General features: G+C 39.9%; 1 protein-coding gene across 3 annotated transcripts; it reads right to left on the minus strand.

Annotated features, from left to right (window-relative positions):
* Positions 1-276: 276 nt before the first annotated feature.
* On the minus strand, positions 277-46,756 carry LOC148019803 (uncharacterized). Of its 3 annotated transcripts, none has more exons than XM_087699982.1 (11): positions 46,393-46,756; positions 45,648-46,254; positions 13,186-13,253; positions 12,970-13,047; positions 3,148-3,249; positions 2,925-3,064; positions 2,777-2,839; positions 2,521-2,698; positions 1,914-1,952; positions 1,750-1,827; positions 277-667 (listed from the first exon to the last, which is right to left on the minus strand). In XM_087699982.1, the coding sequence occupies exons 2-11, from the start codon at positions 45,928-45,930 to the stop codon at positions 539-541; spliced, it is 1,158 nt and encodes a 385-aa protein (XP_087556108.1). In that variant the 5' UTR covers positions 45,931-46,254; positions 46,393-46,756; the 3' UTR covers positions 277-538. The 3 variants fall into 3 exon arrangements, with proteins under 3 accessions (XP_087556108.1, XP_087556105.1, XP_087556106.1); XM_087699979.1 differs by having other exon boundaries at positions 45,648-46,303; XM_087699980.1 differs by having other exon boundaries at positions 45,648-46,317.
* Between the last annotated feature and the right edge of the window lie 25,333 nt (positions 46,757-72,089).

The following is a 72,089-nucleotide window of genomic DNA, read 5'->3' on the forward strand; positions in this document are numbered from 1 at the left end:
TAGGCACAGGTCAATGTGTCATTTAGTTCACCTTTGTAAGTGTCACACAGATATAATGATCATTTAGAGATTGACACAATGTTGTCACACAAAAATGGCTTGAAGCTCTACTACATTCTACTATGCAATAACAATTCAAATTAGGCCCCACAAAATGAAAAAAAAAACTGAGTTCAAAAAATTTATCTCCTAATCCCTGAATTTCTTGAACTACAGCAGAGAAAGCTTCAATTAAAAGCATGACAAAGGAAGCCTAAGAAAGGCCATTTTCCAGACTCTAAGAAAAGCTTTTGAGATTATCTGACTTCAAGTCAACCCAAAATTTGCAGAGCAGTCTTTTCAGCGCTTTTGTGGTTGAACCACTTTGCTCATATCTACACTCACCATCAAAGTGTGCAAAACACTTTGATATGCACACAGCTTCAAGGGAGAACTCGAAATTTACAAAGCACTTGTGCATCTCTTATCTGCAATGACAGTGACCATCTAGACAAAAAGCCAAAAATGGAGTGTGCCTCAGATATTCTGTAACTCTCCATCATCGATTAGCTGCCAACCTTTGGAGTTCCTTCTGCAATGCATACACTTCCTTTATGCCGTCAACTGGACTGTTATGATCTAATTTTGGGCCACTGTTTCCTTTTGTCACTTTACCCATGCTCTGGCTCTGCACATAGGAACTAGGTGTTAACCATTCAAAAGACATCATTGAGAAGACATGCTAAACTATAGATTAAGAAACTGGGTTCAAGCTTCATTTAGCTAAACTCTGATGAATCGCAGAGAGACTGTGTATAGACACATCAAAGTACAGGCACAGTAAGTCACATATGCTCCAGCAACTCTTAAATTGTACAATAGGGTAAATTTGAAGTTAGTTGAGGGTTTGGTCTTTTGCAAACCCACTCATGACCTGCTTGTCTTTATTAAATGTTCTAGCGGGATAGATAATAGATACAGTTGACTTTAGCCAGACACTGATGAATCCCAGGCACACACTGCACAGATACATCAAAGTACAAATACAGAACTTCTAAGCCCCAAATGCAACTGTCACAAGTCCTCCAGCCACTCTTAAGTGGAACAATAGGGTACATTTCAAACTAGTTGAAGAGTTTGTCATTTCAAACCCACTTGTCTTGTGACCTGCTTGTCTCTGAGGTAAAAGGCGAGTTTATCAAGTTTTTAGCAGATTGCTAATAGGTAGAGTTGGCATTACTTGAGCATTATAAGATAGTTGGCCAGATTAAAAATTACATGCTCAAAGAAAGGACACCAATCAAGTGTAAAATGACCTCTTGTTTTTAGCAGATTGCTAATAGGTAGAGTTGACATTACTTGAGCATTATAAGATAGTTGGCCAGATTAAAAATTACATGCTCAAAGAAGGACACCAATTAAGTGTAAAATGACCTCTTTTTTGGTTCCAGTTATAATGTTTCAACTCTGATGACCACATTCCCAAGTCATACAGATAGATGGGAGGACAGATGTAGCCACTAGTATGCAAAGCAAACATCGGAAGGGCACATAGTGCATAAGCACATGCACAGAGAGACAACAGCTCATTTGGTAGAGTCATTCTGTGCTGACCACAAAATATTGGGTTTGATTCCCCTGAGCCAAAAATGGAATATTCCATCGTACACAAGTTAGTGTATTACAGCTAGACCAACAGGCAGGCAGGCACGCGCACGGATAGAGAGAGAGAGAGAGAGAGAGAGAGAGAGAGAGAGAGAGAGAGAGAACCATTTGGCCTGGTTTCCTCCATAATTCTGGTGGTGCATTCTCAAGAATCCTTCCAAGGACAGCCTCGAATTGCTCTACCTACAAGTCCAAAGATGATAAGATTCACAATACATTTAGGCTTTGCTCAATAGATGGGATAGCTACTCACTAGAATTAATCCTTACCTGTAGAAGCTGCCTTTGATTACCCTTGATTGGGACAGTCTGCAAAAATAAATGCATACACCAGTTCAGCGGGTCTGCAATAACTCCTACCTTTTACAGCATAGTTCACATCTACAAGATAATTATGATTATGACTTGTGAGACTAGTTAATACTTCGAGGACTGCCTCAATCTACAAAGAAAATTTGAGTAGCCTGAAGATAGCATTTATAGGCAATTAGATGAAGCTAAATATGAGGAAAACCATGATAAAGTACAGAAACAGCCATTACATAGTCAACTGCACCTGAACTGTGTAATTCTTTCTTGCCCTATTTGTGATAGATTCTCAAAATTTGTTTTGAAAATCGTATATCAGTATCAGACACTACAAATGGCATGGCAACCCTACTCGACTGGTCACCTGAAATAAAAAGGTTGACCAAAACCATTCATGCTGCACCCACATGGCACAGACACTTGGACCTGAGACTTTTCTCACTGAATTCTTACACAGCAATAACCAACATGATGTTTCCAAGTAAACCCCCCCCCCCCCCAAAAGAAAAAAAGAGCAAACCTCAGAAATACCAAACTGCAGAGATAAAATCCTGACATGAAAGCCAACCTTTTTCAAAGACCGCAGCCAAGAGCGAATTGAAGGAATCAACTTTATAAGTTGGTCTGGCTCTAAACTTTTTGCTTTTGATCTCTGCAAGGCCATCTGTATCTCATGCAATCGAGCTCTCGCTTCTTTCTCTTTCAATTGACACTCTACCATCTCTTCCTCCTTTTTTACCAATTTCCTGAAAGATCTTGCATACATGATGTACTGGCACATGTTAAACTTTGAATGAAGTACCGATACATTTGGGTACAGCTACCTTTGTAGGTTGTTCACTCGACGCAGTAAATCCTCCATGTTTCTTTTTTGCAACTCAAATTTTCTGCAATCCAAGAACTGAAAATTCAACTCCAGCTCTAGTATCTATTCCTCACATATTTCCTTTTGTCAGCGTCCATGTTTCTTACCTTTGTTTTTTCCTAAACTCTGTAAGTTCTTTTGCAAGAGAATCTCTCTGTCCTTGGAGCCTTGACATTTTTCTCCTGCATGTGTCCAGCCTCTGGGAAAGCATTTTTTCAAGTCTCCCTGGAAAAGCTGGTGCTTCCATCTGGTTGCACCAGAATATAGACACTTCAAAATCAAGTATCATGTGTCATAAATCACCATCAACACCGTTATGCAAAAAAGCACCTGCTCCATGGTGAATTGTGGGAGAGTAAGCTCAGCTTCTGCTATGTGAGTTGGATCATTCTGAGATCGCATTTGCACCATTTTCATCTTCAATTCAAGAATCTGCAGCCAATCAAGAGCCAGTAAGAAAGATAATAGTCTGTAAAATCAAAAACAAATCTCAACAATGGTATAAGCTATCTCAGTATAAGAAGACCTGGCGGATTAATAACATAAGCATGTTGATAGCATTCACCAGAAAACCCGATTTTGTACAGGCAGAAAAAGTTCAGGCATCACACAGAAAAAGAGAAGGCGATCGCATTTGGATGCATGTGAATGAATGTGCAAAGCAGTTGCTCATTTCCCTTTAGCATCGATTGTCATTCCAGCCCAACCTGAATATGATATTCCAAGTCCAGCTTGAATAGAACATCCGCAAGTCCAACTTGAACATACATAATTTAGTCATTCATTTGTACTTTCCCTCTCTAGGTGTTTCATCCACACCTCATTCAATCACTTTGGTTTACCAAACATACTTAATCATCCATCCGGAAAGCTTTAGTGTAATTGTCTCCAGGTAGTAATCCACCCATAGCTGATCCAATGAGTTACTGGATAGTTTTCCACAATCCAAGTTCAAGAAAATAAACCATGAAAAGGAACTCCAATGAACACATATGAGGTCCCAAAATAACCACTAGCTCCCTCCCTCTACTGAAAGGTGACCACCAATGAGAAAGATAGGAAGCAAGATGGACCATGGACACTTATGGTAGCTTCCATTCCACTTGATAAACCATAGTAAGTCGCACGATCAGGTAGGCCAGCCAAGACTATAGAAACAAGAGGAGCATCAAGAATAATCTCATCAAAATTTGCAAGCTACTCCATTATATCCTTTACATGTCTATGGTAGGCATCTACCGAATCACCCTCAATTGTGTTCCATCTCAAGCTATTTTTGCAAGTAGACTACACGAGCTTCACGCACTTGATACAATGAAGCAAGCTTATCCCAAGCATCCTTGGCCGTTGTGTATGACCGAATGTGTGGAATAACCTATCTCTTGCACCAGAGTGCAATCAAAGCATGTGGCTAAGCATCTCACCCATCCCATCTCGATTGGTCTGAAATACATAACCACAAATTTGTTTGGCAACCAAAACAAGCTTCATCCGTTGGGTGTAAAGGCCCTTTACGCTCTCCCATGTATATATTACTTCACACACGTGAACTCACCCTAGTGGGTGTAAGTGTACCGTACCCTAAGTATAAATACATTCTTTCATTCTTTGTGTGTACCACATAGGTACACACCTATCCGTCGACTCACTCTCACACTATCTCACAGTTCAGCATTGTTTTGTTCAGTTCAGTACTATTGAGCACCTTGTAGTCGTCATCAGTGGGAGTAGGTAACAGACGCAGTCGACAAGTGCAGTCTATAGTCGCAGGCAACCGGACTGTGACAATTGTCAGGTTCAGGCGACGCGCAAGCAAGTAGCGCAGGCGTCAAACGAGGCCAGCAACAAGGACAGCAGGTCGAAGGGGGGTCAGTCGGGACCTGCTCGTGACTAGGACCAGGGCAATGGGCGCTATGGGGCTCCAGGTCAACACGATAATCACAACTGACTGCTCGCTACAAGTGACAGGTGCCGGCAAGGTCTCAGGTCATGCGGCTCCACGGACTAACGGCCCTATTTTCTTTTAAAAATCAAAAATTTGGGATTCATTTTATTTCCCCTCTTCTGAGTATTCGCGCGAGCAAGCACAAAACATGAACCTGTGCAAATCTGCTCCTCAAAATTTGGGGCTTTTCCTTGATTTGGTGCCGGACACATGTTTCAGTGATTCCTCATCCATAAATTGCAAACATTGAGTGCACGGGTTTCGGAAATTTTGGGCATTTTCATATGCAAGTGAAATTTTTGCTTGGTTGAGCCAATTTCTTTGGAATTTGTGCACTCTTGGACCCTGAAAATTGGGGCTTTTGCAAAATTCGTGAAATTTCTGCAACATTAGCTTGTACTTGATGCTCGGAAAGATGTATTGATGCAATTGGAGAAGATTCACTGCAAAAATTTTGGGACTTTTCACATTCGTGATGTATTTTTAGTCAATTTGAGACTGGACAGTGAAATTTGCAGCAAATTCATTGCTGAGTGGGAGTTTTTTTGAGCTTTGAATGCTTCAAATGTTGAAAAAGGGTAGCTTCTCTTGGTATATGTATTGTTGAATACTCACTATGCAGTGAAACAGTGGTAAATACAGCATTTGGGTCATTGCATTTGGGTATTATGGTGATGTATTACTGAAGTGGAAGATGTCTTACATGCAAATGTATCAGTTTTGATTCATGTATATGCTGTAATCAGTACTTGAGACTGAAATTGCAGCTAAACATCTGCTTCTTGGACACCTTGGAAGTACAAGAGTGTGTACTTGCTGTTACAATTCAGCAACCTTGCTATTGGCTGAAAGCATTCATCCCCTTATTACACTCGTGTATTGCTGAAGATGGCTGGCAGTGCATCTACATCTGACACAAAGAATCTCTTTTGGATTTGTAAATTCGATGGCAATGGATTTGATCTTTGGAAAGATCGTATACAGGGTATACTCTTTCTAAAGGATTGTGATGATACTTTAGCAGAACATAATCCTATTACTTTGTCCAATGAGGATTGGGCTAAAATGAATAAAAAGGCCATTACTCACATTAAAATGGCCATCACAAATGATATCTTGGTTGATATAAAGGGGCTTGATACTGCCTATGTAGTTTGGGAGAAACTCAAGGCTACTTATGAGAATACAACTCTTGTCAATCAGGTACATCTCATGCGGAAGTTGGTCAACTTGAAGCTTGATGAGTCTAAGCCTACCTTAGAGCATTTGAATGCTTTCACTGGTATTTTGAGTCAATTACAGGATGCAAGTTTGCCAGCTTTTGATCCTAAATTGAGGGCTATCTTCTTACTCATGACCTTGCCCGATTCATGGGAAGCATTGGTTGTGTCATTGAGCAATAACCCCAACTTGACATTTGATGGTGTGCGTGGTTCTATTCTAAATGAAGAGATTGGACACAAGGCAAGTGGAAAAAACAGTGGATCAACCTACAATATAAAAGAAAGAACTGAAAAAAGATCTAGTGCTACAAATAAAAACAAAAATCGCAACAAAAGCAAGGAAAAATAGCAAGATGTAACTTATTATCAATATGGTCGCAAAGGGCATAAAAAGCCTGATTGCAAGTACTTTAAAAGGGAACAAGAACGCAAGAAGCAAGCTAATGCAAAAGGCAAAAAGAATGACAAGGATGGCAGCTCTACCCCTAAGAGACAGAAAAAGTAAATGTGGTATCTAGTGTTGTTATTGAGGAAATAGAAGAGAATAAAGATGATGATTTGTTGGTTGCATTTTCAGATCCCCTTGCTATGACAGTGGAGAACATGCATATCACTAAAACAAATGTGATAGATGCTTTGTTGTTAGCTCATGATGGTTTGTCACAATCATGGATTGTTGACAGCGGTGCTTCATTTCATGTAACTCCATCTCTGGAGTGTTTTTCCACTTATGCAGAAGGTAATCTTGGAAAAGTCTACCTTGGCAACAATCATGCATGTGATATTGAAGGAATGGGCACCATACACCTGGCTCTAGAAAATGGTCAGGAATTGATTCTTCATGATGTTAGGTATGTACCTGGCATCAAAAAGAGCTTGCTTTTTGTTGGACAGCTAGACAGCAAAGGTTACTTCACTACTTTTGGTAGTGGAATGTGGAAAATATATAAAGGGTCTATGCTAGTCACTAGAGGTGGTAAAAAGAAGACTTTGTATTATCTCTACTGCAAGGCACTTCCTAGAAAGTTTGTTGCAGTTAATCACACATGGAGTTATGGCACAAGCATCTTGGGCACATGAGCCAAATGGGTTTGCAGACACTTTCTTCACTTTGAAGAGTTGATGTGAAAAACTCAAAGCTTGAATTTTGTGATGATTGTGTTCCTGGTAAACACGTAAAGAGTCCATACTCTCATGGAGCCTCTAGAAAGGCATGTATCTTGGATTTAGTCCATTCTGATATATGCACCATGTCAATAAAAACTCATAGTGGTTTCCGTTATTTTGTGTCTTTTATTGATGACCATTCTAGAAAGCTATGAATTTACTTGCTTAAGCAGAAAAATGAAGCATTGGATGCTTTTAAAAGATTTTACGCTTGAGTATATATCTAAAGAATTCAATAAGTTTTGTGATGTCAATGGGATTAAACGAAAGCTTACAGCTCCTTACAATCCATCATCTAATGGTATGGCTGAGTAAATGAATCGCACGTTATGTGAGAAGATTCGATGCATGTTGTCCACAACTAATCTCTCGCAATCATTTTGGGGAGAGTCACTTAAAACCATGGTGCATATTTGCAACCGATCTCCACATTGTGCACTTGAAAGTGGCATCCCTGAAGAGGTTTGGTCTGGCAAACCTGCTTCATATGACCACTTAAGGGTCTTTGGCTACGAATGCTATGTACATGTACCTGTTGATAGTAAAACCAAACTTGACATGAAATCTCATAGAGGCATCTTCATGGGTTATGGCGATAAAGGTGAAATGGGCTATAGAGTTTGGATTCCAAACATGAAAAGGGTGCTACCCAACCGAGATGTAATATTTAATGAGTCAAAGCTGCTGAAAAATGTTACATCTAATGACTCAAACAAAAAGAAAGTTAAATTTCAGTATGATTAGTTACTTGAGCAGCCATCAGCCACTGAAAATTCAGCTCCTTTTAATGCTGATTATGACAATCAGCGTATTGTTATTGAGCCAGATGAAAATGGGCAACAAAAGGATGCTGAACATCAGCTTGAGCACCAAAATCAGCATGCTGAAAATAAATTACAGTAGCCTGAAATTGTATTACAGCAACCTGAACATGCAGTTCAGAAGCCAAACAATGAGGTCATTGACATTCCCTTGGATGCGGATCCATTACCTAATAACACAGATCATTAGGTAAGAAGATCTACACGTTTCGACGACCTATACAAAGATTTGATCCTTCATTGGATAGCATTTTGCTCATAGATGAAGGTGAGCCTCTTATGTATAAAGATGCCTTATCATGTGAATTGAAGAAAAAGTGGGAGCTAGCTATGCAGGAAGAAATTAAGTCATTGTATCAAAATGATACTTGGGATTTGGTTACATTGCCTAAGGATAGAAAAGCCATTCCTAACAAATGGTCTATAAAATCAAATGTGTGGATGGCAAACCCAAATACAAAGCCAGACTTGTAGCTAAGGGCTATACACAAAAGGAGAGCATTGATTTTCAGGAAGTGTTCTCTCCTATTGTCAAAATGACCACTCTTCGAGTGTTATTTGCCATTGTAACATCTATGGATCTTGAACTTGATCAAATGGATGTTAGGACTGCATTTCTGCATGGTGATCTGAAAGAAGAGTTGTACATGAAACAGCCCGAAGGCTTTGTTATACAAGGAAAGGAGCATTTGGTATGTAAGCTTAAGAGAAGCTTGTATGGTTTGAAACAGGCTCCTAGACAATGGTATAAAAAATTTGGTGCCTTCATGCTCTCACGTGGATTTAAAAGAAGTAGTGCAAATCACTGCTTATATATTAAGAAGGCTGATGATGGAAGCCTTATTATACTTGTGCTTTATGTGGATGATATGCTTATTGTCGGTAAGCATAAAAGCCAGATTAATGCATTGAAAAGATAGCTGAATTCAGCCTTTTCCAGAAGGATTTGGGTGCAACTAAACATATTTTGGGCATGCGTGTAACACGAGTAGAGAGCAGCAGCTCTTATTTCTCCCACAAGAAAAGTACATCAGCAAAGTACTTGATTGTTTTTCTATGGCTGATCCTAAGCCTCTTGGTGTACCTTTGCCACCTTATCTTAAGCTTAGCAAAGCAGATTGCCCAAAAGATGATAAGGTAGCCAGTTCTATGAAGGGTGTTCCTTATGCTTCAGCTTGTGGATCACTCATGTATGCTATGGTTGCCACTAGACCTAACATTGCTAATGTAGTGGGAGTTGTAAGCAAGTTCATGTTAAATCCTGGAAAAAGCACATTGGGAAGCAGTGAAATGTATCTTACGGTATCTTAAGGGCACACAAAGAAAATGTATTTGCTATGGCAAGGGTACGTTAGATCTACAAGGGTACTATGATGCAGACATGGCAGGTGACTTGGATACTCGCAAGTCTACAAGCGGTTACATCTTTACCTTGACTGGTGGGGCGGTTTCTTGGTGCTCTAGATTGTAAAAAATAGTAGCACTCTCTACCACTGAGGTTGAATATATTTCAACCACTGAAGCTTCAAAAGAAGCAGTTTGGCTTGGTCGTTGGGTCAAGGATTGTGGGCTGCCCACCAAAACACCTATACTTGGATGTGATAGCCAGAGCGCAATATGTCTAGCTAAGAATGCCATGTTTCATGCACATACCAAACATATTGATGTTCGGTATCATTTTATCAAAGAGGTTCTGGATGATGGTCTAGTCACCTTGACTAAGATCAAATCACAGGATAACCCTACAAATGTTCTCACTAAAAGTCTTGCAAAGGCTCAACATGAGCATTGCATTAGACTTGTGGGAGTTGGTTAAAGGTTCGCTTCGAACCTTTAAGTGGGAGGTTGTTGGGTGTAAAGGCCCTTTATACTCTCCTGTATATATGTTACTTCACACACGTGAACTCACCCTAGCAGGTGTAAGTGTACCGTACCCTAAGTATAAATACATTCTATCATTCTTTGTGTGTACCACACTGGTACACACCTATCCGTCGACTCACTCTCACACTATCTCACAGTTCAGCACTATTCAGTTCAGTTCAATACTCTTGAGCACCTCGACTAATGTGCTTGCCCTCTCTCTCTGCTTCCGCTTCAACCCTACATCATCATGTATGACCACATTGGATAATTTGTGCCATCCAAATTATCGGAATACCCCAAACATATTTAACAAGTCATTTTGGCCTGCCATGTCTTGTTTTGTAGAACTAAATTTTCACCATGACGGCTGCCATCTAGGTGTAGCGGGACCTACTAGACATAGTTGCAAAACTAGAGAATGAAGTTGAAGAGTGGAGAAATGAGAAGGCTGTAGGCAGCCGTGCTATCAAAGATTTAACAATTAAAGGATGACATTGCAGCATTGAAAAGCACCGGCCAGGAGGAAGGAGAGATCCCAAAGGACATAATCACTACCCCATAAAAAGAAAAAAATCTCCAAGGCTATGGACGTCAAACTCAAGGTCACGCAACAAAGGTGGATAGAGGTAGTGAAAAAGAATATCAAGAAGGAGAACACCACGCTTAAAGAAGAGAGGAGAGACAAGTGAGGTGGTTGAATGTGAGATAAGTGGTATATCTAACAAGATGGGCTTATCGCCTGAGGAGGGTACAAATTTGTGCATACGCCTCGAATACAAAGAAGAAGGCCCACTTCGTTGCACCCAAGCTTGGAGAATTTGGAAAAAACCACAAAAGTGTGCTCATGTTGAGATTCCAAGATAGGATGGAGAGAACAACCTTCATGAGGAAAAAGGCAATAGTACTATGCAGACTCCCAAGGATCCCATCTACACAGAAGATGATCTTACCAAGATGCAGGTGGACTCGTGGAGCATCGATGTACAAGTATGCTTAAGACAATCAAGGCCAGTAAGGAGGGAAAAAGGGCAGTATATAGAGATAGCCTTGTTATCATATTGATGGTAAGGCATGAGACACACCCCAAAGATACGGATAACAGTGTGGAACTATAATGGCTCACTTTGGACAAACCCAAGGATGATGGAGGAGCTGATGGAGAGCAATGATCTGATTATGATCACAGAGACACATCAAGAGTTCTAAGATGGAACTACCTAGAGTACAAGGATATGTCTCAAAGTCTGCATACAAGAGTCATATGAGACATCAGGGCACCATCCAAGGGTCGAGAGGAGTAGCAGTATTGATTAGGTAGGAACTACAGGATAGAGTCTGCATTATGACACCCGACAAAGAGAAACTTTTTTAGATGAGAGATACACTTCTTTGTATGTGTTGGTGTAGTCCATAGGCCACATTGGCCTTTCAGAGACATTAATATATATATTCTCTCTCTCTCAACCAGGGGCAAGCTGGTTGCATGTTGACTGACAGCAAAGACTTTCAGTAGATATGTCAAAACACCCCAGCCTGTCCACACAATCCCATTCCCAATAGAGAGGAATGGCAAGAACACTCCATGTTCCAATCCATTCCAACATGCCATTCTCCCATTGCTAGCCCCCATTTTCTCCAATGTCACTATAAAGCACCTAGTATTCACTGAAGATCAAAAGACAAGTATTCGTTGTCTTCTAACATTCTACATTCACTATAAATATGTGCAAAGCTGTGTTCATCTTATCTTTACAGCTATTTTCCCTCATCCAGTGCATTCATGTCCACAACTTCCACATGTTACTCATCAGTGAAAGCCCTACAGTTAGTTCTCTTGGAGAACCTTTGGTATACCGTACCACTCTTACATTTTAATTCAATGCTTGTAAAGAAATTGAACATAAAAAGAGATTAATTTTTTCCACACAAAGAGATAATAGAAAGGTTGTAAGTTTCCTTTTGGATCCGATGCAATGCATCAAGGATCAAAAATTTTATATGAAAACTAAGCTTTTAACTCTTAAACTTGGTGCATTGCATCAAGTCTCACGAAAATTCTCCATAAATTTTATGTTGTAGTCTTTCATGTTGATGCATTTCATGATCTATTTCAATGGTTTTTGCCTCCTTGACTTGTATATTGCAGTCACAAATACAATTGTGTTTTCATCTTAATGCATTTCATCCATTGTGAAAAATAAAATATATTTAGGTCATGCTTATACTTTTTGGGCATTTATGGTAAGCTAAAATAAGTTCACTTTTAATTTCCACAATAGTATCACACAAATTGTTCAAGTACAACAAGTTTGAGTTTTGTGTTTTACCTTTTGTGTTTTTTGAGTTTTCTCAATGTCCTTTCTTCAATGTATATACAACCAAACAACTATGACAAGCGTGATGTATCTTCAATCCACAATAGTGTGATATAAATTGTTCGCGTAAGACAAGTTTGAGTTTTGAGATTCTAGAATGCAGGATAATCACTTTGGGATAGTGTCATATGGACGTTTACCACTGAGACTCATTTCCTATTTGACAACATCTACCCAGACTGAGAGACTAGATATTTCATTGGGATGATGAGAGCTACACATCAGCTAGATCTTCCACAAATAGTAGCAGTTGACTTTGTGAAGGATATACCCTTCACCTTGATGTACAAGAGTGTCAACCAGCTTTGGAAAGCAACCAAGAATGATTGGCAGTAGAAACAGGCTTTCAGGCTGAATTTGAAATTTTGAATACCTTTAAAAACAGGTGGACTTTAAGCATGTTTGGCAGAAGCCCTCTTCTGTAGGTCAAATGCTAGCAGGGTATTAAACTTCTTCAGGTAACTTATTGCAGGGTTTAGGCTAAAGAAGAAATTAAAGCTTGAAGTTGAAGGTGCAAGCACAACTTGCCACAATTGGTCTATGGGGGTAAAGGGAGGGATTTGATTGTGATGTATCAATCATTACCCTTCTATCATGCAGCATATGGTAGCAACTTTGACAAACAAGTACAGCAAATCTGCTCGGTCGAACGTGATGGTTTAAACTGTAAACTGTTAAAACATCTTGGTCCAAAAATACTCCTCTTTTAAGTATGTTCTAAGTTTCTTTCTTCATTACATTATTTCAGACCTTACCTTAACTTCATATTCCAATGCACATTCCAGCAGATCCAGCTGCAACTCCTCTACTCTTGAAGCATAACGTTCCCCAGGCTGAAACATCGTTCCACTTGTAGTTTAAGTTAGCAGATCTAATCTGTAGTATTCCATTTCACAGATTCATTTTGAGTTTTTATTTAGATGATATCATCAGTATCAGTACAGCCAGTTTGGTGCCATAAAATACCACACCTTACACTGGTTTGAGACTAACATTTGACTTTCCTCTGCATTAAGTATATCTTTTGTATGTTCATTATCTGCAAGTTCCACAGGAATTCATTAACTACAAGATTATCGCTTGCTCCTTGGCCATATTTATCCAGATACATAGGGGAATGCATGAATGCATGCAGCAGAAAATTTCAAGGTTTCCATTTAAACTGAGGATCCATGAAAGTAATTGTGATGTTTGAACCAACATCATAAGTGTTCTACCTTATCTAATGACTTCATGCGGTCTCTAGAGTAACTTCCCTAGATCATGTGAAGCTATCTCTTTTGGCTAACATGTTGCAAGGCCAGTCCTTTGCATTACCTATGCAAAAAGTACACCCTCCTACGTTCAAAAATAAAATAAAAGAAAAGAGACATCATGTAAGCTGGCTCTATATCCACCATTGGCTACAGAGAACACCTGCACTTCAATTTGAATTGCAAACAGGTTTCTTCCAAATTTTACAAGCAAGCATGACTATCATTGAGTTAGCTCAAGCTTGGGACAACTCCCTTTACAAGTAAAAATAAGGTTTAACAACCAAATGGACACCATGAAGAAGATTTAGCATTAGGACAAACTTACTTCTTCTCACCCTATTTAATTATATGAATTTAAGCATCTTCCTCCTCTTTCTTTATAATGGGCAGGCAGTATGCTAATTTTCGATGTACCCAGCTTTCTCTGCTTTTCCCGAATTCTCTACATATTCTCATAGTAATGCTCATGCACATACTAGCAACTATCCATTTTTTGAGCAACCATAGACTATGGTTAACTTCAAGTCACTACGCATGTTGTGGAGGCATGGGCCCCCATACAAACATCACAGATTCAGAACTAGTATTGAATCCAAACCCATGCCAACTACCACAAGCATGTTCTAGGTGCAACCATCCTTAAGACCTAGAATCCATGCAAAAATCTACAGCCCTACAAGTGTCAAAACAACAGTCTGTCTGAACTAGAAAACTCTTTATAAAGACTAGTGACCTCTACCATACGAATGCTACTCAATCCAACCCCCTTCAAGTACCACAAGCATGTTCTCAGCACTGTCTCCATAAGACCTCGCATTTATGTCACAATCTGCAGCCCTATAAGTGTCAACGCATCTGTCTTTATAAGAAAACTCTTTTATCTTAGACTAGTCCACAATGTTGAGAACTGAGCCATAGGCACACCCTTATAGACACCAATGATTGTCTCTAAACCAAATAAGATGGAATCTGAATAGAAACATGTTATGGCTGTTACAAACTTATGGATGAGCATCACCATATTTCTCTACTACATATAATTGTTTGCCTTAGAATAAGCTAAGAAAGTAATGATATAACTCCAATACTTCCTAGCATGCATGGTTCGAAAAATCTTTTGGAATCTTGATAGCAAAGGATGGGCCTACTTAGCCCAAGGCTCATGTCATAGCGACGTGAAATGAATACTTTGCTTAGCATTTGATTATTTTATAATTGAATGTGCAAATGTGAGATGCACATGTGATGTGCAAGCAAGTTATTTCACGGTGGTCGGCCAAGGACCCCAAAACATAAGCCAATGACAAAGGCAAAGTTTGTAACAAGTTATGTTTGTTAATTTCTAGGTGGTTTCTAGTGTCAAATATTGGCCTAGAACACTTTAATTAGGGATAAGTGTCCATGGTAACATAGTACAATAGAGACTTGGTATCAATTAACTAATTAATCCCAGTCTATGCTCCAAGCTACTTGGAGAAAAATTTGGCCTAGCCAATTTTAATTGTTGATTGGTTAGGTTATTGTTTTGAAAATTAATTTATTGGCCTGGGTAATACTAGACACTCAATTTAGAAGGCTGGCACTTGGCAAAACTTGCCCATGCAAGTTTGGGAAAGCTGAATTGGGACTCAAGAGAAAAGGAAATCTCGTTTTTGCATTTTGGAGATATTGGGAAGAGGTATTGGACTACGGCTACTTGCTTTTGGGGCCATTTGCCAACCATTGGACTACATGTTCTTGACCAAGGGAAATTGATTATTGCAACTAATGCACTCTCTCCTAAACATTACAACGTCCGATACTCCCTTTGCTATTGATGAATCCATTTGGGGCTAGAAAACCAAATCAGCACCTCAATTTCTTACAACAAATCTCTAAATTTTCTCTCTGTAGCATTCTCTCTCTTTCTCCAGTCACTTCCCAACTTTGCTCAAAGCTTTACAACAATCCAACCACTGGAGATGGAGATTTTGCTAAATCTCTATTGTAGACCCTAATTTACAACAAAAATTAGAGTTTGACAGCCATCTTGGGAAGCATGCCTAAGTTTGAGCCTTTGAACTTGAATTTTCAAAGCTAAAATCGGTGTATTTTAGGAGGATTCAAGAGGCCAACCAACCAACATTGAATTTGGAGCTAGTTTATTTCCCAAGAAGCACAAGTAAAAGCCAATCCCCTAGCAAATCAAGGGCTTGCTGGTCATTTATGACAGCAAAAGGCACTTGGATTAGTGGAGAAGGTTGAAGAATCTCAATTGTACTCCACAAGTTTTAAAAATACCGCAAAGGGGACCAAGTTTTAGGGCCACAAGGCTGTCCAAGATTAAGTGATAAAGTGTATATTTCATTTTATGTGAATTTGCTTCTTGCTATGATTAAGTGTTAATCACGTCATTACCATCCTTTCGAAGGAAGGCTGGTTTCAGCTCATTAGTTTTCCTTATTGTTCCCATAATTTTATTTTTTTGAAGAAAAGGGTGGCACATGTAGACTGACGGATGGAGCCTCAACTATTTGCACCACTGCCACAAAAAATAGAGTCACATTTGCAAAATAATTGGAAGTTGGGATTGATAGAAGGCCCAAATATCTACAGCACCGTCGATCTAAAGAGCAGTTGTTACCATATCTTGGTGATACCACAAGATGTCCACAAAACAGCATTCCACAATTCACATGTCACTTAGTCTTTATAAGTTTTTGGTGACCCCTTTTGGATTGACTAAATATGACCTTCACTAGGAGCCAATAGTGTTCACATCCAATTTAATGCTAGATATAGGGCAGGATTTAAGAGGCCAACAAACCACACCCATATCTAATGAGCTAGGAAAGCTTGACATATACTGTGCACAATTACATCGTTAGTGCAAATTAAATCAAAAGTGGCATGGCTCCCTTTGATCCCAAAGAGACATATTGTCTCCCTACCACTTCCAAAGTAGATGGATGGAAGGTAGATGAAACTAGCCTTCACGAAACCAAAGGGCTGCACACTTTAACTTGTAAGCACTTAATCTTAAAGACTGGAATTTAGCAACAGAAAAGCAAATAGAACAATGAAGCTAGAATGCTCCTACACCATGACACAAAGAAAGATTGGCCCCAAAGTATGGTGCCCTTGCAATATTTCTTTATCATTATTGACTTAGCCGGTACCATTAGCAATCATGTGTGTCTCATACGGTCATCTCTTGCATGTGAGCCTCGATCTAAGTTAGATGAGGACATTAGGAGCTCTTGCATAGTCTCTATCTATGAGTTTATTGGTCTAAGACACTTTAGGTGGAGGTCCTTCTTATGTGCCACCAGGGAAAACTGATTTCCCCTGTTCTCGGCAGGTAGCATTGCTGCATAGCAGGGCAAACATTATCCTTTTGGTCAGACAGCATTTACATTAGCATTTTGCTTCAGCCGGCTGATTTTACTAGTCCAACCTGATTATATACAGGCCAGCCAGTTTGCTGGTTGGCCACTTTTGTGGCTCAGCCTATTTATATCTGGCCCCAGTCCTCAGTGTTTTCAGTTCATTCAGATCAAATTACAACAGCCCTCCTCACCATTTTGCCATCATCCTCTTGCCTCTATCCTGCACCTTCACCGATCCTCCCTGATGCATGTAGGGGCTGACTAAGTCCATCCTTGTAGTTGTTTCATTCAGTTCCTATTAGTTAAAAGTTTTGTTCCTTCGTTTCCATTGCGTTCCTCAGACATCTCGTCTCAAACTTCTATTCTCACTCCATGTTCTTGTTCTTTTACGTTGCACACTCTCACATGGTTTATTCACCAAGGTGGGAGCTGGAAGCGGCTGAAGTGGAGCATACAAACATGGCAAAGCTTCCTTGCTGGGTGATCATTTGAGTGCTGGACAACATCATCAAGAACATCTCTTGCTGCATTTACCTCACGACCAAACTTTTTAGGCTCTCTCTCCACATCGAGCAGCCCCTATAGGTTGCATGTTCATTAAACAGCAGCAGCCCCCCTTGTATTTAGCAGCCTAACACCTTCTACCATTTGCATTTTGACAATCTACCCCTCTTTCTCCTTGATCTTTGAAACTGGCCTTTGGAGGCCCAAAGAGTAGTAAACCACATTTTAGTAAAAACTTATTTCAGCTTAACAGTAAATTCAGCCAAAAAACTCCATACATAATTGGAGCTAGAGTACTTCTACACCATACATTGACAGTTGTTGGCCCCAAAGCTTGGTACTCCTTTTGGTACTTCTTTAGATTACTAAAATATGCTCGAAATTGGTTACAAATGGCTATATTTTAGCGATTTCTTGCAACATAACTAATGAATGAATACTTCAGCCTACCAAACCCTAAAAATGACAGCAAGAATTTGAACCCAATTTCACGGAGCATTAGCTGAGATAACTCTCCTGCATAGTCCCATGCAGTCCCACGCTGTTTCTCTCACAAATAGGGGGGTTTTCTCACAATGAAACTATGAGACCGTCACTTTCTACGCAACAAAATTACCCAAAAAGTGCACAAGGCTTGAGATCTCGAATAAGAGGAAATTATCTTAGCCCATAGTGCTATCATAATCTATTTTTCTAATATGTAGCTCAAAAACAGCAGCATACCTTGCTGTGTATGGAGTTTGAGACTGCCCAATGGAATCTCCATGCCAAAAGGAGAATAATTGGCTATTGTACACATTCCATCTGCATTGTAAGTTCATTCCATGACTGAAATCTATAATTTTCTACAATAAGAAAGAGAAGAGTGGTTGTCCCCCAACTTGGGTTCCTCCAAATGACAGAGAAGAAGTCTCAAATAGCCAAGATAAGCTTTCCAAATGAGTAATCAACTACTCCTTAATCATATCACGTTTTTTATTAAGGACTAATTAATAACTTAGACATTAATCATAAGTAAGCTACTCATTGGGCGAAACTTTTAGCTCGGGGCCTGCTTAACAACTTAAGTCCCTAAGTGAGCTGCTTATGAGGTAAAACTTTCAACGTGACACAATTCTAAGTGCAAGCTTTCAATTTAATGAAAGTTTCACATTGCACCTTGTTCCTTTACCCCTGACCATGTACCAAATGGCTCGCACTAGAATTAAAGTTCATTTTAATTAAAAATCTTCATAAAGTTTGATTCAATTATTGAGTTCATTTCTCATTTTAGTAATATACCCCCTCCTAAAACATCACAAGCGATCCCAATTGTACGTAGTTAAGATCCAACATGGCATACTAAATTACCAATACATGTTTTCCAATAACCAAGCATATTGCCATTATTGCATGCATTATCAATGTACATTGTTTATACATGTCTCCAAGTAATCCAACACATTGTTGTTACTCCATGTACTGCCAATGTAAAATTATCTATACATGTTTCATTGTAACCAAGCACACTGCTATTACATCATGTTCTGGCAGTGTACATTTTTTTTAAAAGATGAAAGTTACTACACTAGTATACAACCAATCACAACTGTACAAATCCGCAACTATAAAAATGGTACTCATTGTACTAGTAAATAACCAAATATAACTATAGAAACGCAAGTCTAGTAGGCTGATCATAGAAATACTTGTATGGAATCTGAAAGATCTCCAAACAGCCTCTAGATACGTGAGCATATCTGTACTAAGGACGTAGAAGCACCACCCCCCTCTTGCACATCATGCAGCAATGCTCCAAATCTACCCTCTACTGAGCTTGACTAAGCTCGGAAGTTAGCCCTAACCGAAAAGCATCAAGGTAAAGTTGTAACAAATGAGGTGATTCTATAAAATCATCCTCCTCCATCCATTTTGCATCAAGAGATGCATAGTTTTAAAACTTCACCAAATAGCGATGGAAGACTTTACCCTTCACCTTCCTTTCCTTATCTACCAATATCTGCTCAGGAACCAATATTTCATCAAGTTTCTTAACCTCTCGTTGCATCTCATCCACCGATATCGTCAAGTGCATCACCATGAAAAAAGACCTGAGATGACTCACATGAAAAGCATTGTGAATCTTCCAATGATCAAATAGCTTTAACCTGTAATCCACCTCATCGATCCTTTGCAACACTTGGAAAGGCCCATAATAACTCATGCTGAGTTTAGGAAAAAGACACTATTTATCCTTCATTTTCTTTAACCCTGTTTTTTTAAAGCATAACAAGACCCAATCACCCTCTGCAAATGCCAAAGCTCTGTGATAACGATCAACTACTTTCTTTTGTTTTGCTTGAGTCTTTTGGAGAGCTATCCTTACTTTAGCATAAGCTTCATCCAAACTCTCGACATACTTGTCGGCCTCAAAGATCTTATCTTTTGTATGCAAAATGGGTGTGACTTTCTTCCCTCCTTCCACAATCTCAAACGGTGCCTTCCCAATGAAACTATGCACTGTGTTGTTATGAGCATATTCCACAAGAGATAAAAACTGTTCCCATTTTATTTTATGCTCAGACACATAGCGTTTCAAAATATCTACAACAATAGCATTTGCTTATTCAAACTACCTATCTATTTGTGGATGAAAAGAAGATGAGAACTTTAGAATGATACCCATATTCTCAAAAATGCCTCTCCAAAAGAGACTCATCATGCGAAGATCCCTATCACTCACAATAGACTGTGGTATGCCATGATATTAAAGATGTTCTGAATGAACAATCTTACCATGTCATCCGCAATTATCTTTTTCCTCACCGGAATGAAATGAGCCTATTTGCTAAACCTGCTAATAATAGTCCATATGTCATCATTCCCTTTAGGTGTCCTAGGAAGATCAAATATAAAATCCATGGCTATGTTGTCCCACAGTCTATCAAGAATAGGCAAAGGCTATAACAAACCCAATGCCTTCTATCGGTCAAACTTGACCTTTTGACATACAATGCATGTGTGCACAAACTGATCTACATCACGTCTCAAAGCTAGCCATTAAAAGAAAGTCTCAACTACTTTACGAAGGTGTATGACTTTCAACCATACCCTTGGCCATTAACTACTTTGTAACACATAATTGAGCACGTATCATAAGAAAGTCCTCTCTAAGAGTATAGTGCTCATGGTGCTAACCATCTGATAACAGATCATAGACTCTAGCAAAGTCATCATCCTTTGGATACCATATCTTCATCTCATCTAACTCATAATGATATGCTATAGACACTTCTGAAACCTATGGTTTCCTAGACAATGCATCGGCCACAACATTTTTTTTACCCTCCACATGCACTATTTGAAAGTGAAACATGGATAAAAAGTTGGCCCATCGCATATGCTTCTCAAATAGCTTAGTCTAAGTGAGAAAATATCGCAAAGTTTGATGATCCATTTGTACAACAAAATCAGCCCCTAGTAGATACTCTTTCCAAGTGGAAAGAATTACAGCAACTCTTTCTTATAAACCTACAAATTTTTATCAACACCCTGTAACATTCTACTCTCATATGCCACAAAATGGCCGTCTTACATTAGCTGCACCAATGTTGTTCCCACATGCATCATACTGAACAAAGAAAGCTTTTCAAATATCTCACAAGATCAACATTGGATCCAAAGTAAGCTTTTCTTTCAGCTTAATGAATGCTGCAATTTCCTTATCAGCCCATGTAAATGGAACTCCCTTCTTCTGCAATGCATCAACAAAAGTGGCATATGAAGCTTCTATAATATGAACACAGCCCCAAAAAAGCTAGCATACATCATACAAGGTTCTCAAATGAGGCCAGCTATGTATTACTTCCACTTTTGCAAGATCCATTCTAACACCATCTTTTGAGACAATATGCCCTAAGAAGTGAATCTCCAACATGAAGAATTCACTCTTTTTTGCATTAACAACCAACTTGTGTTTCCAAGTTCCTTCAACAAAATAGTTAAATGCATCCAATGTTCTACCTCATTCTTTGAAAAAACTATGATGCCACCAAAGAATGTACCAATGCAAGACCTGTAGGGTCAAAAAATTCAATCCATCATGTGATTAAACATCGCACGTACATTTGTGAATCTCTGACATGAAGAATTCACTCTTTTTTGCATTAATAACCAGCTTGTGTTTTCTAAGTTCCTTAAATAAGATAGTCAAATGCATCCGATGTTTTGCCTCATTCTTTGAAAAGACTCATGTAACCAAAGAATGTGCCAATGAAAGACTTGTAGGGTCAAAAAATTCAATCCATCATGCAATTAAACGTCGTAGGTACATTTGTAAGCCCAAATGGCATGACCAAGAACTTATATAATCCAAAAGTGATCCTAAAGCTAACTTGTGCACATTTTCTAGCCTTACATGTATCTGATGATACCCACTTTTAAGGCCTATTCTGCTAAAGATTGCACTTCCCTCTAACTGATCAAAGATATCATCAATCCTCGATATACATAATCTATTTTTAATGGTGTTTTTGTTCAAGGCGCAGTAATCAATATCATTGACCTAACTCATTATTTCCTGTTGTTGGGTAGCACTCGCTCTATAAGGTGGCTTGCTTGGAGGCGTAGTACCAAGTACAATGTCAATAGAGTGATTCTTTGGCCTTTCAAGTGGTAATTCTCCAAGTAGGAAGTCAAAAAAACAATCTTGGAATTCTTTTAAGAATTATGTTCACTCATTATTCAGTGTTGAAACATTAGACTTAGCATCATCTTTACTAACATCTTTTGCAAAACTAAGAGAAAATATGATTTTTCCTTTTTTAAGAGTAAAGTAGACACAAGAGGAATAGACTCTCCCTTCAACTTTACATCAAGAACATGTTGCCTTACTTTATGAGTGAGAGCGATTTTCCTATTATATACATCAATCATTGCATGCACTCTATGACACCATGGAATAACCAATAAGACATTGCAGCCCTCCAATGGCATAATGTGAAAATCCTCACTATCCACATATGACTGCAAATGAATTCAAAGTTTTCCAATGATAGGAGTGATTGGCTATGCATGTCCAAGACAAGTCAAACTAGCCTCACCCATGGGACCCATCTCATCATGTCTAATGCCCAACTTGGCTATAAATTCTAGAGAAATGAAGTTGGCACGAGCACCTACATCAAAGAAAACTAAAGTATGTTGATCCCTCACTTTGCCCCATGCACTGCATAGCTCTAAAGCATCTATGTTTGGTTGCTCACCAACAAGATCAGATACCAGTCCAACAAAAGTTTTATGCTCCTTGCCTTTCTAATCCTTATTGTCATCTGCATGGTTTTTAGACTTACGTTCTAGGCATTCACTGCTAGCAATCATGTTTGTCAAGCCTTGTCATCTCATACTTGTGAGGCTCGGTCTGAGTCAAACAAGGACTTTAGGAGCTCTAACCTATCTTTCACATGTTTTGACGAAGAAGGTAGCTCATTCTAGAGTAGTCAGTTTATTGCCTTTCAATGCATTTTCTCGTCCAATCTTTTAAGTGCATTTCTCCAATAGTTTCTATTGGGGTAAAAGGCCTTTGGGCCTGCCCGTGTACATTATGACTCCCCATTCTTTATTCATATATAATATGATAGTGCAATAAGGTTGTCAATTCAGTTGGACACGACCAACATTGTGTGTGCTCTTCTCTCCCGCATCTTCCTCTTCTCCTTCTCCACTGCCATTGCATCCCCTTCAACCGGTATCAAAGCTTTGGATCAAAGCTTGATCATGGAGCTTGGCTCGGCATTACTTCAGTCCGGATTGAAGACCTAGACCTTGGAGCTTCAATGCCAGCGCCATGGCTTCTTCCCCCTGAGGTAAGATTTCATCTCCCACCTCTCCCCGGCCCTCATAGGCTCTGTGTAGGTGTTCCTTGGCTTCATTGGGCACCTTGTATGCCCCCATTTGCCCCCTTATCCTCAGCAAAACCAACAGGCCCCACAGTAGCAGCTCGCATTTTTTTGCGCCTGTTTCAAAATCTGGCTCAAAAATCCCAATTTTTTCTCATATCTTGAGCATCCGGAACCCGATTTAGGCAAGATAAGAGTCTAACTTAGGGTTTTGGCACGCTCCAGATGCAATGGCGATGTCAGATCTGCCAAATTCTGATCACAGAATTTCTGCAACAGATCTGAGTTGATTTACAGCGAGAAAATGTCATGCTCTTAGCTTACGTGATGCTCCCGAGGCTTGGTATTTAATGCCCAAATGCTTTAGGGATGGAGCAGCAAGGTTTTATCAGGGACAGCTTATGCATAATGCTATTTGTTAACATTCGAGTGTCCTGTTGGATGTATTGATGATTGGTCATCATGGTTTATGCTCGGATATGCTATTCGAGAGCTATTGAGCCTTGATTTGGATGCGGACACTTCGTTGTTGTTGGTTGGGATTTATGCTACCTTGGTTGACAGGTTATTTTACCTACAGTTTGGTTATGCCTATGATCTACGGGTGGTCCCGACTACTCGAGATGATATGCTGATGTATTTGGATTATGCCTTGTGCTACCCATTATGGGACTGATGTCTGATGTGGATGCTTTTGGGTCCGGCTACAATATAGCAAATGTTTGGGCTTGAATTGACTTGCATTTGAGAATTTTGTGGAGCAGTTTGCATTTGGTTGGCTTATCACTTATGCAGCTTGGATGCTATTTGGCCCTTAATGCCCCGATTATGGATCTTGGATTTACTTGGATGCAGATACATGTTTGAGTAGTGCTTGCTCCATTGTCTTGGCAGTTGGTTATTGAGCTTTCATTGCTCATTGATGCTTGGTTCTTTGTGAGTTACTCCTTGATCAGTGGACTTCTTGACAATGCTTGGGTTTAACAATTATGGCTTTGTTGCTTCTGTGTTGCCTAGCTTCTATGCCAGCTGGGTTGCTTTTGCCCATACAGGTCAGAGAGCAATTGCTCTTGATGCTTACTCAGCTATGCACTTTGTCTACTATCATGTACGTTACAGAGCTACTTATATGGATGATGTTGTACAGGTGTTTGGGCTTCTCCTGGAGCTTGACTCTTGTAGGATACTTTGCCACTTGTCGGCCTTTACTTGACTTGGATGTTCCTAGGTGGCATGATGTACTGCAGAGCTATGCGTATGCGTATGGTTATGAGCTGATTTCATGGCTGAATACCATATGCTCTTATAACAGATGTCTTATACTTTACCGTACTGTGGTTGGTTATGTCATACAGTTGGCTACGACTCTTCTTCATGTGGGAGCTTGACTCTTGTAGGATACTTTGTCACTTGTCGGTCTTTACTTAACTTGGATGTTCCTAGGTGGCATGATGTACTGCAGAGCTATGCGTCTCCTGGAGCTTGACTCTTGTAGGATACTTTGCCACTTGTCAGTCTTTACTTGACTTGGATGTTCCTAGGTGGCATGATGCACTGCAGAGCTATGCGTATGTGTATGGTTATGAGCTGATTTCATGGCTGAATACCATATGCTCTTATGACAGATATCTTATACTTTACCGTACTGTGGTTACAGTTGGCTACGACTCTTCTTCATGTGGAAGCTTTTGCATCCTTGGTTGATGCCTTTATGTCCTCTCGTCCGTTGAGGTTTCTTGAGCCTTTGCAACATGCTTCTACCACTGATGTACTTGCAGATGATTGTCTTTATGGGCAGGTTCCCTCCGTTGGGATAGCCCTCAACTCCTTGAGCTCCGTGGATGCTATGGATAGCCCTATTCATGATGACTTGGATTCCTCGTCATCTTCTACAGGTTCTTCAGTTACAAATGTTGTATGCTTCCATTGTGGAAAGCTTGGGCATGTTAAAAGAAAATGTTTTAGACAGATTAGAGAGCAGCAGAGATAGAGATGGACTCAACATGAGCAGAGAGTCAGCGATGCAGCAGGTGTTACCACTCTTTCTAGTGGTGAGGTACATGCAGTTACCCATGATGATGTAGTCGAGTATGTCCTCTTGTCATCTAGTTTCCCTACATCTTACTTGCTCAATGATCAGGCCCATGCCTTTGATTGGCTTTTGGACTCTATGGCATCTCGTCATGTTACCCCTCATAGAGTATGGTTCTCTTCTAAGGGAGGTTAACAGATGTATTGATTTGGGCCTTGAGCAGACTTATGCTATTCTTAGTATAGGGGACATACACCTAGCTTTGCCTAATGGGACTTCTCTTATGCTTAAGGATGTTTTACATATTCCCATGCTCAGTAAGAGCTTGATTTCTGTCAATCAATTGCATGATGCAGGTTACTCTATTTCTCTTTAAGATAGGTCATGGAAGATCTGTCATGGTTACTTGGTTTTGGCCACAGGTTCTAGAGTTGGTTCTCATTACCCAGTGCATGTCTCTCATGTGGAAGATTCTATGGTTGCAGTTATCCGAATACCACATGCATTGTTATGGCATTATCGCCTACGCCATATGCACCACACAGAGAGATGAAGATTTTGTCTCGTTCAGACTCATTGCTGCCTCCTATGTCACTTACAAATCTTGATGCTTACCCTGATTGTACTCTTGGTCCTTGCAGAGCCCCCTTGGCTTATGGTGATCGTACGAGGCATGTTCCTCTAGATCTTGTCCATTGTGCAGTATATGGACCTATGTCTTCCCAGTCACTTGGTGGAGCGTCGTACTTTGTGACCTTTGTTGATCATGCTACCCACAGTGTTTGGGCTTTTCCCTTGGTGCAGATTGAGGATGCTGCAGTTATGCTTGACAGGTTTATGGATTCTGCTGGTAGCAAGTCTAGGCGCTTGCAAATGGATTATGAGAGTCATGCTCTCTCTCCCAACTTTCGGACCTCTTGTCAGCAGTATGGCATTGATTTCTTGTGCCCATGATATTATGGGATTGCTCATGGCATGTGCCTGACCTTACGCACTAAGGTTGCTTCTATGCTAACCACAATTGGGTTGCCTTATGGCTTTTGGACTGAGGCCCTTATGACGGCAGTCGATTTGGTTAACAGGACACCGTGCTTGACCTTGGATCGTATTACACCACATGAGGCATGGAGTGGCATGCAGCCCTCCTATAATTACTTGAGGATGTTTGGCTGCCAGGCATCTGTACGTATGCCACATGAACCTATGTCACATAGATGTATCCTCCTTGGTTATAGAGATGGTGACTTTAAGGCCTACAAATTATGGGATTTGGATGCCCAACAGGTCATACGCAGCCGTCATGCTGTCTTCTATAAAACGCAGACACCTCTCAAGCCTCTTAATGAGCATTCAGTGTGCTTTATGGCTGATTCTACAGCAGCTACAGTGCCATTACAGCAAGCTGTTTATGCTGAAAATGAGGCACTTATTGGCCCAGATAACGTAGCTATGCATACCAGTCAGGGTCAGGATGTTGATGATCAATTGCTAGACCCCTTGTAGACTCATAAGAGTCATTTTCTTGTAATTTTGCAAGCTGGACAGCCAGCCATATGTTAGTCTTCCGCTTCGCTAAGGCCACATGTAGTCTTGAGACCCCGTTGGACGAGTGTCCGGGGATGTTGGCTCTCTTTCAATGATTGACTCTAGAGAGTTTGACTACTCTCTGCTATCTTGTATGCGCCACGCTAATGCTATACGCAACTCCGATGCTTTACAACCGTGCACTGATGAGTTGTGCTTGCTTCATGAGAAGCATTCTTGGATTGCTCCGTTGTATAAAGCTGCGGGATCACTTATCTCCTGGATGTCATGGACTCGGGGATGCTTGACTCTTCTTCTGCAGGGGTTCCCGACACTTCTTGCACAACTCGCTTTTCGATTGGGCGTTGGGTGAAATGTCATGATTCCTCACCTTGTCTTTTTTTGTTTCTTTTCTTTGTTTTCACTCCCCAGCCACATTGGCCTTTTAGTGGTAGGTTGTTGGGGCAAAAGGCCTCTGGGCCTGCCCGTGTACACTGTGACCGCCCATTCTTTATTCGTATATAATATGATAGTGCAATAAGGCTGTCAGTTCAATTGGACAGCACCTACATTGTGTGTGCTCTTCTCTCCCGCATCTTCCTCTTCTCCTTCTCCACTGCCATTGCATCCCCTTCAACTTCTGCATATGTCAATCTACCTCACCTGCCAAACATTGTCCATTATCTTCATTCTTCCTTGGCAAGTGCACACTCCAACTCTGTCATCTTCCTCCACCTCCGATGTTGCCATCATCATCAACTTGACCTAGTGCCCTCACTGACATTGTGGGCTACATGCAGGGACTGATCAATCCTCCTTCTAGATTCAGCATTTGTTCCTTGTTCAATGCATTTTTCTTTTTTCTTTTCTTGCAGTCTCTCTCTATTCCTTTGTCTATGTGTTCATGTTTCCTTCTGTTCTGCACTCTCACATGGTATCATCACCAAATGAGAGAACATAGAGCTGTGTCAAGCTACAGCACCCCTTAATTACTGAGGCAACCACTCCACAGTGTAGGCGACCATCCCAAACTGCTCTAGACACCACACTAATCTAGGTTGTTGCTACCACGCAGCCAGTTCTCCTGTAGGCGGCCTGTTTCCTCCCCTCTTTCCTACGTTTTGTTGTCAGCTATTGTCTACATCAGCAAACACAAACTTTGGTGGGGCAGGCGACTGCCCATATCAGCAAGCAACAGGTTTCTACAACATCATTTTCAGCAAACACGGCCTTTTGTGTGCAAGGGACAATTATTTTCCTCCAGGTGGACCATCTACATTGAATTCTTTGTGATCCTGTAGCTCCTTTCCACTATTCAAGGCCCAATCTAGTCCAAACACACTTTCTATGAGCGATTCTTTTGCACGATATCAAAGATGTCTTACAACCAGTTTCGTGGCTTTGATGATACAAATGAGGAGCCTTCTCCACACTCCTCCAAACAGTCGCGAGATTATCATGAAGACTATTGTGTAGATCGTGAAGAACAGAGGTCCCCTAGCCTGTTTGTTCAAGAACCCTCTCCTTCCTATTCTCTCCATGTTTCCCAAAAGGCCCATTCTGTTGGCCTCCATATGCCATCCATAGCACCCTCTATACAAGTGCCCATACTCCCTTCTTTGCCCAAAGAAGACCAGCTTGATGGTTCAAACTACTTGCTTTGGTTGTGTAAGGTGGAGTGTATCCTTGATACCTTTAATCTTTGGGAGTTTGTTACCCACCCTATTCCCCATCTAGTGGAGGATTCCACCGTTGGATCATCGATGGATTGTGTGGCCTTATGGAATCAGCTCAACTCTAGAGCTCGATCTTTCCTCTTTATGAGCTTATAGGATTTTGTCCTAGTGCATGTGTGCAAGTTGCGGAAAGCAGTGAAAGTGTAGACAAAGCTTGCTTCTTTGTACCATCAAAAGACATTTGCCTACCAGATTACTCTCGAGAAGAAATTACAGATGCTCGTTGTTGATGATTCTTTTCCCATAAAGGATCATATCAACAAGTTGGGAGGATATGAGGGATGAGCTTGTATCCCTTGGCACGATGATCTCTTCAAAGGATATGGCCATGATTTTTTTCACTCAATTGCTATCTCCTCGGTTTGATGTCTTCTACACTAGCCTTCTTACATCGAGGACCTATGAGAAGCTTCTCTAAGAGGAGCTTGCCCTGCTTGTTTTGGAGCATAACGAGCACACCAAAGAGGTTGCCAATGGATCCACCTCCACCAGAGCTTTTGTTGCAGATTTGGGAGGGGAGAAGAAGAAGAAAGGAAAGTCAAAGGCTAAACAACAGGAGAGTTCTTTACTAGGCTTGGTACCCAAGCTATCTTCATCGAGAACGCCGTTTGTATTGAGGATTCATCTACAGGGGCTAGTATCGCAACAAGTTGGCAAGAGAGCAAGCTTTATAGGCTAATTCTCCTTCTCTTATGCACAATCCTCCGAGGCAATTGTCTATTGCTACACCCATTCCCACTTGTGCACCATCTTTTCCAAAGATTTCTTCCTATCCCCCACCCTCTCCTCCAATAGTTCCCTCGTATCCCCCATCCCTTGTAGAGGGGGACAATCTCGGTAATGCAGCAGTGGATTTCATCTCCCCTAGTGTTTCAAAGGGGGCTTCCCAAGATCGTGGTGAGGAGCTTCTTCATTGGCAGTCTTCATCAACGGACTTCATTAACATTGGCACCTTCTTGCCATCCTAGGATCTATTTCTTCTTTGGCCTTCCGCCACATCCAAGATCTAAGAGGGGGTGTTAGCAATCATGTTTGTCATGCCTTGTCATCTCCTACCTACGAGCTTCAGTTTGAGTTAGACAAAGACTTTAGGAGCTTTAACCTTTCTGACACTTGTTTTGACGGAGGAGGTAGCTCATTCTAGAGCGGTCAATTTATTACCTTTCAGTGCATTTTCTCCTCCACTTGGGATTTTATGTGCATTTCTTGGGCACTTGTTGCATATATGAATCTCTCTCACCTATCAGACATTGTCCATAATTTCCCAGATTTTTCTTAGCACATTTGGCATTTTTATCGCATTAAATCCTGGTCGCTGACACTTTTTTGGCACAGATTGCTAGTCGGCTAGTTTTGGGATTATTTGGCTATTTATAGAATTTCTCACTTAGTTGGCAAATCATCTTTCTTCTTCCTTGGCAAGTGCACACTCAAGTCAATCATCTTTCTCCATCTCCAGTGTTGCCGTCATCATCAGGCTGATCTAGTGCCCTCACTGACGTTGTGAGTTGCATGTAAGGACTAATCAATCAAACTTCTATATTCAGCATTTATTCCTTGTTCAATGCAGATTGTTTTCTTCTTACTTGCAATCTCTCTCTATTCCTTTATCTATGTGTTCGTGTTCCCTTCCGTTGCGCACTCTCACATTCACGTGCTATATGCCCCTCTTGTTCACAAACATAGCATTTGTTTGTCTCATACAATGCCTTTCGCTCAACAACTTTCTTAACACACACAAATGACTTTTTGCCTTGTCTGCCTTTTTGAAAGAACTTTGACCGATTTTCAACATGTTGATCTTTTTTTGAGGATTTAAACTTGCTGCCCAAAAATCCAGTCTTGCTGCCCATATTTTCAGTATTGTCCTTCGAAGCATCTTTGCTGCTCTTAAATCTTGTGATTGCTGAAAAATGTCAACTAGCTATGGAGGAGAGAAAAGAGAGACAATGAGAGTGTATTGAAGCAAAAAAGTAGAGTGTACTTGCTGAACTGAAAGAATGAGAATGAAAGGTACAAGATAGGTCTAAGATAGACCTAGCTCTAACTCGACTAGAGTTAACTGACTCTAACTCTAACTCTAAGAGTGGTGACACAACTTATAACTTTAGTTGTGTTCACACTAAGAACTGAAAAGAACTAAAGACTAAAACATTGGGCACTGCCCATAGAATTGGCAAATTCTAACACCCCCCTGCAGCACTGATGTGGTAAAGTATAGGAATTATCAATCACCAAAGGGTAGCAAGTTTAAGGACTAGCGAAAAGTCTCAAACTTCTCACGAGGTAGTGCCTTGGTGAAAATGTCTGCAACAATTTCCTATTTAGGAACATACATCAAGCTGATCTCTCCTACATAGCATCTCTCTCTGACATAATGGTAATGCATCTCAATATGTTTCGTATCAAGAATGTTCATACATGATGTAGGAGCAAAAGTCTCTTCATAATCTATACCCTTCTTCTATACATAGCCTTTTGCTACAAACCATGCTTTTTACCTGTCAATGGTACCATCATCCTTGTGTTTGAGTTTAAAAACCCATTTAGTGCCAATTGCCTTCTTACCAAGTGGTAAATCCACAAGATCCCATATAGCGTTAGTGGCAATAGAGTCTAACTCATCCAACATGGCTAACATCCAATGAACATCTGTCATCTTACTGAGCTTCATCCAAGGAAGTAGACTCATCATCACGCAACAGTGAGCTCATAAATACATGCTCATCACAATCATCTACTTCCATAAGATTAACCAAATGGGCATGGCTAACATCCAATGTACATCTGTCATCTTACTGAGCTTCATCCAAGGAAGTAGACTCATCATCACGCAACAGTGAGCTCATAAATACATGCTCATCACAATCATCTACTTCCATAAGATCAACCAAATGGGCTCCCCCTTCATCATGTGCTACATGTCTAGCAGCCCTTCTAATGCATTGAGCTAAAGGAGCATCCATTTCACTCTTGGAGAGTTTGTAAAAGCCATCTCAAGATTGTTTTTGTGAATTTACAGCAGCCCTTTCATTTTGTACTGCATAAGGCAAACCATTATCAATGCCCTGTTGTTCATGTGCATATGGTGCAACAACAACTTGTTGTATTATGTCTGTCCGCCGGCATTTACAGCACGCACAGACTCCAAAGAAAGTAGCAAGAGACCCTCAAAGACATCACCAATGTCATGGGTGGCTCGCATTTAAAACTGATCGTGTGAAAATGCGGCATTTTCAGCAAATATGACATCCCTACTGACAAAAACTTTTTTTATGCGTGGGTCATGCACGCGATAGCCCTTGCTTTCCAAACTGTAGCCAATAAATATGCATTTTGTAGCCTTGTCATCAAGCTTCCCATGAAACTCTTTTGAAACATGTACATAGGCTATGCAACCAAACACCCAAAAGTAGTCAACCTTAGGTTTCTTGCCATGCCAAGCTTCAAACAGGGTGATCGTCTTTAGTGCCATAGTGGATGCACGATTCAACACATGATTTACACACTGAAGGCCTTCTAACCAAAATTTATGAGGCATCCCCTTGCTTTTGAGCATACAACGAGTCATCCCCATAAGAATGCGATTCTTCCTTTCATCAACACCATTCTGCTGGAGTCATTCTGACAGTGGCTTGATAAGTAATGCCATGATCAAGCAAATATGTCTCAAAAGCATGAGACATGTACTCCCCCCCCCCCCTCTATCCATGCCAAGTGTCTACACTTTCAAGCCAATTTAAGCCTCAAGCTTTGCAACAAGATGTTTAAAATGCATAAACACATCAGATTTTGCTTTCAGCCTATACACCCATGTATATCGAGAATAGTCATCAATAAATGTAGCAAAGTAAAGATGACCTCCAAGTGCACGTGTCCTCATGGGACCACAAACATCAGAGTGAATAAGCTACAATTTCCGAACAGCATACACTACACCATCCTTTTTGAAGGCAAATCTATGCATCTTACCCAAAATACATCCCTCGCATGCATCTACCATATGACACCTCTAAAGGGTCATCAAACTCCCAAAACTCATATATCCATAGCGGGCATGCCATAGCTCCGCATTCTGCATAGCGGGCATGTTTGCTGCAATTCAACAGCATTAAATGCTGAATCAATCATTGAAGAATCGTAACTGCAAGCCAGAAATGCATAGTCCTCCATAAAGTTGGCTAAAGCCTACCTCTAACTTTACTTGCCTTGAAAAACCTCCACTAGGTTGTAGGCCTTTCTTCCCCTTAAGCATTGCGATGGTTTATACTTTCACATTGTTGCAATTCCAACTTGACTAATATACAACATTGCATCCAATTGACTAGCCCCTCATGTACTTGACATGCTAGGAGCACCAAATGCATTGGAAAACATTCTTGTCTACATACTTTGGACCATTGCAATGCGACTATGCATGGCAATTTGCATACTACTAGCCATACCAAGATACATTTTCCCATACGTTGCATGCATTACTAGCTACATTTTTCCTCGTGACCAACACTATACGGAGCATTTGCATGACCAACATTAATACCATGAGTCCCAAACAATGTGGACTACATATATGCATTGCCGAACTTGCCACTTTGTGCCCCAGCATCATGCCAATATTGTTGTACATGGGGTTACGCATATTACTAGTCATACCCGAATACATTGGCCCTTGCACCCCACGCATTGGTTGCTGCATATGATAAGGAGTTGTGTCACCTGCTACCACCCCAATACCTTGGTGATAGTTCCCAGCCATCAACCACTTTATGAGACTGGATTTGCAGTAGATTCAAGCCATCTACACCAAGTTACACCCTCTTTATCAGCCCTACATCAAATACCTGCGTTTTGATGTTTTCTTCACTCCTAAAGGGCTGCCCATCAATAACCTTGGCAGTAGTCCTCATCTCAGAGAGATTTCAATATCTATAACAACTTGAGGACTGTGTTTCACTCCCTCTGTTGTTATCTTTCATCTTCCTATGTCTACTTCAACATTCCCTTGTCCTGAGAACTGTGTTTTACTTCCTCCACACAAAGTAACCCTTTTCCTTGTCATTGACACCTTTGCCCAAAGGACTGCGTTTTGGTCCCTTCACACTGCAAATTCCTTCCAATGTTGCCACTTGATTAGCCAAGACAATTCAATCATCTCTGAGCTCTGCTCTATTGTATCAACATGATTCATTCAACATGATTCAGTGTTCATCATTCTTCATTCATCTTCTTCTTCAATGTTTGAGTGTCTTTGTCTCAACATTTTCTGTACACTCTATTTCTCCCCGCAAAGTTCAAACCCTACCGTCTCTCAACATGGTATTAGAGTATACCATCCCGTTTTTCAACTCGGTATCAGAGCAGAGGTGCTCAGAGAGCTCAAGATCCTCTTCATCTAAGAATGCAAAGAAGGCAAAGAAAGATTGTGGAATCGGCAACACTTTTAGATTCCAAATTATTTCAATTGCATTATCTAAGAGATATCATTATCTTCTTGTCCCTACCACCCTCCCTTTACAGGTTTGACACATTGATGCTATGGCTTCTCCAAAGATGGAAACATGGACCGCTAGATGTTCCTATTACGGCAAGAATGCGTCATTCAACCACAAATCGTCGTCGTCGACCTTTGCTCCCTGCCTCACCAAAGCATATACGGCTGCCTCTAGGCGCTCTCATGTTTTCCCTTGGTAGTGCAAAAGTTACATGGAGTAGCAAAAAGCAACATACAGTTGCTTTATCGAGTACAGAGGCTGAGTATAGAGGTACTGCTACGGCAACATGTGAGGTTATATAATTGCAAATGTTATTGGATGATTTGGATATGCAGGGAGATTGTCTAATTATCATTCATTGTGACAACATCAACAGCATACAGCTAGCTAGAAACCCAGTGTTCTATAGTAGGACAAAACACATTGAGGTGCACTACCACTTTGTGAGAGAGAAGGTACTCGCATGAGAGATTGTTGTGAGTATAGAGGTGCTGCTATGGCAACATGTGAGGTTGTATGGTTGCAAATGTTATTGGGTGATTTGGGTGTGCAAGGAGATTATCTAATTATCATTCACTAAGACAACATCAACAACATACAGCTAGCTAGAAACCCAATGTTCTATGGTAGGACAAAACACATTGAGGTGCACTACCACTTTGTGAGAGAGAAGGTACTCGCAAGAGAGATTGTTGACTTGGTATATGTTAGCACACAAGATCAGATAGTGCAACCTTACCAATCTAGGCAACACAGTCTAGAGATTATTATACATTGACTATCAGAGTTTTATACTCAAAGCAATAAGACCTTATGCTCTAAGGCCTTATGAGACAATACGCCCTCCTAGAGACCACCACAATGTGCTACGAAGATTCCCCCCCCACCTACTTTCGGGTCTAGTAGCTTCCATAGTCCGTGCCTCTACAATCCACTCCATTGTGAGACAAAGACTATTGGATTCCGCCTTTTCAACAATCCGCTCCGCTAAGAGACCAAGGCTATTCGATTCCTTCAACTTCAAAGTATGCTCCATCGAGAGGTAGAGGTTGTTGCCCACCCACAACTCCACAAAAGTTGCGCATTTCCCCTTCTTCCTCGTATGGCTCCACGAACATAGACTCCGATGAGAGTATCAAGGAGATTACCTATGGTACCTCTCCCTCCCATCCCTCTTCTACTCAATTTCAAAAGGCACTACCGATTATCCTTCCTTGTCACCAGACAGTCTGGAGGTCGTGATTCTTGAGTTTTTAGATTCAAAAGGGACTTCAAAAGGGGATCCTATTACTCCATATTCAAAGGAAGTCAATGCTCATTGTGTGATCCTTCACACACCTTGGCGAAAAGCCTTTGAATTCTTTATCTTCCATTGGATGGGGTGGTCGACATCAAGCTACCATCTCACCCCTTAATTAATACGCGGTGTCAAAGTGCAGCGGTGCGGAAGCGTAGGACTGAGAGAGAGAGAACACAGAGAGAGAAGAGAGAGAAAGAGACAGTGGAAGATGAAGATATGCTGTATAAAGTGTGCTGAATACAAAGATATGCAGATATATACACGGGCGCAGTGCGCTGGACTGCGTGTCTCCACCTCGACGATGCAACCTGCTGTTCACCTCGAAGTCCGCTGCAGTCTGCACTGTCTCCTGTCTGAAATCTGCGAACAGAGACAGAATCTGCGCGTGCCACCGGTCTATAATCTGCGAGCAGAGAAGTGTAGGAGACTACTGGAATCCTCAGCTATTTATAGCCAGAAAACTGGGCGAAAACCAGGGCAAGTCGGCTGCAACTGGACTGCAGGCAGTCGGACTGCCACGTGGCAGTCCGACTGTGCAGCCAACTGCACACCACAGCCTCGGCCCATAGAACCTGAGGGGTCTGTCGATGCTCCATCATGGTGCGCGCCATCTCGATCACACTGCGGTTTTTCCATTCAAAAATACCAATTTCTTGAGGAGTGTTGGTATTAGCAAACTCCTGGTGAATACCTTTATCTGCACAAAACTGAGCAAACTCATTAGAAACAAATTCACCGCCCTTGTCGGATCGCAAGGTCTTCAACTTCCGGCCCGATCAGTTCTCCTCAAAGAGAAGCCAATCCTTAAAGTGGGAGAAAGCTTCTAACTTTAATGCCAAGAAATAGGCCCATGTCATCCTGCTGTAGTCATCTACGATCAACATGAAGTACGAGCTCCCACGCAAGGACTCGTTCGTCATAGGGCCACATAGATCCGTAGATACAAGCTCCATCGGTGAAGTAGACCGCCGCGAAGCTGTGTGGGGAATGGCATCCCTATGCTGCTTTCCACGAATGCAGGAGACACATGGCTGCTGGCTCACCACTATATCCAGCAACCCTCGAACAAGCTGTCCACGAGACGCCCTCCGAAGATAATCATAGTTGAGGTGACCAAACCGAGCATGCCATAACTCTGACTGTGTCTGAGAGGTAAGAAGAAGAGTAGAGAGGGCGGTGGAAGACTTCAATTTATAGATGCCGTTCTCCTCATATCCGGATGATAGAACCTTCCTTGACCCACGATCAAGAACTCGCACCGAGTTACTGTCAAACTCCACCAAAAGTCCAAGGGAGAAAATCTTATGAACTGACAGGAGATGATACCCTAATCCTGGTACATGCAAGACCTCTGAGGTATGGGTACCACCACGTCCATCTGGAATAAGCTGCATCTTACCCCGTCCCGCAATAGACACGGAAGAGCTATCTCCAATGAGAATCTGTCCACGCGAGGGTCGCAACTGGGCAACACCATCTGATGAAGGAGTCATGTGCCTGGAGGCACCACTATCAACGATCCACTCTCGAGCCTGGGGAGCCGTCATCGCAGCATCAGAAGCATTCGGTGAAGAGTCCTCAATGACAGCTAGATGAAGAAATGCAGCTGATGAGGGTGCAGCCACCGCTCCAGAATCCTTTGTGTCCTTCTTGTTGGTGTCCTTCTTGTCTTTGTCAGAGCAATCCTTCTTCCAATGGCCAGTCTTCCCACAAATATGATATGTGGATTCTTTGTCCTTGTCCTTGCCCCCTTCTTCTCCTTTTGGTCCTTCCCCTTCTTCTGAGAAGCTTGACCTGTCAGTGCCTCCGACTTGAAAGCATTCTGTCCCTTTAGCTGTTCCTCTTGGTCCAAGACCATAGTAACCAACTCTTCCCAACGAAGAGTTGACTCTCGCCTCGAAGCAATAAGGGCAGAGTAGAATGTACCGGATCGTGGCGGCAACTAGGACAAGAGTGTGATCGCCATGTCTTCGGAGGAAATCGGTTTCCCCGCATTCTGAACCTGCATCTGAAGCTATCTTAGCTTGTTGATGTGCTCCCGCGACGAAGAAGACTTGTTTACGAACAGGGTCCGCATCTGAACCTCCAAAGAAACCCTCTTCATAAGGGTCATCCGATTGTACATCTGATCAAGCTCCAGCCATATCTCCCGAGCCACCGTCAAGTACTCGATGTGAGCTATCATGGCTGTAGTACAAGATAGAAAAAGAAAGGAACGAATCCTGGCATTCAATTTGTCCCAGTGAGACTGAGCCTTGGCCAACTCCGCACGAGCCTCGAAAGAGAGTTTGGACTCATCTCTTACCGAGGGTTGGTCGATCTCCTCCTGTACAAGCTCCGCCAAATCATAGGACTCAAGGATGGCCAACATCATGACGCGCCAGATGCGGTAGTTGTCGCCGTCGAGCTTCTGATCTGCGGGAAGAGCCGGTAAGACAAGCACCTTCCAGTCCATAATCGTCTGGAACTCCAAGTCAATCTCTGTAGACATCTTCACCTGTAATGCCTTCACAAACGCAAAAGCAGCCCCGTCTGACTGTGAAAACTCAGCCTGCTAAGGCTCTTCTGCGTCCTGAAACTTCTTCACCCGCCGGAGGTGATGAAAAAGCAAAACCTGCACTTGTAAGCTGAAAACTCAAACTTCCTCCGCGTCAAACAGCAGTAAACAGCAGCAAATCCACCACCTGGACTCCTTTCCTGCGCGCCCACGCTCGCTTCAGCCTTGTTCCGAGGCGCAGCCCTCCTGTCTGCCCTCAAACGTTGAAAACATAGATTTGTGTCGCGATAGAAACTCCTCTTCAGGTTGGTTCTGCGCTCAGTCAGCCCTCTAACACTGCTCTGATACCATGTCAGAGTGCAGCGGTGCGAAAGCGTAGGACTGAGAGAGAGAGAATGCAGAGAGAGAAGAGAGAGAAAGAGACAGTGGAAGATGAAGATCTGCTGTATAAAGTGTGCTGAATACAAATATATGCAGATATATACACGGGCGCAGTGCGCTGGACTGCGCGTCTCCACCTCGACGATGCAACCTGCTGTTCACCTCGAAGTCCGCTGCAATCTGCACTCTCCTGTCTGAAATCTGCGAACAGAGACGGAATCTGCGCGTGCCACCGGTCTGTAATCTGCGAGCAGAGAAGTGTAGGAGACTGCTGGAATCCTCGGCTATTTATAGCCAGAAAACTGGGCGAAAACCAGGGCAAGTTGGCTGCATTAAATGCAGCCGACTGGACTGCAGGCAGTCGGACTGTCACGTGGCAGTCCGACTGCACAGTCCGACTGTGCAGCCGACTGGACTGTGCAGTCCCGTACCGTACAGGCGCTGATCTCTAACACGCGGGACCTAAAGGTTCTACCCAGTTTAGGTCCTTGGATATTTCGGCCATGACTTGGTGGCTAAGCCTCACATTCTTACCAACACAAAGACACGAAGCTAGTTGCTTCTCTCCCAAGGTCAAGTTCTAGGCACCGTCAACACACCATGTCTAATATTCTTTCTTATAGGTTTCTTTTCAGGTTGAATACTTTGATTATTGTGTGGAGCATGTCTCTTTTACTCCTGCTAGGAACCTTCTTGGGCCTAAGAGGAGGTGTTGAGATACCATCGTCATTAAATTCATTGTATTCCCTTAATTCCTAGTTTGCTTTCCATTTACATCCCCAAAAAGGCTATATTTGTATCATTTATTAGTGTTAGAATGCAACCCAAGAGAGTCAGGGCACCACCCTAGAGAGTTCGGTGACTTATGTGCCTATAAATAGGGCATGGGCATTCATCCATCTTCACTCTACACTCACTCTCTCATTCATTCTTCGTCATTCCCCCATTACACCTTCAGCCTCAGCCCTCTACCACTGCTGTCCACACCCCTACCTTGGCAGATCTCTCAGTTCATTGTGTTGTCAAATTGATCCATACTAGGAGGCAATTTCATTTTAGAGGTCTTCTTCACGTAATTATCAACTCTAGACACTCTACATTGCTGCATTTAGAGTCCATTCAGCCTAGCGGCCTGTTCTTCATCATCTCCATAGCTGTGTTTGCTAGTTTCGCTCCTCCTTGTACTAGTACAGTAGATCATCTTCATCATTATTGTGTCTTTCCAGCTTCTATTTCCACCCTAGCACCTAGGTGACAATTCCCAACCATCAATCACCTTATGGAGGCTATGTTTGCCATCTATAGCGAGTCACACCCTCTTTATCAGTTCTACCTCAAATACCTCAGTTTTTGCATTTTCTTCACTCCTAAAAAGGACTGCCCAGCGGTCACCTTGACAGCCACCATCATCTCAAAGAGATTTCAACATCTCTAAGAAGCCTTGAGGACTGCATTTCGCTCCCTCTACTGTTATCCTTCATCTTTCAGTGTCTACTCTAACATTCCACTGTCCTCAATACTTCATTTCACTCCCCAGGTGCTACCACCCAATCAGCTAGGACACTACAATCATCTCCAAGCTCTGCACTACTATATCAGCATGATTCAGTGTTCATCGTTCTTCATTCATCCTCTTCTTCAATGTTTCTAACTTTCTTTGTCTCAGCATTTGCCGTACACTTTGTATTTCTCCCCACAAACCCTATCATCTCTCAACATGGTATTAGAGCATACCATTCCGTCTTTCAACAATCACTAGCTCCAAAAACAGCACAATCTGATGCTACCAGGTGCAAGACTTTTGGAGATGCTATGGTCTGCACTGATAAAGCCACCATCTGCCGAGAAACAGCCCATGTATGGCTAAAACTTTTTTGCTTTCTCTGCATCATAGGTATCCAATAAGAACAAAACCTTATACAGGGACAAGGTCCCAAACAGCCTTAGTGCATAATCCATCTCAATGTCTTTGACAATGCATTTGTCATTCTCAAAGATGACTTGAAAGCCATGCTTGTTAAAAGCAGAGATAGACAACAGGTCTTTGTAATGCCAGGCACAAACAAGACATCTAGAAGCATGAAGGTAGAACCATTTACAACAATAATAGTGATTGTCCCGATGCCACAAACATCATAACTACTATTGTTCGCATATGTAACACGCTTCCCAGTAGCGGTTGAATGCAAAGAGAAAAATAAACACTTCCTACAAGTGATACGCTTTAAAGCTCCACTGTCAAAATACCATGTTTGCTGCATTTCAACAGCATTAAATGCCGAATCAATCATTGAAGAATCGTAACTGCAAGCCAAAAATGCATAGTCCTCCACAAAGTTGGCTAAAGCCTACCTCTAACTTTACTTGCCTTGAAACCTCCACTAGGTCGTAGGCCTTTCTTCCCCTTAAGCATTGCAATGGCTTATACTTTCACATTGTTGCGATTCCAACTTGACTAATATACAACATTGCATCCAATTAACTAGCCCCTCATGTACTTGACATGCTAGGAGCACCAAATGCATTGGAAAACATTCTTGTCTACATACTTTGAACCATTGCAATGTGACTATGCATGGCAATTTGCATACTACTAGCCATACCAAGATACATTTTCCCATACATTGCATGCATTACTAGCTACATTTTTCCTCGTGACCAACACTATACAGAGCATTTGCATGACCAACATTAATACCATGAGTCCCAAACAGTGTGGACTACATATATGCATTGCCGAACTTGCCACTTTGTGCCCCAGCGTCATGCCAATATTGTTGTACATGGGGTTATGCATATTACTAGTCGTATCCGAATACATTGGCCCTTGCACCCCATGCATTGGTTGCTGCATATGATAAGGAGTTGTGTCACCTGCTACCACCCCAATACCTTGGTGATAGTTCCTAGCCATCAACCACTTTATGAGACTGCGTTTGCAATAGATTCAAGCCATCTACACCAAGTTACACCCTCTTTATCAGCCCTACATCAAATACCTGCGTTTTGATGTTTTCTTCACTCCTAAAGGGCTGCCCATCAATTACCTTGACAGTAGTCATCATCTCAGAGAGATTTCAATATCTATAACAACTTGAGGACTGTGTTTCACTCCCTCTGCTGTTATCTTTCATCTTCCTATGTCTACTTCAACATTCCCTTGTCCTGAGAACTGTGTTTTGCTCCCTCCACACAAAGTGGCCCTTTTCCTTGTCATTGACACCTTTGCCCAAAGGACTGCATTTTGGTCCCTTCACACTGCAAATTCCTTCCAATGTTGCCACTTGAGTAGCCAAGACAATTCAATTATCTCTGAGCTCCACTCTATTGTATCAACATGATTCAGTGTTCATCATTCTTCATTCATCTTCTTCTTCAATGTTTATGAGTGTCTTTATCTCGACATTTTCTGTACACTCTATTTCTCCCCGCAAAGTTCAAGCCCTACCGTCTCTCAACATGGTATTAGAGCATACCATCCCATCTTTCAACTCGGTATCAGAGCAGATGTGCTCAGAGAGCTCAAGATTCTCTTCATCAAAGAATGCAAAGAAGGCAAAGAAAGATTGTGGAATCGGCAACATTTTTAGATTCCAAATTATTTCAATTACATTATCTAAGAGATACCATTATCTTCTTGTCCCTACCACCCTCCGTTTACAGGTTTGACACATTGGTGCTATGGCTTCTCCAAAGATGGAAACATGGATCACTGGATGTTCCTATTACGGCAAGAATGGATCATCCAACCACAAATTATCGTCATCGACCTTTGCTCCCTGCCCCACCAAAGTATATACAGCTGCCTCTAGGCACACTCATGTTTTCCCTTGGTAGTGCAGAAGTTACATGGAGTAGCAAAAAGCAACATACAGTTGCATTATCGAGTACAAAGGCTGAGTATAGAGGTACTGCTACGGCAACATGTGAGGTTGTATGGTTGCAAATGTTATTGGATGATTTGGATATGCAGAGAGATTGTCTAATTATCATTCACTGTGACAACATCAACAGCATACAGCTAGCTAGAAACCCAGTGTTCTATAGTAGGACAAAACACATTGAGGTGCACTACCACTTTGTGAGAGAGAAGGTACTCGCATGAGAGATTGTTGTGAGTATAGAGGTGCTGCTATGGCAACATGTGAGGTTGTATGGTTGCAAATGTTATTGGGTGATTTGGATGTGCAAGGAGATTGTCTAATTATCATTCACTGAGACAACATCAACAGCATACAGCTAGCTAGAAACCCAGTGTTCTATGGTAGGACAAAACACATTGAGGTGCACTACCACTTTGTGAGAGAGAAGGTACTCACAGGAGAGATTGTTGACTTGGTATATGTTAGCACGCAAGATCAGATAGTGCCACCTTGCCAATCTAGGCAACACAATCTAGAGATCATTATACATCGACTATCAAAGTTTTATGCTCAAAGCAATAAGACCTTATGCTCTAAGGCCTTATGAGACAATAAGCCCTCCTAGAGACCACCACAATGTGCTACGAAGATTCCCCCCACCTACTTTCGGGTCTAGTAGCTTCCATAGTCCGTGCCTCTGCAATCCACTCCATTGTGAGACAAAGACTATTGGATTCCGCCTTTTCAACCATCCGCTCCGCTAAGAGACCAAGGCTATTCGATTCCTTCAGCTTCAAAGTATGCTCCGTTGAGAGGTAGAGGCTGTTGCCCACCACAACTCCACAAAAGTTACACATTTCCCCTTCTTCCTCGTATGGCTCCACGAACATAGACTTCGAATGAGAGTATCAATGAGATTACCTATGGTACCTCTCCCTCTCATCCCTCTTCTACTCAATTTCAAAAGGCACTACCGATTATCCTTCCTTGTCACTTGACAGTCTGGAGGTCATGATTCCTGAGTTTTTAGATTCAAATGGGACTTCAAAAGGGGATCCTATTACTCCATATTCAAAGGGAGTCACTGCTCATTGTGCGATCCTTCACACACCTTGGCGAAAAGCCTTTGAATTCTTTATCTTCCATTGGATGGGGTGGTTGACATCGAGCTACCATCTCACCCCTTAATACGTGGGATCTAAAGGTTCCACCTAGTTTAGGTCCTTGGATATTTTGGCCATGACTTGGTGGCTAAGCCTCATATTCTTACCAACACAAAGACACGAAGCTAGTTGCTTCTCTCCCAAGGTCAAGTTCTAGGCACCGTCAACACACCATGTCTAATATTCTTTCTTATAGGTTTCTTTTCACGTTGAATACTTTGATTATTGTGTGGAGCATGTCTCTTTTACTCCTGCTAGGAACCTTCTTGGGCCTAAGAGGAGGTGTTGAGATACCATCGTCATTAAATTCATTGTATTCCCTTAATTCCTAGTTTGCTTTCCATTTACATCCCCAAAAAGGCTATATTTGTATCATTTATTAGTGTTAGAATGCAACCCAAGAGAGTCAGGGCACCACCCTAGAGAGTTCGGTGACTTATGTGCCTATAAATAGGGCATGGGCATTCATCCATCTTCACTCTACACTCACTCTCTCATTCATTCTTCATCATTCCCCCATTACACCTTCAGCCTCAGCCCTCTACCACTGCTGTCCACACCCCTACCTTGGCAGATATCTCAGTTCATTGTGTTGTCAAATTGATCCATACTAGGAGCCAATTTCATTTTAGAGGTCTTCTTCACGTAATTATCAACTCTAGGCACTCTACATTGCTGCATTTAGAGTCCATTCAGCCTAGCGGCCTGTTCTTCATCATCTCCATAGCTGTGTTTGCTGGTTTTGCTCCTCCTTGTACTAGTACAGTAGATCATCTTCATCATTATTGTGTCTTTCCAGCTTCTATTTCCACCCTAGCACCTAGGCGACAATTCCCAACCATCAACCACCTTATGGAGGCTATGTTTGCAATAAATTTAGGCCATCTACAGCAAGTCACACCCTCTTTATCAGCCCTACCTCAAATACCTCAGTTTTTGCATTTTCTTCACTCCTAAAAAGGACTGCCCAGAGGTCACCTTGACAGCCACCATCATCTCAGAGAGATTTCAACATCTCTAAGAAGCCTTGAGGACTGCATTTCGCTCCCTCTACTGTTATCCTTCATCTTTCAGTGTCTACTCTGACATTCCACTGTCCTCAATACTTCGTTTCACTCCCTAGGTGCTACCACCCAATCAGCTAGGACACTACAATCATCTCCAAGCTCTGCACTACTGTATCAGCATGATTCAGTGTTCATCATTCTTCATTCATCTTCTTCTTCAATGTTTCTAACTTTCTTTGTCTCAGCATTTGCCGTACACTTTGTATTTCTCCCCACAAGCCCTATCATCTCTCAACATGGTATTAGAGCATACCATTCCATCTTTCAACAATCACCAGCTCCAAAAACAGCACAATCTGATGCTACCAGGTGCAAGACTTTTGGAGATGCTATGGTCTGCACTGATAAAGCCACCATCTGCCCAGAAACAGCCCATGTATGGCTAAAACTTTTTTGCTTTCTCTGCATCTCGTTTGCTTTTCAGAGTTTTAACTAACTCTATCAATGGGAATTAATCATTCCACCATTACTTCATTGAATTTAAGTGTATTGGCCTGAACTTTGCCTACACCCAGATTTTTTTAAAATGAAAGTTTCTTGTTTTTTCCAAATAAGGGTTCATTTAAATTGAATTAATTAAATGTGTGCACAATCTTATACATTAATTAATTCATTGTTCCTTCCCAGAACCATAGCAACTGATGGACCTGCCCATGTCTACACAATTCATATAATGTCCTGGACCGTCTAAAGAGCCAAAAACACATCATGACCCCATCTCATATCCCCCTCTTGGAAAATAGATAGCTATGTCCTCGACCCACCCAAAGAGCTAGAGATAAGTCACATCCCCGTGACATAACCCCCTTTTGAAAAATAGCAAGTGTCCTCCTCAATTGCATCCAAAAGTTACTGAAACATGGCAGCAACATTTGCAACTCTTACTGGCACTGGACGCCTCATCCATGTATTCCAAAACCTTTCTCTACACATACAATTTCCACTAGGCTACTGTTTGCCAGATAAGTACCCATACAAACTGTAACAATTGGAACATCCTTGTTGAAGAGCTTGAATTTAAAATTGCACCTGCAAAAAGACAATAATAATTCTGCATATTGACTGCAGCAGAGCTCCACAGCCACAGTCATTAATTGCATAGCAGATACCAGGCTTCATAATATTGCACATATGATTGATTTTGATGCACAACTAATAGAACCACTTAAGAACATCCACAATGCTTTAAGGAATAGCAGGACCACTAAAAAAATGTTTGCACCAAGAAAATGTCATATACAGAGCAAATATACAGCCGGTTCAATGTTTGGCACAGAGTAAAACAACTCAGCATATACAGTGTATCTTAAAGTATATACTCTCTCTGAACTTCACTGCACACATTCATGTTATGTTGAGAAAAATGCCACTTACCATAAGCAAGGGACTCCACTGAAGAGGCAGATTTTTGATAGCTTGAATTTCTAGAACTTTCACTGAATCTATAGCAAGTGCAGTGATCCTCAGAGTTTGTGATTGCTATGGCATTTTCCGGAGATGGATCCTCTGTAATCCATTCCTCCTTTTTCTGATCTACCAAACATCCAGGTGCTCCCAGCAAGTCACTTAATCTAGAACAAGCCTCTGACTCAAAACTTGGACTGGGTAAATGTCCTTGCTCGTTCCAACAGCAACCAGATGTCTCACAGGAATTCATTTGGTTCTACTGAAGTAAGAACCGTTTCTCTGTTCCAGTCGTATTTCTAAGGGGTTTAAAAACTGGGTGTCCTGCAAGCTGGAGTGTGTCCAAACGTCACTTGATTTTCCCTTGTAACACTTACTAAATCCGCCAACTTGATTACCAGCAACATCCATGTTAACACACTGATTTGAAAAGTGCAATAGTGGGTATTGTGCAAGAGATCCGACATCATGTTCGGACAGCCTGTTTATTGTCGTACTGTCCAAACTTCAGATAGCTGGCTTGAGCCTTCGGTGAAGAGATGATGCTGCGATTGTTGTTGCTATCCTGTTGAAATGTCTGAACCAGAATCCCGCAGCGCAAACAAAGTGATCCGAGAAGTGATGTTCTGTGAGACATTAACTGCAGGGCTTCTTGACCTGAGCATACACAGTATATTATTGGAAACAAAGTATACACTGACAAACAATTGCTGACCTGTTGCTTGTAAAGCAGACATCCGCAACTTGAACTAAAAGTCGAGAATGGTGTCTGTCAAAACCGAGAGTGCAGGAAGGCACAAGCAATCGATTAACGCCTGTGCGATTCCATGGCCTGCTGTGGGATAGCTGCATGGAGCGACTTGAAATCGAAGCGGGATGCATGCAACCGGCGAATCAAAGGATGCGAAAGGCGTGTGTTCAGGCCTGTGTGTGGACTAGGGCAAGCCAATTTTCCAGCTGAACCTTGTCGCTCCCGAGACTGGGACGCATGTGATTCGTGTCTTGTGGTGTCGTCGTCGTCGTTGTTGAAGGTCGTGACGATTGCTAGCCAACTCTTTCGGACAACATTTTAATTAAGATCTTCTATCCTCTCGACTCTCGAGTCTATGTAGCCTATATAATTATACATACATACATACATACATACACGCACACGCACACACACACGCACACGCACACGCACACGCAACAATTAACGAACGAAGGACGTACCTTTTTGACACATGTCCATCAAAGAGATGATCCCAAGCCCAAGTATTTCGGGCTTAGAAGGATCTACCAGACCTACATCTTTTTACACGTGTCCATCCAAGACATGATCCCAAACCTATGCATTTCGAACCCACATCCTTTTGACACATGCAATGTTCTCCTACTCTCAAATATACAACAATTAATTAACCAAGGATGTACCAGACCTGCATCCTTTTGACAAGTGCAATGTTCTTCTACTCTCAAATATACAACAATTAATTAGCCAAGGACGTACCAGACCTGCATCCTTTTGACATGTGACCATCCAATAGATTATCCCAAGCCTAAGTATTCTAGGCCTACAAGGATCTACCAGACCTACATCTTTTTACATGTGTCTATCCAAGACATGATGCCAAACCTATGAGTTTTGGACTTTAATCCTTTTGACACATGCAATGTTCTTCTACTCTCATATATACAACAATTAATTAACCGAGGATGTTCTGGACCTACATCCTTTTAACATGTGTCCACCATCCAAGAGAGGATCCCAAGCCTAAGTGTTATGGCCCTACAAGGATCTATCGGACCTACATCTTCTTATACATGTTCATCCAAGACATGATCCCAAATCTATGATTTTTGGACCCACATCCTCTTGACATGCGTAATGTTCTTCTACTCTCAATAACCCTACAAAACAATTAACCAATAACCAAGTATCTACAGGCCCACATCCTTTTGACATGTGTGCATCCAAGACATGATCCCCAACCAAAGGGTGTTGCATGCACCCAAGCACTCACGTAGACTTTCCAAGAATCTAACAGATAAAGGTAGCCAACATAAAGACTTCGACAACGTCTAGTTTAAAGTTGGGTGTGACACCACCCTAAGAGAGAAAAATCACAAAAGTTCTAAGACCTAGACATGTGATGGCCAAGAGATGCTCATAGATCTTAAATCACAAATAAATCTAAAGAAGAGACTTTTGGTTCTAATAGATGTCCCACTTTAGGCTTTCAGTCATGTCCATTACAAATATGCTTTTCAAATGTAGAAATCTCGAATTTTAATGCTAACTTGGTGGAAGATGTCTAGTCTCAATTTACCCTAAAGAAATTTATGCCTCGTATGGTGAGGTACCAATGTTGCCAATTAGAGGCAACATCACACTTGCTAAAACTTGGGGTGAGACCTTTCATCTTAGAGTAATCCCAAGAAAAGACTTCTTTAAACTACTTTAAAAGACTAAATAACTACCTTTGAATTTAGAACTAAGCAAGCTTGGATCTTGATTTGTTTAGGGTTACTTTATCTCGAGATTGATAGAGATTGGCTTATTTCCTTTTACTTAAGTCACTTTTGGGAGTTAGGTCTCATACTTGTGTTCTTAGGTGAGAGATTTTCTAGAGATTGACTGATACAATGTCTTGCAAATGTGTCACAATGAGAGTTGGTTATTGCTCCTTATGCCCATTGCTTTGCTTATTAAGAGTTGTTATTGTGCTAGATCTTTTGGGAAATCTCAAAACAATTTGGTTTTTAAGGACATCAATTCTTATGCTTCTTGGATGAAACTCAAGGCATGTGTTTTTCATGGTTGGATCTATGGTAAGGTCAACAAGTTGAATACCAAGGGTTTGATAATATATTTATCTACTACATAGTAGCCCTTAGTCTTTTGAACCTATATCCTTTAAGCATCGTAAATCATATCTTTGGCATTTTTTATCTATCCTTCAAGGTTTATATATATAAATAATTGTTTGCATGTACTTTCCCATAATATTCATTATAGTTCCACTTCGAATACTTAAAAAGTAAGAAAGTGATTGGAGTGTTTTCTAAATGTGTACTACATCATATCATTGCTTCCCCTTGTTTACAAGGTTCCCAAGCTAGAATTTGGCAATAACCTTTTAGTAGTCAATTGAATCCAATTAGGATAGACCATCTATTGCCTTGACCCCATCTTGGATTGGAAAATCTAACTCTAGCTTGCAAGGGAAACATGGTTATAACACCCCTTATTTCTCACTCTCATTGAACCAACTATAGTGCTTGCCCACTTCAAGTTATGATTGATCACACAAATCCATCCTCATGGCTTAAGTTGGATGCTTCCTTGCAAGGTAGAACTAGAAGTAACCTAACTATCTAAGCCCATGTGTTCCATGGGATCTGGGTGCTGACACTTAGGACAAGGGAGTAGGCAGTTACCTAATGTAACTCCCTAGTTTTTTGAGGCAAGTTCATCTCTCATAGTATCAAAGCCCAATCACTTAGGATGAGTAGATTCAAGAAACATAATTAGAGACAAGGCCTAAAATTTATTTGTTGACTTTGTTTGACTTGAACTTTAAAGAGTTATGTTTTACAAAGCAATAACCTTAGAGGATCAGTTTTCCCTCATTTTACTACTATATTATTTTTGTTGTAGGTTCAGAAAGCCCTGAACCTCCAGAGGGCTTCCTGAACCTACCCCCTTTTCCAAACCTCCCTTTCTCAATTAAGACCCCCTCTCCTCCCCTCTCTTTCACGTGTAATCTCTTCTTTTCTCTTTCCCCTCCCCTTTTTAATTAAAAGCCCCTTCCCTCCCCTCTCCTCCTCTCTCTCATTGTAGGGCCTAGGCACACTTACACACACACACACACACACACACACACACACACACACTCTCTCTCTCTCTCTCTCTCTCTCTCTCTCTCTCTCTCTCTCTCTCTCTCTCTCTCTCTCTCTCTCTCTCTCTCTCTCTCTCGTTTAATTTCTCCCTTTCTCTTCCCCCTCCCCTTTTTAATTAAAATTCATCCCCCCTCTATATCTCATGTATAGAGCCCAGGTTCTCTCTCTCTCTCTCTCTCTCTCTCTCTCTCTCTCTCTCTCTCTCTCTCTCTCAGAGTTAGATTGTCCACCTTTCAATTTAAACTTTTCTTTTAATTAAATATTTTCAAAAGTTTCCTTTCAATTTAAACTTTTCTTTTAATTAAATATTTTTAAAAGTTTTTTGGACAATCTAACTCAGAGAGAGAGAGAGAGAGAGAGAGAGAGAGAGAGAGAGAGAGAGAGAGAGTGTGTGTGTGTGTGTGTGTGTGAAGAAGAAGAAGATGGATAAAAAAAAAGAAGAATAAGAAAGAGAAAAAGACGAAGAGAGGGGGAAAAAGAGAAAAGAGAATAGTCTTTTATAAGTTAAACATTTTTTAATATAGTTTTTGACTTAGAGAGAGAGAGAGAGAGAGAGAGAGAGAGAGAGGAAATATAAACTTTGAAAAAGAAAGAAAATAGAGGGAGAGAAATGGGAAGAGAGGAAAGAGAAAAATAGAGGGAGAAGAAAAAATATCTAGAGAGAAAAGAGAGCGAGAGAAAAAAACTTGACAGAGAAAGAGAAAATAAAATAAAAAAGGAAAAGAGAGGGGAGAGGGGAGAAGCAAAGGGGGGGAGAGAGACAGAGAAAAGAAAAGCGAGGAGAGAAGAAAAGGAGAGAGAGAAAAGAAGAAGAAGAGAAAGAGAATTTGAACATAGAGAGGAAAAAGTATAGAGAGAGAAGAGAAGACAAAAAATATAAGGAGAGAATGAAGAGAGAGAAGAAAAAAAGGAAAAAAGAGGAGAGAGAAGGAAAAGAGAGGACAAAGGGGAGAGAGAGAGAGAGAAAGAGAGAAGAAGAAGAAGAAGAAAGAGGAAGAGAGATGGGGGGAAAATAGGAAATAGAAAAGTTTTTTAAATTTAAATATTTTTTAAGAGAGGCAGGAAGGGAGAGAGAAGAAGAAGAAGAGAGGAGGGAAGAGAGAGAAAAAAAGGAGAAAGGGGAGGAGAAGAAAAGGGGGTGGAGAGAGAGAAAGGGAGGGAGGAGAAGAGAAAATATGAACATAAAGAGAGAGAATTAATTATAGAGAAAATATAAAATTTGCATACTTTGAGAGAGACTGAGGGGAGGAAAGGAAGTGAAAGCAGGAGAGAGAGAGAGAGAGAGGGGGGGGAACATGGAGAGAGAATTAAAAAGAGAGGAAAGATAAACCTTCCTCCTTCTCTCTCTCATTGTAGAGCCTAGGCTTTCTCTCTCTCTCTCTCTCTCTCTCTCTCTCTCTCTCTCTCTCTCTCTCTCTCTCTCTCATTAAAACCCCCTCCCCTCTCTCTCACATATAATCTCTCCCTTTCTCTTCTCCTTTCCCTTTTTAATTAAATTCATTCCCCCTCCCCCTCTCTCTCTCTCTCATGTGTAGGGCCTAGGTTTTCTCTCTCTCTCTCTCTCTTAATTAGATTAAATTTTTTAATTTAAACTTTCTTTTTAATTAAATATTTTTAAAATATTTTTTAATTTATTTTTTTTATAGAATTTCTTACACACTTTGAGAGAGAGAGAGAGAGAGAAAGAGAGAGAGAGAGAGAGTGTGTGTGTGTGTGTAAGTGAGTGAGTGAGTGAGTGAGAAGAAGAAGAAGAAGAAGAAAGAGAAAAAGGCAGAGAGAGGGGGGAAAGAGGAAAGAGAATAGTCTTTTTTGAATTAAACTTTTTTTGATATAGTTTTTTACTTAAAGAGAGAGAGAGAGAGAGAGAGAGAGAGAAAGGAAATATATAATTTGAAAGAGAGAAAATAAGGGGAGAGAAAGGGGAAGAGAGGAAAGTGAAAAATAGAGAGAGAATAAAAAAATATATAGAGAAAAAAACTTGAAAGAGAAAGAGAGAGGAAAAGAAAAATAAGGGGGAGAGAGAGAGAGAGAGAAAGAAAGAAATTGAGAGAGATATAAAGAGAGCACAAAAGAAAGAAGAGGAGAGGGAGGGGAAACGGAGAGAGAATTATAGAGAGAAAATACAAAATTTTAAGAGAGAGAGAGGAAAAGAAAAAAGGAAAAGAGAGGAGAGATGGGGGAGAAGAAAAGGGGGAGAGATAGAGAAAATAAAAGGAGAGAGAAAAGAATAAGGAGAAGAAGAGAGAATTATAAAGAGAGGAAATATAAAATTTAAAAGAAATAGAGAGTAAAAAAATTTAAAGAGAGAAAGAAGAGAGAGAGAGAAGAAGAAAAAAAAGAAAAAAGAGGAGAGGGAGAGAGAAGGAAAAGAGAGGAGAGAGGGCGGAGAGAGAAAAAATGCAGGAAGAGAGAGAGAGAAAGAGATAAGAGGAAGAAGAAAGAGGAAAAGAGGAAGAGAGATGGGGGATAAGAGGAAAGAGAAAAGTTTTGAGAGAGGGGGAAAGAGAGAGAGAATAAGAAGAAGAGAGGGGGGAAAGAGAGAGAAAATATGACATTTAAAAGAGAGAGAGGGAGAGAAGAAAAAAAGAAAATTAGAAGAAAGGGGAGGAGAAGAAAAGGGGGTAGAGAGAGAAAAAGAGAGAGAATATGAACATAAAGAGAGAGACTTATATATAGGGAAAAGATAAAATTTATATATGTTAAAAGAGACTGAGGGGGGAAGGAAGAAGAAGAAGAAGAAGAGAGAGAGAGAGAGAGAGAGAGAGAGAGAGAGAGAGAGAGAGAGAGAGAGAGAAGGAACATGGAGAGAGAATTATAGAGAGGAAAGATAAAATCTAAAAAGAGAGAGAATAAAAAATAGAGGAAAGAGAGAGAAGGAAAAGAGAGGAGAGAGAGAGAATAAGAAGAAGAAAGAATATAAACAGAGAGAGAGAGAGAATAATAGAGAGAGGAAAGATAAAATTCAAAAGAGAAAAGAAAAAATGTAAAAAGAGAATGAAGAGAGAGAGAATAAGAAAAAAAGAAAAAAAGAGGAGAGGGAGAGAGAAGGAAAAGAGAGGAGAGAGGGGGAGAATAAAAGGTGAGAGAGAGAAAGAGAGAGAGAGAGAGAGAGACGAAAAGTGGGAGAGAAAAAAAGGAGAGAGAGAGAGAGAGAGAACCAAGAGAGGAGAAAAAGTAAACTAAAATAGAAGACACAGAGAGAGAGAGAGAGAGAGAGAGCGAGAGAGAGAAAATTAGACATAGGGAATTGGGAGGAGAGAGAGAGAGAGAGAGAGAGAGAGAAAAGAAAAAAATTAGAAATAGAGAGGGAAAAGAGGAGAGAGAGAGGAGAAATGGATTGTTGAGTGGTTGCCGTGCGATACAACTTGGTTTGCCGCTTCGTGGCAGTGAAGCTATCATGAAGCGGCCTAGCATTCCGAAGCACATGCGGAACACTAGTGTCATTCTAAAGCAGCTTATGGAGTAGGAGATTTTTGAGTCTATATATACTCCAATTTGTAGGTTGAATGATTAACGATTTCGCCATTCCATTGCTTCGATGGTATTCAAGGCTACACATTATTCCCATAAAAAGGAATTTTCTCAAGTTGTAAATCCTACCATATGTTCTATAAACTCAAATAGCCAGTCAACTAATTGGGTCCAACTATCTAAAGTATGATAGGGTCATCATCACAACCTCTATCCAACTACTTTCCACCCACTCACCTTGCATATTTTTAATTATTTAACAACTACTACACTATGTTTAACATACACGTTCCTTCATTGCATCATAAAATGGGTTCCTTCAAATAATTTCTCTTAGCAACCAATAATACACAAATAATCATTTTTAAGAATTAAATAAATGTGTAAATTAATAGACTAGTTTTTACAAATGCCTATCCCATTCGAAAAAATGAAACAATCTATTGATAACATAGGATTTGAGCTTCTAGTCCCAATTCACTATGAGGGAAGGGGGTGTTAGCAATGCTTAAAAGAATAGTGGTTAAGCGACACCCATTAAAAAGAGAAAACCAACATGTCCAATATGCAAAAAAAATTATTGTTGAAATCTAAGTCACTTAGGAGATGACAACTTTTCATCTCAATAAAGTAATGGACATGGAACATTGTTTAAGTGATGCCAACTTTTCATCACAATAAACAATGCAATGAACATGGAACATTGTTTAAGTGAGGACATTATACGCTGTCAAGTGTTTTTCTGAAAACTGAAAAGCCCTAATCAAACTGTAGTTAGGTTTGATTTTTGCTAGCTTAGTTGTTTGTGTGACAATTTTTTTTGTTGTTTCATAATTGGATTTCTTGTGTTTGTCTAGCTTAGGATTTGCTTTTGTCATTTTTTTAAAATTTGATTGAGTGTGAAACTTGATAGCCTTGGTCGAGCTTGGTATTTTTTTGAACAGGATGAAGCTTGTGTTTGACAATAACTATTGAACATTGAGGAGCTAGGTATGTTTCCAATTTGGAAGTTGGAGCTTTTGGGTGTCAAAGCGTCGAGCATCGGCTCAAGGTTGTTAAGGTACGAAAATATATCTCACTTGGTTTGTTTTCGAATTGTTGGTATTTTTGTTGTATTGTGGTTGTGTGATGCTCTACCCACATTCGGGTTTTTAGTTGTTTTAAGCTTCAAGAGGCATTGTGTTTTGTTTTTTTTTTATATGTGGCTTGTGGTTTATTATCGAATATTTGAATTTTTCAAGTTGTGTTGTGCATTCGACAAAGTCAATTACCCCAACCGGCACTCCTTAACGTCTTGTTATCGGGTTGTGAGTGAGGCATGCTCTCGATCACTACTCGTGTAACAACGCGACACATATTAACTAGTAGGAGTCACATGAGTGATGCTTGATTTGAAAATACCCACCAACACCTTCCTCTTATCTACAAACAAAGAAACTCCTTTCTTTTCAACTATCTAATTTTTCCATGCATGCAACAAGGGGCAAAGTATCATACTCTCTCTTAAACTTCAAATCCAAGAATGCTCTATTTGTTTTCCCTTTTTGACACTCACACTCTCCACACATACATATCTAGAAGAACGAGGGGGGGCGGGAGGCCAAGGTAGGGAGGGAGGGAGGGAGATAGAGATAAAGAGGGGTATTTGGGGGAGAGAGAGAGAGAGAGAGAGAGAGAGAGAGAGAGAGAGAGAGAGAGAGAGAGAGAGAGAGAGAGAGAGAGAGAGAGAGAGAGAGAGAGAGAGAGAGAGAGAGAGAGAGAGAGAGAGAGTATTCCCAAATTTCTAATAGGGTCTCTTAAGCGCTTTGTATGTAGCCCTAAAAATTGCTTATGGTTTTTCTTGAGGGCTTTGTATGTTGTTCTAAAAATAGAATCCTTCTAATTCATACAAGACATCTAGAGCTATGAGAATACCTTCTTTACATTTTTGGATGTCCCAATGATAAGTTAAAGGGGACACTATCAAAACATTTACCATTTATAAAAGTCCATACAGATCTTATAGCCATTTTCATGGGTTGGAACCTTTATTACGCTCACCAAATCTCCAAAAAAGGTTGTTTTAGCATTGATTTTTCCATGAAAACTAGCAAACTCTAGTCATCTCCTTAGGGACACCCAAAGGCTTTTTACTTCATGTCATTCTTAGAAGAGATGTTAAACTATCTCATCATTTGTGATCCGCAACAAGCACAATGGGGATATACAACTAACAACTCGTATTTTCCTTGTGGGGAACTTACTCATGTCTACTTTGCACAAAACTAGGTTAAGCTTCCTAGAAGAAGTGCATCTCCAAATTATTTGCACTCTTCTCTTCTATGTTTTTGATTTTGTGCTTGTAAAATTTCTCTTCCCATATTTAGGCAACTTCAAAACATTTTGTCCGCCATTAAAGGACATGAACCCTCCCTTCTAGTGCAATGCATAACTCTTCTTAGTGGATATCGATGGCGGTGTGTTAAAGATTTTGGAGCTTGAAACCTGAAGATCAGCTCAAAGTGTGGATCAAAATTTACTATGTGAGACACTTATAAAGTTCAGATGATGATTTGAACTTTTCAACTTGAGGTCTAGACTATTTAGAATATTCAAAAGCGCAATGAAGACATCAAGAATGCTTATTTCATTCAATGTAGCCAGAACACCTTGAGTTGATGCATTTTGATGCTCTCTTATAGCTCTTTCACTCAATAAGCAAGCACAAGTTTCATACAATATCTCTAGCTAATAGAGATATATTAGGTGTCAATCTCAAGCAGTTGTGCACTTTTTGAAAGTGTCAATAGAGTGAGTTTTATCTATTGAAGATATTCATTAGTTAATATCTTGAGTTTGCAACAATTACAATGTTGAGGTTGACTTTTAATGTCAAAATCATAAGAAAAGTAAAGAGTACCTCAATATAGTTTTCAAGATAATGTAGTAAAAGTTGTAAATCAAGGTACCTTCCATGAGGTATTAATAGTGTTGGTTGATTAAGTCAAGATATTTGTTGGGATGCTACCAAAAAACTCATGAACAAATTAACTAACATGGGGGGTCCTATTTAGTGCAATATGGATTGTCACAATTTGTGAGTTGACATTGGCGCTTCAAGGTGGTATGATATGATTTTGCTCTCCATGACAATGAGGTTAATCTTTGTTTATGTGTAGGTATAAGTAGGTTAAAAGCTAGAGAAAAAAGTTGCGTAATCTCTATTATTGTGTAGTTGTAAGTAGCTTAAAAGGAAGTGAAAAAAGTTATGCCTAGCATTACAAGGTATTGATTGGTCATTAGCACAATCTTATCTTCCACTTCTTTGTCCATGTTGATACCTTGATATCCTCTCCTAAAGTTGGTCTATGGATAACACTAAAGAGAATATTGCATTCTTTAGGGAGGAGGATATGTTGAGTTATGCCTAGCTTGAGGACAATAAGCTTCAGGCTATTGTCACCCATATGGCCCTTGCATTGCATCTAGTCCATGTTGGTAGAGTTCCTTGAGAGATCCTTGTGATGCACACAACTATGAATCTCAATTACATATCAAGGCTAGTGACAAAGGTTATGCATAGCATAGTTCTGATTGGCTATTGGCATAATCTTATATTCAACTTCTTTTTCCAGGTTGATACCATGATATGCTCTCCTAGAGCTGATCTATTGATAGCACTAAAGAAAATATTGCATTCTATAGGCCTAACAAGAAAGGAGATTGAGGAGGACATGTCAAGTTATGCCTAGCTCAAGGATAATAGGCGTCAAGCTATTGTGACCCGCATGGCCCTTGCACTACATCTAGTCCAAGCTAGTGAGAGTTCCTCAACAGATCCTCCTGATGTGCATAAGTACAAATCTCAATTGCAAAGAAAATTGATTGGATTGCTCCTATATTAAGTGCTCATATTTCAAGATTATTACATCATAAGTGGAAAAAATTACAAACCTAAGTAAAGAATGGAGACTACATAACAAATTGGAGAAGAATTGAGATTTATTTAATTGCAACAAAATTGTTACAGATATAACTTTGTCCACACTTGTTCTTTCATTGTGAGGCTTAGAAGGAGATCTAAACATATTCTAGGTGAAGTTCTTAAGGCTATTTGGAAGGACTTTGATTGGTTGAAAGATGGATGTCCCTGATTTTGAGAAGGTATCCCTTTTATAGCCTATGAAGGTGGTCAAATTGGCTTAACTGACATACTATTGACCTTTACTAGTTGACTAATGAATGTTCTCTTTGCCATCAGGTTGGGGCTATTACCCTAGGACCCCTAACCAATGGCCACCTCCATGTCCCCAAGAATCCAAAAGTAGGGGTCCTTGATAACTCCAAACACCATGCACCTCAATGTAGTGTACCTCAAGTTGCAAGTAGATTAAGTGCTCTATCTAACCCATAGGCTCGACTCATAAAGGTCACCTTTTTGCTATCTAGTCACATAGACCTCATTTGACATAAAGTCAAGACCCAACCAATTTATGGGATCACACACGGCTTCTTCTAATAATGGGGGCCTTACAATCTTTGAGTACCATGGATCATTGGTGGCACCTTGGGGCATTGGGCATATCTACCAAATTGGACTCTTCTCGCATAGGAATAGGCCACATTTTTCTCACCCAACCTAAGCCTAGATTGAGGTATGAATCATTGACAATTTACAATATCGGATTTTTGTAACATATCATATACTTTATAAGAAGTCTTGCTTTTCATGTCTGTAGCAATTGAGCACCCACAATTGGAATTCCTAACATGGAATATGAATGATGTCCATTGTAGTTAGATTACTCAAAGATGTATACATGACATGGGTTGCAACCTATCACTATATTGTTTTACAATCACATGGGCACACAATGATTTTGAAATCATTTATGTGAGGCTCAAGTTATTTTTTTGGAATACCAAAATAATGATAAGGTTTGATAACACATGCAATATGTGGGTAGTGTGACAAGGTTGATCACATACATGGGTTCTTGTTATAGTGGGAATAATGGATTGAACCTTTAGCACGACATCATGGTGGTATGAGAGGGGCAATGCCATTATGAGCTTGAGTGACAAGCATGCTTGCTCGTGGTGGTGTCTTATGGAACAAAGCCTATTGATTGTGTGATATTATAGTACAATATACCACTTTTGACCAAGACAGGACATTGCCTTTGTGGTTCAAAAACATATGTAGATTAGAGGATTAGGTAAGGAGTGCTCATCATGTAAGTTTATGTGGGCTATTGGTGTGGAGAAAATGTGAATTGTAGGTAACAGGACTTGAGCATGAGACAATGACTTTCAATATACATTGCATATAGGATGCTAAAATTTACAATCTATGTGGCTATATGTGAAGATGATGTACCAAAGTGGCTCTATGCACAAGACATTCTCATCAACCATGATCTATGGAAAATAAAATGTTTATAGCATAGAAGCTAATGCTTTTTGCTTTTAGATTTTTACATGATTTTCTTTGAGTCTTAAGGCTTTTGTATAAGATATAGGGTCTCTAGAGGGGGTGTGATACATATATAAATGCATTATAGTATCATAAAAAGGGGGACCAAATAATAAGGAGAAGTACAAGACGCAAAAATAATGCAGAGATATAGAAGAGGATGACAAGTATGGGATATATGGTCTCAAGGGAGATGAATAAGAGATTTGTTTCTCCCATACAATGATGTAATGATTTTGTTAGTGAGAGTGAGAAAACATGAGTTTTGGGGTTAGTCAAGATTGTATTATGAATCATACCATAGAGGATCATAATTGTGTTTTCTGGTGTTGAGGATTTTAGCATTTGGAGCAATATGTGCAATATCTCTTTGTGAATCTAGCTTTGCTTGGGCTTAGTTGTTGGTGCCTTGTTGAGATCTAAGCTTTAAAGATGTTGCCTTTTGGTTCTTCTTTGCTCCTCACATCGTTTGGGTGCCCCTTATCAAGGATGTATCTATAGATACCTTTTGTTGTTGAGTCTTTCAGAGTATTGGATTTGGAGACCATATTGTTGCAAAACTTGAGTATTGCTATAAGCAATTATTTTGGAATTTTTGAGTTGATGAGTTGGATGTGAATGACAATATAAAATGAAGATCCTATTTCAATAACATTTGTCAATACGACAGTTTTTTGATTGTGGTATTTGAAGAAGGTAATATTGTAAATAAAATTCTTGAAGTTGAAATAAGTTAAAAAGAGAGCTTATTGCTTTTACTAAACCCCTTGAGAAAAGTTATAACAATGTCTAAGTGTAGGTCTTGTCTTGCGCGAATAATGAAGTTTAAGATATATTTGGTGCAATTTTGAAGACCTATGATAGATCTTCAATATATAGCAAGTTTTGGGTGTTTTCTTGGTTTACAACAAACAATGAAGTTTATGTTTTTTAGTGCAATTATAAGGAGCTATAGAGATATTTTGAATTTGTTGTATCTACTAGAGATCTCTCATTTTCTAGATCACATTGATGAGAAGGACAATAGCATTCAAGTTGTATTTCTAGATTGGGAAAATCAAGCTAAGAGGAGAAGGTATAGGTGAATCTTTGAAGGAGGAACAAGTGCAAGTGCAGTAGGTTCTAGAACAAGATATAGCTAATATTATGAATCGATATGAGCCAAAGCAAAGTACTGCATGCAAAGTAGATAAGACATATGTTTGCCTTAAACTATCCACTATTGATGATGTAATGATGCTCTTTGTGCTGATGAGAGTGAGGTTTTCTTTGTCCTCAATTTGATGAAGTTTTGTGTGATATACATGATCAAAGTTTTGTTGTGATGGTATTAGTCTAGTCTTTTGGCGAGGAAGTGTTGATTCGATTCTACTATTTGTGGCCAATTTACAATGTCCTCTTTCATTTTCTTTATCTTTACCTCATTAACTTTTTCAAATCTTCTTCTCCATTTTCTTCTTTGATCTCCTTTTGTTGAATTGTGAGACAATTTTGGAGACAAAACATGACCAACACATTTTGGATGTGACATTTTCATGTAAATCTTGAATGATATCCACAATTTCATCATGCTATTAAAGCATATGCTCTTTCCATCTCCCTCTTAAACCCAAGCCAAAGCCTCCTAATAACACCATAGACAAATCCTTGTACACTTACTCATCTTCATCAAGTAATTTCTCGCTATCCATATTGCATCAAGCCAAGTGCTATAATCCTCTACCTTTGCCGACACACATACACATGGACACACATGTATATGTATATATAGAGCTTTAGATTTCATATCACCACCTTAGCAAAACCTCTAGTCTAGGCATCACATTAATCCTCCAATCAATTTAGGGTTTGTGGAAGACATAACCAGAAAATAGGATACTCTAAATAAAGCTAAGATTTCTTTTTCCCTACTTCACCATTTTTAGAAATTATTAACTTAGATGAAGACGTCTTAAATCCCTAAGATAAATGAAGGCATTGTCCAAAACAAAGCTCACACCAATAATATCAATCCTTAAGGTAGTTTCTAGCCAAAAATCTCAAGCATACTACTTTTATCTCGTTAGTGTGCATAATTTTTGACCAAATCACATGAGTTGCAAAGGTACAATAAGTAGAGCTAAAGCTTAACAAAGCTATCAAAATTGGAAGTTATTATAGAACTAGCATTGCCTCCTCATAGTCTACAAAGGATAAAACTACATAACCATAAGCTTGGTTAAGCTAGGTTTTTTAAAGCTTTGTGTATGATTTATCAATGCTGAAGTAGCACCTACAAATTCAAGTGTTTTCAACAAGGATTCACCTAGTGGTTAGTTCTTCATGTATTATCAAAAATATCATGCCTCGTCATCAAGCACCTATTGTCATCACTTCATCCTGCAGTTAATTTGCAAGTGTGAAGGTCATTGAGAGGCCTTGCTCAACATGAGTCAAAAGGTTACAAGCTAAAGTAACAGGAGAAAAAAGTGCAATCTTGTTTCAAATCACCAAGGCCAAGGAAGATGATGAAGCCCAACAAGACCATTGCAAAGTAGAAGAGAACACTAAAGAATTACATCGATACACTTCACCTCTATGATTTTCAATATTTTTCCCTATTGCAGTTTTAGGGATTAATCCCTTCTAAAAATTAGTTCCTTAGTTTAAACAAAGTGTGTTGCTTTGGTTGTTATTTTTCTATAGATCAAACTTGCCTCCTTTGTAAATTGTTAGACATTATTGGTCCTTATACACCAAGACCTCACTTATCATGGCAAGTAGTAGCATCATGTTTCTATTGAAGAATTTGATGGCCAAGGGTTTCATGTTTGGTCTACACAAGTCACTTTCCTATTAATGCATAAAAAGTCATAGAATATAGTGGTTGAGCCTCCACCAGCCATTAGACCAGAATGCAAGGAAAAGGATTTACAAGACTTGTCCTTAATTGGACTTCATCTAGCACTTAGACTCATTCACCACATTTATGTCCAATATACTTTCTAAAGATGTCTAGTAGAAATTCAACAACATATTTTGCATAAAGCCTAAACATGAATAGGTTCACTTATTATGGTCTCAAGCATAAGCTTAAAGATACTTTAGCACAACACATTAATAAAAGGAAAAGCATATTTAGCAATTAGATGGAATTGTTGTAAGATCCTTTAGAAGGATGTGGTTGCAATGTGTAAGTCTACCACATGAGTATGACAACACAAAGGACAGTCCATAACATGGAGGTGGTTACATTGTAATATTTACTCAATACAAATTTTAAAGAGTAACAATGACTTTCAATGTACTAATCAAAGATAAAGATTCTAGCTTCCTCAATAACAAAACTCTAGATACCAAGCACTCAAGGCCAACTTTCAATCAGTGTGGAAAATCAAGCCATGAAGAGGCTAGTTACTACCATAAGAATAAACTAATGTGCCCCAAACATAAGAAACTTAGATAATACAAGACCCAATAATGTTGGAAATCACAACCAAAAGTTGGAAGAAGAAGAATCTACATAAGTAAACTTGTATGTAGATAGACTTTTCTAAACATGATCTTGTAATAAATTTCCATCGTAATCACAAAGTATACTACTCAAAGGATCCTAATAGCCAATGAAGCTATGAACCAATGATATACCTAATAAGTTCGGATTAAGGGTGGGCTTCATCCAATGATCATTGTAATCATTAAAACAAACTACCCTTTAGGGAGGGTGTTGAGAAGCTAAGGGTAGTTTGGCCAACACCTTTCCTTAATTTCATGACAATCAACAAACAAAAGGGACCTCAGATTGGAAGGACACTACCTAGGGCAAGACCTAAGTTGCATGGATTGCATCTTAAGAATTGTTTGATGCACTAGAAATGATGCATTAGATAAGATTATTTGTGCTTGAGTATTGTGATTAGGGTTTTTATTAAACCAAGTTGAGCTCAAATACACACCATGCCTCCCCCAAGGGTAGTCATGGGAGCCCTTCACCAAGGGGCTATTCTTGCTTGCTCCAAATGCTAGGACCAGCTCTGGATGCGAGAGACCTCTTCGCATGGATCACACATTAGCTAAGAGATGACAAGGGTGCCAGGGGGGCTTTGGCAATAAATCCCTTGGGCATCTAGGACTAGTCTAACACTTGCAAGCTTGGGATGGCTTTCCTAGAAGGCTTTGATGTTGGTTGAGGGTGGATTGGTAGTATCCCTTTCCTAGAAGGCTCTATGCTAGAGCTGAGGGTGCATCAGTGTTATCACTTTTGGATGGAGTCATATATGGGATGGTTGATTCGATGTAAATAAACTAATGTTACTTGATTGAAATAAAGAAGTGATTTTTGAAAATATTGACTTCAAATTGGCTTTCTAATTGTGACTAAAATTATCTAAATAAGCATGCTTAATGGGATAATTAAGAAACCTTTTTTTATACATCAAATTAAATGCATTAGGTACTAAGACAATTAAGAAACTCTATCATAAAAGGGAAGCCAAGGAGTGGATATCGATGGATCTGTCCTACGGTATGGTGGTCTCAATAAGCCAAGAGGTTTCCTCTTAAGGGGGTTGGGGTGAGGCTTTGCCTTATGAAAAGGGGGCTCAATAATGCAATAGCTTCCCCTCTTTTCTCACCCTCTTTGAACCAAGTGTGACATAGATTTGCTTTAGTTTAGGTTGATTTGTGAAAGCACTTTTGTGTGATTGACTTTTAGATAAATTGTTAATATAGGTGACCTTAATATTGTTTAGGAACCTTATTTTACAAGGTTGATCCTCGCGGAAATTGGGCAAATCTCCCCCTGTGAAGTAGACTCGAGAAATCCTAGGTAGCAAAGTTTGCAATATTCCAAGGGAGTTCTGAATGGCATTGCCTAGGTCTATCTCTTGATAGGCTATTGAAATTGTGTCATCAAGGGAGTGGTTGATAGGCATGTTATAACAATCCTCTTGCTCTTTTGCTATTTGGGATTGAGTGACTTCTTTCTCTTGATTGCTCTAGTGCTACTCTCAATTGAGCTTTCTCTTATTGGTTTATCATGTCTTGTTTCTTCCCAAATGTTTTTGCCTTATCCTATTCCTTTTTCCTTTATTCCTTACCTCTCCTAGATTTGAGTTACCTCTTTTTCTATATTTCCTCAACTTGCCTCTTCTAATGACCATTCATATGCTTCATTCTTAAAATTTTGATATTGCTAAAGAGATTGGCCTTTGTAGCAATGATGAGGGAGCATGTGAGTCATTAAGGGCATCTTTAATAATCCAAGTGGATGCATTGCCAAAGTTGATCATAGTAGCCTTAGCTTTTCACAACCTTTTTTTACATAAATGGGAAGGTTATATAAAGGTACAATACCTCAACATGATAAGCTTAAGGTATTTATTGTCAACACCAACATCGTAGACACATTGTTCGATTAATGCTTTTCTTCTTCTTTTCAAATTGATAATGGTATTGCTTGGATAGCAATTGCGAGAATGTGTAAGAAGCTTGAAAGTTAGCTAATTTGGGTATAATATGACACTATTCTCTAATGAATGGACACTTTAGACATTAAACTTGAAGATTGTACATGACATTCATAGCTTGTTGAAATTCAAAAGAGCTTCAAGATCAGTGGGTTTTGCATGGTTTGTGCTAATTCATGTCTTTGCTCATAACTTTAAAACCACGAATACACGTCACTGTCCCTCCAAGCTCATTTGTAAGGATATAAGTGAGGACTTTCTTAATTTCAATTTTAAAGGGGTACACAAACATTACATCTTTTCATGCAAAGTGGTGGTCCCTACTATTAACTTACGTTACTTGATTGAAGATTCATCATTGTACATGCACTTCTATTATCGATGTTGGATGAAGAAAGAAGGCCAATGGATTCTTTTGGAGTCCACTAAAGACATGGGCAAATATTTGATATTCAAATGTATATGCCATGTAGAATGATTGAGTCAGCCACATACAGTGATTAATTGTTGGAGTCTCCTAAATTTGTGGGAGCATCTTGGAGATCAATGGGTATTTCATGGTTTGTGCCAATTCATATATTTGCTTCTATATTCAAAACCACTAATATGCATTATTGTCCCTCCAAGTTCATTTGTAAGGATATATGTGAGGAATTTTTTAATTCCAAATTTGAAGGATGGAATGAGGTGGGTGGGGTGCACAAAGGTGACATATTTTCATGCAGAGTGGTGGTTCCTAGTGTTACCTTTCGTTACTTGATTGCACATTCATCATTGTACACGAATTTCTATTGCTGATGTTGAATGAAGAAAGCATGCCAATGGATTCCCTTAGAGCCCATTGAAGACATGGGACAAGCATTTGATATTCAAAGTCATGTGCCAGGTGGAATGATTGAGTTGGTTACAATGAATGATTGTTAGAGTCTCCTTGTGGGAGCATTTTGTATTCATGGGAAGCATTTGTTTGGAGAGCTTTAACTTCCATACTAGTGGTAGAAAGGTGAGCTTATTTAGTACTAGAATTGTTTTGTTTTGGTTGTGCGAACACATGTTTTGAAACTCATTAAATTTGTTTTCCTTTTAGATAGACAAAAGAATGGAGAAGAATTATATATTATCAAGTGCTTTGCAACATGCCAAAATTTGTGTGGAGATAGATGATATATTAGAAATTCACGATCAATACATTCATGGTTTTTAAAAAAATCATTACATATTTTTGATTCACTAACATTGTACACTTTGGTTTTTTTTGTATTTTTTTAAAAAATAAACATTTCACAAATCTATTTAGAAAATTTAATGGATTTTTGAAATAAAACTTAGAAATTATAGTTGGCACAAACTTAGTAGAAACAAGTGTACCATATTGAATTCTTAATGTTATATTACAACAAGTCAATAACTTCTAAGCATTGCAGCTTGTAAAAATGAGCCATGGTCCATTGCGACTTAACTAGGTTAACAAAAATATTCTTGAAGTTATCATAGCTATAAGAAGTTATCTTTCTAGTTTTAGTTCACTCCATTTCTATATCAGTGATGATAAAAAAATATTCTCCTATTGAATCATCAATGGATATATTTTATCCTCGTCTTATAGCTCTAAGGCAAAATGGATGAGGCAAAATCATATGCTTTATTTTGCTACGAGCCAATGCATTGCTATCATACTATACATGGCCTCATAACCTTGTCAACTAGCCCTAGAGGTATCACATGCTCTTAGACAAACTATTAAGAACATTCATAAGAACCTCATCTTAGGCAACAAAATGGAGTGCTCGATATCAAGGATCTCTCAAAATTCCAATTAGATGCTTGCATTTTAAGAACACCTTTAAAAGCTACATTTGCTGACCCTCACCTTGACCTCCACCATCATTGAAAAAGTTCCTTTAAAAAGGGATATTTTTAAGGAAATGTAATACTTTTAGATCGTCTTTCAATAGGAAATGATGAACTTAATGCTTGCACATGTCTTTTTTATGCTTCACCATTCAAGGATAATAATAGCATTGGTAGTAGTCACAATTTTTTCTCCTTAACCCATGGGACTTTGCTTGCACCTTTGTAACTTTGCTCTTGTAATGTTCTTTGCTTTCTCCATTTGCTCCAAAATCAATTTTAGTGAAGCATTCTCCTCCTCTAAGGTTGAAATTTTTCACGTGTCCTTTGCCATTTCTTGTTCCGCGTTTTTTACACTACTTCAATTTCTCTTCAAGCTTTTGCACTCTAAATTCTTGCTCTTGCAAAGATTTTTGCAACACATTTAAAGAACCATGGGATTTTAAACAAAGATAAATGAGTGTCAAACAACATTGATGGATAATATTGATATGTATGAATATTTTTACTTAAACATTTGTAATAACCTACTAGATCCTTTTCACCATCCTCAACAAAAGTGAGCAAAAAAGAAGTGGAATTTAAAGGTAGATTTAGCCTAGTGCTAGGGTCATTAGGATATAAGGAACCATCTACCCAGATATCAATATTTTCCTTTCATTCTATACTATATTGGGATCTTGTATCCAAGCCATGCTTGTTGTAAGGGGAGTTTGTAATAACATACTCTTCATCTACACGAACATGCAAATCCACCTTCCTTTTACGATTGTTTATGTCCCTAACACAGCCCCCATACCCACCCCCCAAGCTCCCCCCACTGATCGTGGCCCACAACCCCACACCCACCATGTACCTCTAACCATCCCACCATCCCTCAATCCTCTTTCTCCCTACCACCTCCCCTACCAAGCACCCCCCTGATCCATACCCAATTCAAGTGATCTCCCCCAGGCCCACCCCCCTCCTCCCACAGGATGTGAGCCACACACGCCTACATCCTTCTCGCACCAGTAGTTTTCCCCCTCCCACACAGCCACCAGCTCATCTCCCCCTACCGCCCGTCACACTTTCCCGAGAAAATAAAAAAGACCATGCTTTGAGAGGGGAGAGAAAAAGCCACTTTTTGGCGTCATAATTACTCTACACTATTGATATGGCACTTAGGAGTAGTGGAGCATAAAGTGAGTATATAATGATCTCTACATGGTCCCAAGTATCATATGTGTGGGTATTAAAAAATATAAACATATTTGGAGGGCATTTAATGTTTAAAAAGTGTATAGAAAATAAGTATTTCAACTTCCAATATGATTGCAAATCTTTTGAGAAAAAATCTTATTTTTGTAAATTTAAAAAAAGTGTCATTTTGTTAGGTCAAAAATATATATGAGTTACTAATGCGGCACTTTTGGAAGAGTGGTGGTCCCATATTGGAGGACAAAAAGGCTAGTTAATTATCAGGTGAAAACAAAGAGAGACCCCCCTCCTTTTTAGCTAGGGTCCACCACAAAAAGTAGGGTGGAGCCTAGGAATGCAGGGGAGCTAGGGGACAAAAAGGCATACAATGATGACAATTGAAGAGGGACTAATCGAGTCAATTGCTTATGGGGCCCTTTTTGAGTCCATATTCCCCCTCATGACTCATGAGATGCACCACCCTATTGATAACTAGGTGGACTATAGCTCATGGAGCTTGTAATTACATCTTCAAGAAGCTATCTGATGCTAGCTTCATGAGAATAAAACACTTGAGTGTGAAGCTAGCCCCATGCATACGAGTGTGCGAATAACAAACCATATGATTGTGAGTAGTGGGCAATCATTAAGCTAGTAGGAATTTATAACTAAGCTATGGTCTCCATCACAATCCTGACAGTCCGTGTAAGCAACGATAAGTCTCCACAAGCATACAATTAAGCTACTTAATATATGAGTGTGGAATATGGTTAGGTAAAAATATTTTAAGGAAAAGAAAGTAAATACTTTTTGTCATCATCTAAGAAGGAAGGAAGTAACCTCAATTCAGACTATATTTTGAACAAAATAAATAAAATGTAATTATTTTTGAGAAATCTAAAATTTATTTATTTGCTATTTTCAAAAAATTGAGAAGGATTATTTCCAAAGTGAAAAATTTCTAGACTAAAGGAAACTCTTATTTTCCCAAACCTTGGCATGGAAGAAGGTGGCTACAAAAGCAAGGCATCTTAAAAATTCATTATCCAAGTGTGAAAATCATTAAGGCACCTAAGGATGAACATCTAAGGAAGGAGGGTTAATAATAGGGGAGGGAGGTAGTAGACATTAAAGCTGCCATTTTAGGGCATGTCCTCCCTCCTCCACCTAACCCTTCCTTTGAGTTTTAAGCCAACATGTCCCTCTCCACGTGTAGCACATGGCCAAGAAAATGGATCTTCCCCTTGGGATTCTTAACCTACATGCTGCACAATATAAAACCTCTCCTCTCGTCATTACTTCTACCCCCCATTCTTTCGATCATCCTCAATTTACTTCTCCTCCACTCCTCCCTCAACTTGTCATCCACCCACCAAAAAAAGGATATATAGGCCATTTTTTAAATCTCATAAGGCTGCACATGCACACGTGTGTGTGTATGTATGTATGCGTGCGCGCGCACGCACGCACGCACGCATGCACACGCACACGCACACGCACACGCACATGCACACGCACACAAAACACTTTACTTCTCCCCTTATTCTCTAGCATACTAGTTCTTGGGTACTTATCTCTTCCCTCTACTCTAACTCTCACTTTACCTTGGGCCCTTGTGACCATCATCATTGTATTTGACTTCAACAAACATATCACAAGTGATAATGGCACCTAAGAGATGTGTGGCCTTGCTTTGCATCATAGATAAGTTGTGATAAGGGGATATTATAAATCATTAGAAATTTTCCACTGTAAAGACATAGCTAGTAATAAAGACTAGTTTATTTCCAAGCTATCTTTAAGGTAAGAGAAGGATTAATTTGTACTTTAGGACCCAAACTCTTGTGGATGTAATGACCTCAAATCCTTGTATATATATGAGTACTCCCCTTGGGGCAATAATAAGACTTAGATATGAATCAAAAGCTACAATGAGAAGTTACACTCAATTACATATATGAAAACTTAGGAGATAGCTAATAGTCCTTTTCAAGCTAACCTACAAATGCATAATTGTTGAAGATAAGGACATGCAATAGTACCATTGGAGAGAGAAAGAGTATTTACAAAATGATTTTCTAAAATAGTACCCAATGCTTGGGTGGTTGTGTTTAATATTAAGATAGGGATAATTCATTAGTGTTGTTAGGGATAGTTGAGACAAGATGACGTATTAAAGGTGTAATGTTTTCTTAAATCATATATTGTGTTTGCATGGATGCGTTGTAGGGATCATACAACAATATCACTTTGAAATTTTTGTAATTGAAAGTGGATTGTTTAAAATAGAATCAATATTTGGTAAAAATGCTTGCATCTTAGTATAGTTGTTCATGGATGTGATTGAAAAGGACTATCTTGGCTATTGTGGATGTGATTGATGAGAGCTATCATTGAATTGGAATATGTAAATCAAGAAGAATTGGGGCTAACATTGTAATCTCCCCCTAACTCTTGCTAGGATTGGATTTATCACACTCGACTAGATATATTACTACCTAGAATATGAGATTGCCACCCTTGGGTAAGTTACTCATTCAGTGTTTGTGTTTGCCACTGTGTTTTTCGTTGTTTCCACCTTCCGATGTGCTCACCCTTGTTTGGTATCAAAGCCATTACACTATCCAACTTGAGATAAGCAAGGTCGTTAGTGACACAAAGAGGTTCAGCTCGTGTTTAGGTTGAGGTTGTGTGTGCGCCGTGTTTGCCACTTTTGAGTGTTAATTCCTCTACAGTCTAGTAATACCTCATGGCTTCTTCCAAGCAAGCTGGAAACGTGTTCTCCTTCATAATAAGAAAGAAAGAGTTATTACCTCCAAAGGTAATAAAAGTTCAAAATATAAAAGGAAAAACATTGTTTCTTCCTCAGCAACAACCTCAGGAAACATCTACTGTGCTAATTGACATAGGGAAGTATTTCTCTATAGCATTTCAAGACACCTTCAAAACCAACACAAGGGCTTCCGTCTGCCATGTAAGTAAAAAGGCTTCAAAATTGTCACTTATTAATATGCCTCTTCTTGTGAATGCTACACCTATTGCTTCCACATCAAAACCCTCCAATAACAGTTTCTACAAGAAGATAGGAGTACCAGAAAAAGTAGGTTCTTTCCCAATCTGGTCAATTGATGGAAAGTCTCCTGAGGAGACTAAGCTCCTCATTTACATGATGTATGCCTATGTTGGACAGAAGATGGTAGAAAAGCCACAAACCAATAGAATAGACATTCTCAATGCCATGACCCATGGTTTTGTTGGTGGGTTAAAACAGTGGGCCTTAATACACCCATAGGTAAAAATGACAATTGTACAGCATGCCGACCCATCTTTGAACTTATACTAGGAGAACTAGTAGGAAACAAACCTGATGGTGTACTTGAAGCAAGAGAAGCTTTCTTCAAGTCAAAATTATGCGATTCCACGATGTATAAAGAGTACTTAATCTACATGAGAGATTTATTATATGAAGGACTTGGCGCACATGACAACTCCATGAAAGAGCATCTATTATGTTCTTTTCCTTAGCCAATTCCATTCTACTGTAAGCAAAAGATGAAAAACGAGAATATGGACTTCACAGATAGTGTATATCAAATCATACAGACCATAGAACAAACTATCTAAGAGGTTTTCCATCATCAGAAGATGACACAACTCAACCAGAAGTTTCCCCAATCCATATGTAAAGTTGCTTCTAAGTTTGATGCTGATTTTGGCTATGAAAAATGTAGTTGTGAAACTACGCATAGATATGGTTATACTAGTAATCGGCATCAACATTCTTCTCGCCACCATAGAAACTATACAAACTCCAGGTCTTACTTTAATAGACAAGACTATGGACACATGTCTTCTTGCCACTCAAGAATTTCACACTACCATAGAGAAGGAAAGTCCTATCACAAGTCTGATAAGAACAAATGCTATGAAAAAAACTCAAAAAAGAAATCATGGTATAGTAGAGATACAACTCCAAGTGAATCTTCGGAAGACACTGATACAACAACAGACATCACTGAAGATTCAGATGATGATACCATTCATCCCGCTCATTTCCAATTGGTAGATGCCCATGAAGTACATTTTCCAGGAAAAAGAGACAAATTTTTCATGGGTAGTGCTTCTACCTCTACTTCTCATTTTAGAAATGATTTTTCAAGAAAATCAAAGGGAAAACAAGTAAAATAGAGTTCGTCAGAATCAACTGATTCTAATCTTTAGCAACCTCATCATCAAAGACAAGAAATCACAAAAATAAGATAAGGAAAGAATTCTTCTCCAACCCCTATGATTTACCAAAGCCTGGCATACTTGGACCAGAGACAAAGGGTCAAGCAAATATGTTTGTGCCACACAACCTTGAAAAGCTTCATCAACCAAGGACTGCTTCACAGTTATTATTGTCGCTCTCCTCTGTGACAACAGGAACACAACAAGCAGGCTCCGACATGGTAAATGCTTTTCTTTTGATGCAGCAAGAGTTAATTCTTTATGTAAAGTATATAGAAGACTCTTAACAAGCCAAAAGGATTTAGCTCAAGGCATTATTGCTATTCTTCAAGAGTTAAATTCTTCCTCAAATATCCCAACAACTCTGGTAAATCAAGTGAGACTATCTCAAACCAAGGTCCACAAAGTTAATGCTCTCAACACCGGTGGCCCCATACCAATGGTTTGTGTGCAATTGAAAAATATACCACAATTCTCTCTCTACGTTGATGCTTTACTGGATGTAGGATCCAATTCGACAATTGCTCCATTCAAACTCTTCCCCAAAAGTTGTATTAAGGCTACTACTCCAATTATAGTGGAGTTATGTAATAATAAAACACTCATTCATGTTACGCAAGCATACATTCAACTTGGTGCTATCAAAGTTCCCATCGAAATACAATTGATGAGATAGATGAGATATGATCTTCTCATCGGTATAGACATCTTACAACACTTGGTGCCCTATACATTTTGGTCTGACTGTTTTACTATTTCCTATAAAGGGAAAAAGGCGGACATGTCTCTTCTGCCCAAGATTGGCAGAACGATCTACTCCATCTCTGAATCAACCACTTCATCAAAAGATGCTATTAGAACTCAGTGGATAAAAACTGAAATGCAAAAATATGACAA

The sequence above is a fragment of the Lygodium microphyllum genome, chromosome 19 (assembly GCF_053477565.2).
Source record: "Lygodium microphyllum isolate KBCC chromosome 19, Lygodium_microphyllum_v1.1.10, whole genome shotgun sequence".
Classification (NCBI taxonomy): domain Eukaryota; kingdom Viridiplantae; phylum Streptophyta; class Polypodiopsida; order Schizaeales; family Lygodiaceae; genus Lygodium; species Lygodium microphyllum.

Coding starts and splice junctions, on each gene's coding strand:
- LOC148019803 (XM_087699982.1), bottom strand. CDS start 45,930: ATGAATTCCTGTGAGACATCTGGTTGCTGTTGGAACGAGCAAGGACAT. Junction 13,254..45,647: donor AGTGGAGTCCCTTGCTTATG/GTAAGTGGCATT, acceptor TGGAACTTGCAG/ATAATGAACATACAAAAGAT. Junction 1,953..2,520: donor GGCTGCGGTCTTTGAAAAAG/GTTGGCTTTCAT, acceptor TTATTTTTGCAG/ACTGTCCCAATCAAGGGTAA.